General features: G+C 36.8%; 1 protein-coding gene across 3 annotated transcripts; it reads right to left on the bottom strand.

Moving 5' to 3' along the window:
- Window positions 1-17,263: 17,263 nt before the first annotated feature.
- Window positions 17,264-70,625, bottom strand: LOC132122464 (cadherin-10-like). Of its 3 annotated transcripts, none has more exons than XM_059532749.1 (12): window positions 70,410-70,625; window positions 63,576-63,914; window positions 40,947-41,241; window positions 35,066-35,185; window positions 34,334-34,501; window positions 32,320-32,507; window positions 31,364-31,617; window positions 25,757-25,893; window positions 25,195-25,313; window positions 24,888-24,996; window positions 23,693-23,944; window positions 17,264-17,994 (listed from the first exon to the last, which is right to left on the bottom strand). In XM_059532749.1, exons 2-12 carry the CDS (start codon window positions 63,771-63,773, stop codon window positions 17,504-17,506), a joined length of 2,331 nt encoding a protein of 776 aa, XP_059388732.1. In that variant the 5' UTR covers window positions 63,774-63,914; window positions 70,410-70,625; the 3' UTR covers window positions 17,264-17,503. The 3 variants fall into 3 exon arrangements, with proteins under 3 accessions (XP_059388732.1, XP_059388733.1, XP_059388734.1); XM_059532750.1 differs by having other exon boundaries at window positions 70,583-70,608; XM_059532751.1 differs by lacking the exon at window positions 70,410-70,625 and adding an exon at window positions 63,997-64,683.
- Between the last annotated feature and the right edge of the window lie 1,464 nt (window positions 70,626-72,089).

The raw sequence follows: 72,089 nt of genomic DNA, 5'->3' as shown, positions 1-72,089 counted from the left end.
ATGGAGATAAAAACCTTGGGAGAAACCAGGCTCAGCTGGGGGGCCAGTTCTCCTGAACACTAGTAGTAGTCCGGTTCACGAACAAGTTAATCTTAAGAGTCGGATCTCTTAGTGAGTTGTTTAAAAAGTCTCAGGATGTAAACACGGTTATTGAATCAACAGCTGATTCACTTTATGAACTGAATAAAAATCCCAGGGATGTCAAGATTATATGCGAATAAGCAATTAATTATACATTTGAAGCGAAACCTTTGAAATTAATTACAATTAAACCTTTTCTGACTAAAGGTTGTAGTCTCACGTGGACTATGTGACCCTGTGCAAGTTTCTCAGGTCACTTTTAGGACATTGGTGTGTTCAGGTGAAACGGTGTTATCCTAAAGCAAGTATGGAGGCATAAATATAGAATATAGATCCACTTGTGTTATTGTGACCCTGATGCCCCCCTAGAGATTTACTTCAAGCTAGGAAGCTTTGAGGCTCCTGGGAGAAGGTGCTCTCCTATTTCCTTTGAAATGACAGGGGGTTGAAACACACCCTGTATTTTCAACAGCCTTGCAGGGAATTTGGTGAAAGGGTTTTTTTCCAGCACAAGGATTAGTCTTTTGATGAGTGTTCTGTCGCAGCGTTCTGCTTGCCCTTCACATGCTGTTCCTGTCTAATCCCGGAGGACTCTACTTACTTACTTATCATTGCAAAGAAAATAGCTGTCTGATACTCAAAACTTTTTGCTGCATTTTTGTCATAAGATTGCTTTGGTTTTTACTGGAACTTATATGGAACAGAATGTGCACATTTGAAATATACAGTGCAAACTATTATCAATTATCATTTACTTCAAAGAGTTCACTAGAAAATTAAAGGGAAATATCCCTCTAAAGCAAATGCAACAAGTGCTCTTCATTAAGAGGACCGATTAAGAGGGGATACATGACCCTATCAGGGTTGATTTTATGTATGAAATCAGCCTCTTCAATTGACCTATCAGTAAGCCCCTCCCCTCGAATGCAGATGAGCCAATGGCAGTCGAGTGTCAGTTGCATGGGGAGTGGAACTCAAACATCTTTAGGTTCCCTTTCAAGGGAACTTCGAACTGCGTCCTCTAGGGGTTGCTATAGGAAACGTCTCATCGTGAGCCGTTTATGAAGCATACATTCAAAAAACACCAACAACTTGTTGCTGATTAGTTTAATAAGTACTGCGTTTTCTTTACTCGTCTTGTTTTTGTGTTTGCAATCAATACGGCCTGTGCGTAGTAACACTTTATTTCTTTGTTCAAATCTATTAACAGTTACAGCATTGAAACTGATCTTGAAAAACTGAGCAACCACATTGCTACATTAAACTCTGTAAAATGTTAAGCTGGTCGCAGTGCCATGGATTTAATGCCTCATCTGCGGACATTCTTCAATAAGGTTCATTAGTTAACATTAGTTAATTACATTAGTTAATATATATACATAACATAAATAATAATGAACAATATTTCCACATCGTTTATTAATCTTAGTTCATGTTTAATTTCAGCATTTACGTATTAATTATTAAAATCAAACGTTGTGTTTGTAAACATTAATGCACTGTGAACTAACATGAACAATGAATGAACTCGATTTTTATTAACATTAACAAAGATTAATAAATTGTGTAATAAATGTATTGTTTATTGGTTATTCATGTTAGTTAATATATAAATGTTAACAAATGACATCTTATTGTAAAGTGTTACCATTAATATTTATTTATCATTCTGTTGAACTTGACAGCATTTTGCTTCAAAGAAGACGAAGAAAGCCAGAGTCTTGTGCACTGAGTTACTTAAATCCATGCTATGGTTAGTGCACATGCTAAGCTTTGTGCACTTTCTGAAATCCACATGGTGGTAAATGTGCACACTGAGCACTTCACGCACTTTCTAAAATCCACATAGTGGTAAGTGAGCACGCGAAGACTCTGTGCACTTTCTGAAATACTGTACGGTAAAGGTTATGTGTTATTAGCCTTGTTGCCTGTCTCTGAGTTGGCTGAGACCCCAGTAAACCTTGTGCTCCACACAACCAGCGTGTTTCTGTAGACACACTTTGAAACAACGCTCTCCTTACCATTGAGGGTTAATGTGAGCATGGTGCTTCCTTTTTGAGCGCTCGAGTTCTCTCCCCTTCTGAGGAGTTGGATTCCTCGCCCATGGGCTGTACTGTGTATTTAGCAGTGCTCCCCTTTATCAAAGGGATGTCTATGAGTACACTACTCATTTCTAAATTCAGATGAGAGGAATCCAATTCCTCTCCTATCCTCTCACATAAGAGTTGAGTTCTCAGTTGTCTTCCCAGAGCACATTGGACCGGCAGCATCAGGTGAACTGGCCCTTCCTCTGCATCCCTAATGCACTGAGTTTTTGGCTAAGTTTGCAGTACACTTACCTTTCTGATTTCTAACGATCATGCTGTAGGTCGAGCCCCCTCTCCTTACTTAGAGCTGGGTGCGTGGCTCCCTCAGCTAGGTATTTACTGCTAGCCATTCCATCATTTACCATAGATTGAGTTGATCTCTTCTCAAATATATTGTTCTTGGGATGCACCATTTCCATTTATAGGCTGCTCTTTCAGGGTGTCAAGAGAGCCCCTTAGAACGGTATCTCTAAAATCCATAGTATGGTATGTGTGCACGTGTAGTCTTTGTACACTTTCTAAAATACACACTGTGGTAAGTTCGCACACTAGTACTTTACGTTCTTTCTAAAATCCTTTATGGTGATGGCTATGCGCGGTAGCTTCAATCCAACCAAATCAGAGCAAAATGTCCCTAAGCATTCAACCCCAAATCACAATGAAGATGAAAATCTTCATTTTCTGGTTGTCATGCTCTCATTAAGTTACACTTTTCTTATCTGCTCAAGCAGAATGTTAATGTTATCTTGTGCTTTAGCAAGGTATCTCTGGCTGAAACTAGCTAAGGTAACGTACAAACCTAAATAGTGAACTGTTGTCACGTCATATACCGTGCAGTAAAAGTCAAAAAGGCATAAACGAAGGTCTATATGAGAGTGCCTCTCCATATTAATCTGGTTAAATGTAAATTAATGTAATCTTACTCTGCAGTATATGAAAGGTGTTGATCTGGGATGTCTTCATTGCGATTGTGACGAACGTGACATAATTCTACCGTTTGCATATTTGTTTTAATATCTTTTATACATACCTCCATCTGTGTTCCCAATTTATCAGAAACACCTCAGAAGAAGGTTTTCACTGACAGATGTCATTGTAAGACAATGAGCAACTCCATTTCTGTGTCCGAGTGAGCAACAATAATTAAGGGGGCTTACAGATTGTAAATTCAATTTACATCATATCCGAGCATTATTTGAGCCATATCTGTTTGTCGTAGAATACTCTAGCCAATACTATAGCCACATTTTCTTTATTTCATAAAAAATACAGCAAAAGCTTTATTTATTATTGTGAAATGTTATTATAATTTAAAATAACTGTTTTCTATTTGAATATTTTATAATGCAATTCATTCCCAGGTTTATTAAAAAGCTGAATTTTCAGCAATCATTACTTCAGTCTTAAGTGTCAGATATTTCCTGATATTATTATCAGTTTTAAAAACAATTGTGCTGTTTCAAATTTTCTGGAAACTTGAAACATTTTTTTTATCAAGATTCTTTGTAAAGTGTACTTCTAGTATTCCTCTCATTCTAGTGTACTTAAAATACAGGTCATTCCCATTAAAACAGGGTGTCTTGTTTTTCCATATTGCAAATGTTACATTGGCAAAACACATTTTGCAATACAGCAAAGGGTGGGGTATCCTGAAGGTGTTGTAAATTCATGGTTGTAGGTTCAAACAGCAGAAGGCAATCCATTGTGTCCTTGCCCAAGACACTTAACCTCAGGATACTCCAGGGGGATTTGTCCCCGTAATAAGGCTACCAATGTGTCAGCTGAATGACAAATTACTAATTAAGAATAATCCATTTTAACCCTCCCAAAGAGAGGCATAAAGCAGAACAATTACAAATGTATTAATTTAAATTACAGAAATTAAAAATAATAATAAAAAAAAAAACCTTGGATAGTTATGGCAGAAGAACCAGCTGTTGGCAACCGTAATTTCTCCTCAACCTCGATCCGTCAAGATAAAAGACTGTCATAACCCATGGCCATGGCCCTCTGAACCTTTCAAGTTGAAAGATTGCAGAGCAATATTCATGAATGGTTGGGCACAAATCTATTGAGGCACTTCATGAAATGAGAGACTTGCTTTCTAGGTCAAGGAGAAACCCAAATTCATTCTCATCAAGGCTGCGCTACTAGAAAATCATCAGTAGGTCTAAATGGCTGCTTTATAAAAATTTAATTGATCTATTTTTTTTTTTTGCCATTACTCATTAACATTTCTAAATGTCTTTGTGCCACTTGCTTCATGACAAATGTTCATTTATCTATTGCGTCAAAACAATAATCTGTCAAAACTGAATAATGCATATAAATCGGTTTCTCTCTAATGAACTGCATTGCCAAATGATGTGATGATGTTAATTAATTGATCTGTAACCAAATAACACCCTCAAAGATTCAAATGAATGTCTCTGGCTTATCATTTCAACAGGATTTGAGCAACTAGACTTAACAAAACCTGCTGAAATGTTTTTTTTTTTATACAACCAACATCCCGGGCTGTGAAAGAGGTGAAGGACATGCATGTCAGTGACTCTAGTAAATCAAACTCAATTATTTAAGCCTATTAATTAAACTACATTATTTAAAAGCAGTAATTTATGCTTCAATGGGTTCTGCAAGGAAAGTTAATAGTTTTCATTTATTCATGTATTATTATTATTATTTTATAACGGCATTTTAAATGATATTTGAAATGTACGTGAAAGTGTTGAACATCTATTATTACAATCAGGGGATTTGACAGATTTATTTTGTTTAAATGTCACATTTTTAATCTGTTCTTTTTTAAATGTTATTATTTGTTTATTTGATAGTTTGTTGTCTTCTATGTTGTTCATCTTGATATGTATTCGCTATCATAGTAGTGTTATCACAGGATTCCATTCTTTACAAAAATGAGGAACACAAATCACGAAAGACCTCTCTTCTGTGACTTGAAGCCTTGTAAAAAAAAAAATAATAATTGATTCATTTGAGAACTTTAGTTTTCACCTAAACTTTAAGTCACATACTAGCAGTGTGTTTTAGATCACCTTCACGCATGTACAGTTTATAAAATATAGATTTAATTAACTGACTAAATCATCTATATTTAGACGATCGACTTAGCTGACCGTGAACAACATTGGAGTTGTACTACAGCCCAAGATGCAGTAACCATGTTTCAAAGATATTTCATCATGCTCGTGGCACTCTCAAGTGGCGGCAGATGTTCCTGTGACCTTGGTAAAGTGTGGCATTGTTTGCACCCCATACAGAATTTCACCTCAAGATGGCACCAAGTAACTGCTGAACTCAGCATAAGAAGTCAAGGACACCTGAATCTATTGTGTGTTAAAAAAACAGGTCTAGTATTTTAATGCAGTCCCCGAAAAAGATCCAACAAAAATGTATGCAGATGAGTATGGAGCTTGACAATAATGTAAACGTGATATGTTCAGCAAACACCGTATGTCTAGACTCGGTGTGTTTTCTGTCAATGTGCATTAAGGATCAAACTTCAACATTGGCATTATTGTTACATAGAAGTGGTTATGGCCTAGTATAGATTAATTTAATAAATAAATATTATTTTATATAATATCAATTAAGAATTTCTATTAAGAACAAAACAAAAAATGTCTTATTCATATGATATTTTAGCACTTTAACAATATTTTAACAATAAATGTTTCTACATTTGTAAATAAATTATATGAAATATTAAGAGTAACAGTAGTCTGAGCTATAAAATGAGCTGACATTTTGGTGGAATAATTGCTGTATTTCTCATTTAATTATTAGAAAATAAATATTACTATCTATTGATATTAATTACAAAGTACAAAATTATTTTACAATATAAATAAATTAGTATTAAGTGATATTAAAAGTTAATAATGAATATTATATATATATAATATATATATATATATATATATATATATATATATATATATATAAAAATATATTTTACTTTGTAATTAACTACAAGTCTAAAACAAAACAAAGAAAAGATCTAGATGAAGTACCGAACAAACAGAACATTTACCACTAGATGGAGCCATTGAACTTATTAGAAAAGGGGGACATATTGTGATGCATACCCAATTTACAATCTGGACTCTACAGTGGATTTTAGTACAGATGTTTTTTAATTGTTATGTTTGCACAATCTAAAAGTGATTTATTTAATCAGAAAGACATATTCCAGCACGTTCTCTGTCTGTTCACAAGGCATTACTCTAATTGTATCTGTAAAGCTTCTATAACATTCATAGGATCTTAAATACATGTTTTATTCACAAGACACCTCTTGAAGATTGTGTAAGCGATTTTACTTTGCTAAACTGTGTTGTGTAATTTATGAAGCTATTGCCTTAGAGTGCAATCTGTCATTCATTCAACCCCGTAGAGGTGTGTCAAAATAAAAACAGAAGGTTTTTTACCTTCTGCTGTTCGTACCCTTGCGTTTGGGTAAGACACTAATGCAAGCCTTCAGTTTGGCAACTGAAACTGCAATTATCTAAATCAGCCCTCACCGCTTCTCTCTTGCTCGCCTTCTCCTTCCTAAACCTCCCAAATTACACATCAACGGCACGGGAAGACCGTGCCATCAGCAATAAGCTGGAAATGACATGACTGGCATCTGCAGCTCCCATAATCATGGGAGATATGATGGATGCGTATTACTGCTGCTCAAAAGAGGCTGGCAACCCGCATTCAAGAATGGCAATTACAGTTTTCCCCCAAGAAAATCACCCAGATGGATCCAAAATATGCAACAATTTGTGCAACAATTTACATTTCTCAGTCAAATTTAGTCTGAAACGGTCATTACAATATAGTGGGTCGTGCACCTTCATTCTAAATGTTTCAGAGTCATTCTGCAGCGCTGAATGAGGTCACGGCTGTCGCTTAAAATGCTGCTTTGATGCTATGTGGATCATTCTTTCCCCATGTTTGTGTAATGAAGCATGCCTTGGTGTTATGTGGTGTGTGTGAGCAAAACTATAGCCATAACTGAGCGAGGCCGAGGTTTGTGTGGGGGGTTATGTTGTGCTCTTTTCAAGAGCTTGAAGAATGTGTTCTCATGTGTTATTTTAGATACGTGTAGTTTCCTTCCATACGGCAGGTCGGGAAGTCCTCGAGTCAAGGTCCACAAGCCCTCGCAAATCTGCCAAAGTGCCAAATATAAAATCTTTTTTATGTTCTCAGTCTGGTAAAGTATCAGGGCTTTTTCTGGTTGGCACGCGGTTTTATGGAGATGCTGAGTGCTTTATCAGAATGCATTTTCACCCGCTCTCTGTAAGTGCCTTCTTGTGCGGAGTAATTGGCAAGTTCTCTGTAAATTAGATTTATGGACTTTTGTGGAGTAAATTACATTTAAAGAGTGGCATTCAATAATGCCCATGATATGATACGGTTATATTGTGCGTCTCCCGTGACGATATGTCTTTAAGAAGATATATATCACGTTTACTTTTATTTTACAAGGCTTTGGAACGTATCATTTACAAGCCGACATTTCTTAGCAGTACCCACAACATATCCACTACTAAGTGCCTAGATGAAAAAAAAAATGTATTGTAGTTATATATAAATATATAACCATGAGACCTTTCTGAGTGTCTGCAAATCCATCAAGCTGTTATTCCAAATTGGTTCAGAATCCCATAACACCATGCCATCTCCACAACCTCCAGTGCACCTCGCTGCTTGTTAGGCTGCTATCGTCATAGCCAAACACCTCTAGAGCCCCTACCTGACGATTACCCTCCAAATCTCTAGAGAGCTGGGCTGCTTTTTAAGATGGATTTTAAAAAGCGATGAGTACATCCCGTGGGACATTTGGACTGCATGACTCAAATGATTAATCGCACATCTGGGCAGTGTTCCACTCATCGTGCCCCCTTGAGCTAATGCTGGAGTACCTGTTTACTGCCTGTGGCATGACCCTGTAAAACTCCTTTTCTTTAATTTCGTTTCGTGTCTTAACTTCATATCTTATGAAGATACCCTGTTTTAACCTTTTCTTGGCACTTCAAACAAAACTTGCATTGATCAATAATCTGCCCTTTGCCTCCCTAGTCATTGTGCATCTATGCATCTAATAAAAGTGTTAACATACTTTATTCCTATTTCTCCAAATACATTCGACAGTTGTATAAAGTTGTATGGCGCGTTTGACAAGTGTTGCATCCATCTAAGTAAAAAAAATAAAATACAAAAACAATGCATGTTAGATGACCATAAAATATACAAATATTTACTGATACATATATGTTAGACTTAAACTTTATTCCATTTTAAATGTAGTATCTTAAATCTAATATAATGTAATTTTTTTTACTGGTCATTTAGCCCAGTTATACCATACTTTAATGGTGCATTTATGTCCTTTTTTATTCTTCACAGCTCCAGTCCCTTTATAATCACATGTAATGGAGTGACCTTCGAAAAATAATTTGTAAAAGAGTACCTTCTTCAGAATGGAATTTATTGGCTTGTTTTCCATGGAGACTGGAAGGCATTCAGGTTAGGAACGTTATGAGGGTGAGTAACTAATTAAAATTAATAAGAAAAAGATTTTGAAGTGTGTGATTCATTTATGAAAGATATGAAAAGCTCTGAAATTGCTGTGAAAAGTTAGATCGTCAAATAGTCAAATCCATCTTCCATAACTGTACATTAAAATGTTGTGATGTCTAAATTCACTTGTAGGGTTTAAAACCTGTCTAAGCCTTTAATTAATGACATTTATGTGTTTAATTAATTTATATATATATATATATATATATATATTTTTTTTTTTTTTTTTTTTTTTTTTTTTCAAAAGTAGCTTTTGTTTCCAGTAGTAAGCCATACTTTATGCAAGAAAAGTGAATCAAACTTTTTTTCATATAATGCTTTATTTTTTTGTTCATTAGAGTGCTAATGTGAATTGGTTTTACTCAAAAATAGAAGTCATGTTGTTGCAAACCTTTATGATCAGCCAGATTTGTTTGAGAATCATTACATTTTACTGAACCAAATCAAATAATTCATATAAAAGATTTGACTCAGAAGACTGATTTGTTCACATATCAGACATTGCTGCTTCTATAATCAAATTGAGGCGAATAAAAGATTTCCAGTGAATATAACGCATTTTGGAATATGTTATGATATTTTTATGAAGTTGTTATGCCCTTTTGATTCTTGAAAGCTCCAGTCTCATTGTAATTGCGCGGCAAGAAGCAACCTTTCACAAAAAGATTCATAAAATATTATTGGTTTGTTTTCCACAGAGACAGGAGGTCCTATGGGATAGGAAACAATGCCAAAATTGTAATTTTAAATTGACTGAACCGTTATAAACAGCACAGAAAGTTCTTCGAGAAGTTAGGTCTCTCTAACTAAAGTGAAACAGTCACATTCAGCAGAATAATCACATTTAATGCCGCAAAGTCCAAAAAGAAAAGAACACGATAGCAGAGCTGAGTCTGAAAGCCTGAAGCTTCGAGAAGAAATACCAGCTGCGAATGTTAAACGCTGATGCAACTGTTTTAAAAATGCACGCAATATCAGAGAGATACATGACAATCAATCTCTTTTTAGCCTGGTGGGTCACCGTCACACACCTGCTGTTTCACACGCGTTCATTGTCGTGACTTTGATAAGAAGGCTGACGCTTTTGAATCGGGTAACAGCAGAGGGAAGGTGTTCACTTCACACATTTCTGTCCTTGCTGACTAAACAAGTTACAGTAGAACTCTAAAATGGCCTCCGGTAATAAGAAACCTCCATCAAATCTAATCCTCCCATCAGTTTACAGAGTTTGGGATCCGTGCTGTAATTGACAGCTTATTGAAGCCGATTGATGCTCCTCATGCAGCTAAAGGGATAGTTCACCTCCCAAACATGAAATCATTTACCCACCCTCAAGTTGGTCCAAACCTGTATGAATTTTTTTTATTCTTCTGCTGAACACAAAATAAAGAAGAAAAACAACAACTTATAAACATGCCAGTGTCAGCTTTCTGATCGCGTTCTATCATCGGAATGATTGATGTGTGTGAGCATCTTATGCCACGTTGCCGCAGTAAGCACGCTGTGTCCCTCCAGACTGGAGGCGTTTCCCACAGTTCATTGCAGTCCATGGGTCATTGGTCTCTCCAAATAGCTCTCCCGATGACGCCCGGTCCCCTACTCGGGCTAAATGCTGTGATTAAACTGTTTCCACCACAACAAGAAGTCAAGCCTCGCGTCAGGCTTCACTCTGTTGGTGGTGAATATGCAGAGAAATCAAGAAGTCGTGACTTTGACAGGCATTTTCATTCCGTAGCAACCTAATGGCAGAGTTGTGCCTAGCATTTTTCTCTTTTGATTGAAAAATTAATGACGGCTCCACATGTGTTTTAGAGGCTTTTAATGTGACACTGTCTGCTGCTCAATATCATTAAGGCTCATTTGAAACGTTATCGAAGACAAATGATCTCAATTAGATCGAAAATTTACTATGGCAGAACTTTCCCTGTTGTCATTATGTTAAAATGGTCTCCGGTCTTATTCAGGCAGTACACTGTTTGATGATTAGAGCTTCATGAGAAATAGACACGGTCTACGTGAGCGGAGAGTAACATTCTTACTTCCATTATAAGCACATTACCTCAAAGCGCTGCAGAAAATACCAGCACCTCTTTGAAAGATAAGGGCACGAGGAGGAGGAGAGGATCTCTCTTCTATGTGTCATTTTAACGACACATTCCTGGTGGCTAGCTGGCTGATAGCTCCGGACCCTCTTAGATCATCAGATGGGGGTAATATGCAGTGACAGCCCGTCTGGTCTCGCTTCACCCTTGACCTCGAATTTAATTTACAGACATAGTTGTATCAGGTCGCAGCATGCCATTTTACAGGCGCAAACTACAGTTCAACCGCTCAGCCGTTGTCATGCAACAACATGACTCCGGTCACACTAACAAACCCTCCAGGTGCGACAGTCCTTCTGTGACTCATTGGTCATATTCAAATGTCGTTCGAGGGTCACGCATGCTGTGTTTTTTAATCCGGATGAATGGCTGCTGCAGTATCCAATTACTTCCTCATTTAAAAGCTCTACGTTTCTCAGCATTGAAATGGCGAAATATTTTGCGGGCGAATTAAATCTGCATTGATATTTGAATTATTATATCACATTGTCAAATTACTAGGTATTAAAAAGGTATTTTGTAATATTTTAATTATTATTTAATGAAATAAGTATGCATTATTTTAAGTAACCATTGTTTTGGCCAATAGATGAATAGTGAATGAATAAAATGTATGAAATTTCAAATAAATAAATAAATAAACAAACCAACAAATCTATCTATCGGTTCCTAACCGTTTGTGACTTATTACCATTGAAATTCTTTGTTGTGAACATAGAAATAGTTTTAATGTATTTTATGCAAACAGCAAGAAGCATGATATTTGTATAAGTTAAGTGCATGTTTATTAATGAAACAAAAGAAAAACAACAAAGAATGATTTAAAGACCTTCCTGTTGGAACTTATCTGTCACAATTAGACAGTGTATTTCATTATGTTTATCCTTTAGGCGGTTTTCTGATTGATCTACATGCTCTATGTGGGAGACTATGTGGGAGAGAGATGATATTCTGTACAGTACAAAAGATAAGTGGCTCCTTCTGTAGAATGTCTATATTTTGAATTCGCCTGTAACTCTTATGTTCAGCTATGACTGCAGGGAGATTATGTTTTTTTTTAGATTGCAGAAACAAGAACCCTTCAGAGCTAAAATGGAAGAGCAGCACGGTAGCTTCACAGAGCAAATATCTTTACAAATGGCCGGCCAGGAGCTATTGATCAAATGAAAAGTGGATCTTGTTTAGTGATATCCACACTTTTGATCCATTACTGTAAGTAAAGTGAGGGTAGATTTACATTGTCGGCTCGGATTGAGTTGTGGAGGGAGTGTTTGAGGAAAATGATTATCTCCTCTTCTGCCTCACGATGAAATCTATATGTGTGAGATGGGCAATGTTTCGCTGTGGTAAAAATATACCTCTACACACCTGCACAATAGCAATCTCAGTGGAACCGTACCTCCGTCCATGGATATTTTAAAGGCCCCATCATTTAATCTAAGAATACAACAGTGACCAAATGAGCAAAATTATGGTTACTATATTAGCAGAACGTTCTGTATGTATGATATATTATTCACATAATGTATTATAGATGATGTATTATCATGATAAATAGATGGATGGATGGATGGATGGATGGATGGATGGATGGATGGATGGATGGATGGATGGATGGATGGATGGATAGATAGATAGATAGATAGATAGATAGATAGATTACGATGCTTACGATGCTTTCCTGTACATTGACAGTGTATTTTACTTGGCAGTCTATGGGACAGTCACAAGCCTCCTGGTTTTCATCCAAAATATCTAACATTGTTTCTGAAGACGAACAAAGCTTTTACATGCTTGGAATGAAGTGATTAATGTCAACATTTTCATTTTGTGGTGGAGTTGCAGGTTCGAACCATGACACATTACCATTATGCTTTGAGCGAGGCATCTATATGAGTTGCTCCAGGAGCCTGTCCCTGTAATTAGCCTACTGTAAATCACTTTGAACAAAAGCAACTGCTAACGGCATGCTGTTTATTCACCTAATTACTCTAAATCTGAACATGATACTCCATATTACCTGTTTTAATAATGAAATATCAGAAGAAAGTACTCCAAATTGACTGTGCATTTTGGGGATATGAAGATTGCTTGCTGCTTAGCAGACAAATTTCATCCATAGTGATTTAGAAAACAGTAATCTGAGGGCCTGTCTCTTTGGAGTGTTGTAGGGTTAAGTGACTTGCTCAAGGGCACAGTAGAATGGCACGGCTCTGATGTTTCTGGGTCTTTCCTCATTGAGGCTGAACACACAAAGCAACATTTGTTTGGCAGTATTAGTCCCAGCCAATACATCCTTGCATGTGCTAATCTAGATTAACCCTTTTAATTTGAATACCCCTTTTTGTAGCTGATGCGAGATTAACTGTACGCTACAGCACTTAAGCATTCTTTGATCCAACGCTGGCCTCCAGACATTGTTCTTAATTTAAATACTAGTGTTTTATAGAACATCCTTTTGTTTAAAGAGTTTCAAACGCATCGAAATGCATTTGCTAACAAACTTTTCTGCCTTTTAAGCAATTTCCCTTGTATTTGAAGTGAGGGTTGAAAGTCTAGTTCCACCAGTAGGGGATTGGGGGAGGCGAACACTCTGAACAATGTTTTAGCATGGAAAGATAAAAGGTTCCACCAAACATATGACTTGCTAACTTGTGCAAGCACAAGCAAAATGTCTTCATTCCTGCTTCTGCCTCTCTCAGCAGTTTAACATTCTCCTAGTCGTCGCAATTAGTTTAGCACGTGTGACTGTGGAATAGCATGTCTTTTGTCTTTTAATGAGTTTTTCTGTTATGTGTGAATGTATATATATAAAGTATCTGTGTATATATAACATACCTTTTTTCTTTTTTTTTTTTTTTTTTTTTTTTTAAATGCTTTATTTTGATGTTACTTATGGACCTGGGAGATGCATATAGAAAAATGCAAGTGCTTTGCATCTTCTTGCATCTCACTGTAAATTAAATATTTGCCTGGCAGTATGCAGATGGAGTATTTACATGTTTTGCTTTCCAGTTTCCAAAAAATATCAATTTCACTCTCCCAAAATGTCGGATCCGTGTGTACGAAACGTCTATACCATACAAAATGTATGCGTATACAGTGAATCGCGTCTCTGTGTGGACGGGGCCTTAGAAAGCTGAGTTAAATTTCACTAGCCACACCCAGGCCTGATTACTGCTAGACCTGTTAAATCAAGAAATCACTTAAATAGAACCTGTCTGACAAAGTGAAGAACACCACATCATACTGCAATCTAAAGAAATGATGAGAAACAAAATAGTTGACATGTATCAGTCTGGAAAGGGTTATAAAGCTATTCCTAAGGCTTTGGGACTCCAGTGAACCACGGTCAGAGCCATTATCCACAAATGCTCATCTCACATTTGGCAAAAAATATCTTGATTATCCCCGAAACTTTTGGGCAAATATTCTGTTGACTGATGTGACAAAAGTAACTTTTTGGAAGGTGTGTGTCCCGTTGCATGTGGCGTAAAACCAACATAGCATTTCGTAAAAAGCACATCATACCAGCAGTCAAACATGGTGGTGGTAGTGTGATGGTCTGGGGCTGCTTTGCAGTTTCAGGACCTGGATGACTTGCCATAACTGATCGAACCATGAATTCTGCACTCTATCAGAAAATCCTGAAGGAGAATGTTTGGCCATCAGTTTGTGACCTCAAGCTGAAGCGCACTTGGGTTATGCAGCAGGACAATGATCCCCAACACACCAGCAAGAATGGCTCAAGAAAAACAAAATTAAGGTTCTGGAGTGACCAAGACCAAGTGCCCAAGTGACCTGCCTTTTGTGTTTACTCGAGTTATCTTTGTGTATTATTATTATTATTATTATTATTATTATTATTATTATTATTATTATTATTATTATTATTATTATTATTATAATTATTATTATTATTTTATCTAAAATAGTTACAATTTTAAAATAACTATTTTTCTATGTGAATAGAATGTAAAATGTCATTTATGTGATGAAAAAGCTGATCTTTACACATGATCCTTCAGAAATCATTCTTGTATGCTTATTTGTTGCTCAATAAACTTTTCTTGATATTTTTGTGGAGAAAGTGATAAACTGCCATTCAAATGTTTGGGTCAAGTAAGAAAACAAATCGACTTTTATTTATCAAGGATGGTTTAAATTGATCTAAGGTGTCTAAATACATTCATAATGTTACAAAAGATTTATATTTGAAATACATTATGTTTATTTGAACTTTATATTCATCAAGGGAAAAAAAAGTACCTGCTACTTCATATTTTGCCCAAAAAATATAAAGCAGCTTTCATCATATATAAAATATACAAAATTTTTATTATTTTTATTGTAACAATTCAAATTCACAAATTGTATAAGATTTTATAAAAACTGTGTATGTACATTTTTACTGTATATATTGAAAACTTAAATAACACAATTCGTTTACTAACATTTGTTTACGTGCATTTATTTATGTGTATTTATTTATTTATTGACATTGCCTACACAAATACTATGGATCTGGAAGTTACATATAGAGAAAATAAGTGACATGCATCATCTTTCACTCTTATAGAAACATTTCCCTGACAGTGTGCAGATGGAGTGTTTTAATGTTTTGCCTTTTTTAGAACTGATTTCTTTGTTCACTGGGAGTGAAGGTCACAAATTTTACAGGTCCTCCGGGGGAAGGCGTAAAATTGGAAATTCTTTGGCATTAAGAGAATATTGTAATGGCTACATTGTCAAAAGAACGATTATTATTATTGAGCTATTCAAGGTCAGGATAGAAAAGAGGGCAGCGGCAGTCCTAATATATGCTTATTTCTCTGTTAACCTTACCCGTGTAATAGCGGTCTAGAGTTAATGAAATAAAATGCCAATTATACTCTACCTCAGCTTGGCCATGACCGCAACCAAAGGCCTCTACACTTGAATGAGAACAGACATGTCGCGGTTTTGCCTGTGGACAAACTAATATCAGAATAACAAAATCTGATTTATTTATTTTTAAATGATCGACGTTACATGTCCATGTACTGAATGGAAAAAGCCTTGGTTTGAAGAAACACTTCATTTAGAACACAAAGCCACAGACTGTAGCTACGTTTTTGATAATTAGTGCGTGTCATAATCCATCAAACCCTTAATTAAATGCAGCAGGCCGTATTGACAAGGCAGTATATTTAAATATGCCTTATAACTTTAAACTATCATTAGGTGGGTTGGAAAGACAGCCCATCTATCGGTTAATTGGTTAATGACTTCGGTTTTCATTTATTATGGAGGGCAGGGAAGACAAACTGTGTTTTTAGGATTAAACCCTGATGGGTTCAATTAAGGACAGAACTGATTCAAGAGAGGAAACTTTTCTGTGTGCAGCCAACATGATCGCATTAGTATTCATGGGTATTTGTTTATAAGTTGTATGCAAACTAGTCACCTGTGGCTGGGAATTGCTGTTCTTACTATTGAAATGTGAGGATTTATACAGAAGTGTATGTCTGTACATATGCAAACAGTGTATAAATTAGACATTTCAGTATGTTGACATTTCAATGTTTCAATTTATGCATCGTATATATAAATATATGTAATATATATATATATATATATATATATACGATGCATAAATTGAAACATTGAAATGTCAACATACTTAAATGTCTAATTTTGTGTGTGTGTGTGTGTGTGTGTGTGTGTTTACATTTTTTTTTTTTTTTTTTTTTACTAAATTATATACTGATTTGTTCATTTTTCATTTAATATTTTTTTTGGAAACCTGTATTTTTTTTTTTTTTTCACTACATTGTCCAGATAATATATATTGGTTTGAAAATGTATCTTTGAAAACTGTACAAAATGTTTAATCCGATGCAGCTTTAAATTGTGAACAAACCATAAAGAGAAAAGATTTTAAAAAGTTTATTATCAAAATAAGTATAAAAATATAAATACTGTATAAAACAATGCGACAGCATTCAAACGACATAAACAGAATGACAGATATTCTACAAGTACACTATTCATTGTACAGCTCTATCTCTATGTTCTGAAATGAATCCACAGTTTGACAGAACCCATATAAACCTTCCACAGGAAAACTGCCTCGTAAACAGAGATATCAAGTAGTTTACATAATGATCATACTTGAAAAACATATTATACACATACTGCACCTATTTTAGACTTGGTCTGCAATAAAAGCTAAGCTTGTTTTTTTTTTTTTCTTTTTTTGTTTTTTTTAGCCATAAACATCGATAGTGTAGAAAGCTACTATCACTCACCTTGGTTATAAAACACATTGTCCACACCATTGATTACAACAAATCCCTAATCTTAAAAGGCATCTGTACTGATTCTTTTGGGGGAAAGAAAGAAAGAAAGAAAGAAAGAAAGAAAGAAAGAAAGAGCAAAAGAGAGAGCGAGAGACCAGAAGAAGAAGAGGACAAAGTTAAAGTAGTCAAAGAGAAAAGAGAATGTCTACGTGAAGAGTTCCCAGGAGTTGAGCGCGATGCTCAAGTCTTCATAGATTCATCTATATGTGTTACACAGCAAAGAACAGCGGGAGATTTCAGTATGTATGTTTTAATTTAGTGCTCTGAGACATATTTAAGTGTGCTGTGTTGCATATCAGCTTTAAGACTCTCTCGGGGACTCCAGCCCTATATACATATCTGCCAGTTTTTTGAACTGTGGACCCCAGTGACTCAGATATTCAAACTCTTGGTCGCCCTCAGTGGCAGCCGATTCCAGAGAGCTGAGGGACTCCGCCAAAGAACCATTTCCTTCGTAGGCGTAGGTAGCCAAGGAGTCATAAGGGGGCGCTGTGGGATCCGAGTCGTTTTCATGCAGCCGTCCGTTGATAAAGTCCCTCACGTCTGTGTTGTCTTTGATGGGGGATGTGCGGCGGAAGGGGAACAGCATTTCGGGCATTATGTCCCGGCGGAGTTTGTTGGTGTCGATGACCTCGGGGTTCCGTAGGGTTCCGATGTCGAAGGCCTGCGTGTCCTCCTCTCCGCCGCCCTCGTCGTTGTAGCTCACCACGTTGTCCCTGACGTCTTCTTTTGAGATGATCAGGGGCTCCTTTTTCTTTTGACGCCGCAGGGCCGCGAACAATACCACAATCACTACAGAGACAGAGACAGACGAATGAAATGGTATCATCAGCATGGTGCAAATCAATATATATATTTTCTCACAGTGCAGTATACAGTCCTTCCCTTCAGGCTGTCTCTAGCTCCTCGCACTGTTACGAAGTGCATGAACGCGGAGCTTTCCCATCTAAGACAGATGGGAATCCGGGTTCTGAATTATCTCGACGACTGGCTCATTCTTGCCCAGTCGCGAACCGAGCTAGACCATCACAGATCTGTGCTCCTCAGCTACTTGGAGTGCCTAGGACTCAGGGTCAATTTTGCCAAGAGCTCACTGCTCCCCAGCCAACATACAGGTATCACATTCCAGGGTGCAGTCTTCGACTCCAAGTAAATAATGACAGATTTTTTTGGGTGAACTATCCCTTTAATTCGGTGTATTGCCTGGCATTTCACTGTAATCATTTTTAGAGTAGTGTAGCTTGTTGACCTTTGAGCTTAGCTAGCTACATTTTCAGAGTAGTTTTCCCATCATTCATTTGAGACCGCATGTTCACAACTCAAAACAAAACACGTCATTGCTTTTGCTGTTTCATTGTAAAAAGATACAGAATACAATTGCTCTGGCAACAAGCAAGATACACAAGAGTGAGACTTATGATTAGGTTAAGTTAATTCAATCAGAGACAGACCAGACAATCAATGGCTAGGACAATAAAATTGTCACAGTCGCCGAAAATAGAAGCACTGAGTCAGCTAAAAAAAAAGCAGTTTTGCGGCTACTCAGAGAAACAGATAGAGAAAGCATGCATAATCTCAATCACTGCGGCGAGAAGAAAGGACTGCCAGAGAATCACAGGCTGTTCTTGGATGGCTAAAGCAGAGCACTTGGATAAGAACCCAGTGAGCAGCACGCAGCACTACAGAGAGCTTAGCTGAGATACAGAGGAGTGTGTTTCAAAAGGTGTTGTGCGCTTAAGGTACTCATGAATACAGGAGAAAGACACACACTGTAATGCAGATAAAGACTTATATACTGCCTGGAGCAGTCCCCTTGCAGTTTTAAAATTGTGTAAGAAATAAAAAATGGTTCGCATTCTTCTCTTGTGAATTACCAGTTTGCAAGGTTCCAAAGGGCACAGATGTAAGGCACCGCAGTAAGGCTTTTTTTTTTTTTTTTTGGCATGTGTAAGAGCATAGAGATAATAATAATAATAATAATAATAATAATAATAATAATAATAATAATAATAATAATAATAATAATAATTATTATTATTATTATTATTATTATTATTATTATTATTATTATTATTATAAAGAAGAACCTTTAGCTTCTGAATAACCTTTCGGTTTCACAAATCTATTATTAATAATTGACTGAGTTATGATTTGGTTAATGGTAATGATTAAAAATTGTTATTATTGATTGATTGATTGATTAAATTTAGACCCCCTTGGATAAAATGCATGTTGTTTATAGTATGCCTTCCTTAAGAATTTTTATTATTAGGGCTTTAAAAAATAAAGGAAAATATTTTGAAGTATGTTGGTATCCAAACTGTTTTAGTTACCATTGACATCGATTGTATGAGCTAACTAACTAAATCAATACTGAGCCATTTGTCAGCTTAATTTTTTGTTGCACAGTTTATTTTGCCTAAATGTTTATTTGTAGTAAATTAAATATGACACTTTTCTCATCTAGCACAATAATGACTTTATTGATTTTATTTTTTTGAGGTGTGATTTCTTAGCCAAATTTGAGGTCTGATTAATTTGTGATTAAATTAATTTCGACATTGTCTAATTAATTAGATTAAAAAAAATGAATCTATTGACATCCCCTGTTATAATTCATGAAGTCATAAATTAATAATTATGAATTATGTTTTGCAAAATTAGTATAATCATTCGATCTGAATTTATAGTCTATTGCTATAATGACATCCCTAAAATTTTAATTATATGTATGTATATAATTTATAGAATGCAGTTTTCATAGGATTATAAATTGAAGAACAATGTTTTTTTTTTTTTTTTTTTTTTTTTGTCATCGACTAAACTGTCAACACTGATTGTGTGTGTGTGTGTGTGTGTGTGTGTGTGTGTGTTTTAATTGCTCCTATTTAAAAGAAGCAAAATATGATATTTTGTTAATTTTGTACAAATATCAGATGCCGCTGTTTAAGATGCATCATGTCAACTGCTGCCACTGTTTGGTGAATTCACCATGTTCATACAGTATGCCGAGCTAGAAGAGATGAGAAGAGGGAATTATGGTCCTAAAAAAAGGAACAGGTGCTGTAGTTTGCAGCTTGTTTTTCCTGTTCAGTGGCTGCTCTCTCCTCCCAGCAGGTAATCGGAGAGCTCGCCCCTGCCTCCCACTCAGGTGTTAATTATGAAGAAGGAACGGTGGGGGGCAACATGCTGTGTTCTGCCCAGCCTGGGGGCTTATGGTGTGTGCAGACCTCATTCTGTGATCTGGAAGGGAAATGGTGGTGAAAGAGTGTGGGCTGGGTGCGGATATTTCTCGCTCTGGCCACATAAAGCAGCTACTTTCTCTATTAGTGTATATTATGGGCTTTGCATTAGCCAGCTCATCAGAAAAGGGTGCAACAGAAAGGATGTAAAATGAGGGGCAAATGGAGAGCAGGAGCCTGAGAATTTTTTTTTTTTAAAAAAGCAGAAATATGCAATAGTTTGTTCTGGTAAGACTCTGCCCTCTGTAACCTGTCCACTCAGCACCAGTTGACGGGTTTAGGGGAAGATACTGAAAATGGAGAAGGATTAAGGGGAAAATATCCATATTAAATTCGCCCAGAGAGGATCAGTGGTGGACTAGATGGTGCCTGCACAGGGGAACAGCAGAATATGAGATGGCAGAAGTGGTTAAACACACGGCGCACAATTGTCTGTGTTGTGTAATGGGTAGAAATATATACATATGGACATAAAATTTCGGGGTGGAATCTAAAGGGGCCATGTAATTATAGAATTTAACTTTTTCTTATGGTTTGCTTATAATGTAAAGTGTGTGTGTGTGTGTGTGTGTGTGTATAGATCATATTCCTAAACTTTTGAATGGTAGCATATCACATTTTCTGAAAAATATCACTCATTTTAATATGTATTTACTGCACCTTTTTATCAAATAAATTCAGTCACTGTGAACCTTTCAATCTTTAAAAAATAAAATTCAAAAATGATCATTGTCCTAAATATGTAACCACACTAATTTGAGTGAGAACAGTGCTTTGTTTACTTTATGAACTTTATGTACTCATGAATAAAACATGATACAGTTTTAAATGATTCTTCTTTTTAGTACTGTAAGTTGTGTCTTGTAAAGGAAGCAGTAAAGTGAACTACTTTTTCAAAAGTTGAGCTACTTATGATTTTTGAGAAGCTTGACATTTTAAAACAGCTTCCCCAACACCAACTTTGATACAGTACATGGCAAAAAGAAAAACATGACTCGTGGGTCTCAGGATGCTGTTGGTGAATTTAAATGAGTTTAAGAACTGAGGCGCCATGACTTAAAAGTAATTTTAAGTCATTTTTGATGTCTTCATAAACTTTGACAGCTTTTAACATATCCTGCTGCTTTGCTTTGTACTTTAAGATATCATCAGTAAAGAAAATCACTAGGTGAAAAGTTAGGCTACACATTGAATATGTAATTAATTCGAGAGGACAGCTGCAAACAGGTTCTGTGTTGAATTTATTAAAACTTTGAGAATTTGTTTGAGAACTTGCTTGACTGGTGCACAACACAGCTGATGCACGAAGAAGCATTGATGCTGGAGTAAAAGTCTTTACTTGAAACAGCTATTTTATTTTAAAATAGATGGTACAGTATGTCTTTAATATGTATAAACAAATGGGAATGGAAACACTTTGGCCAGCATAAATAATAGACAGCAAAGTCACCCTGATGTTCCTGAAAATGTTTTGTTTTAACGATTCATACAGAAGCAGATAATAGTAAATGCAGAATGATGACGGATTGCCTGAGGTTAGATTGGAGATTGGAGAGATGCACTCACCAGCAGTTTGAACAATTACTTATTGATGGATTTTTTAACTTAAGCTGTTCAGAACCAGCTGTGCTTTCATACTGCAATTCCTTGCACAAGTGGCATTTTAGGACATCAAGGAGCATGCGACCTACTTAAGCCCCGGAAGAACACAAAGGCCTTTTTGTCAATTGCATACATTTAATAATGTTCTGGTTAATTTTTAACTGTGGCTGTTTTTCCACACCGCTAAACTTTCTGAGGAAAGCAAAAAACGAGAGAGAGAGAGAGAGAGAGAGAGAGCACCTACAGTAATGTTTTAATGGGGTGCCCTACTTTTTGATTGTCTGGAGGAAATATTTGGAGAAAATGCAAAGTAAAAATTAATAAATAACAAAATAAACATCACAAGAAGGATGCCGCACAGCCCACACTGTGCTGCATCATCAGAATAGCAAGACAAGAGGTCAGGATGCTCTGCTCGCTAGACACATCACTGAGATGTTAAAAGCGCTTATTTTTGGACCATGTCCTCAGGACAAATCTGATATTCTATTAAGTAGGCTGCATTAGTCCAGAAAAGATATTGTTATCAAATGTGCCACAAAAATGTATGGTCTCCAAATTTCCACAGAACTGGATGAAAGAAGCATTGTTGTATTGTAGTTAGAGTGATTCAGCACAAAACTAGGTTGAACAAAAAATATTTCTGTGTCATCTCTCTTTATATTTTGGCCTGTCTGTCTGTCTCTTGTCTGTTTGTTTTCTGTCTGTATTGTCTTGTCTTTCTGTCTGTCTCATTTCCTATCTGTTTGTTATCTGTCTGTCTCTTTATCTGTCTGTCTGTCTGTCTTTTTTTTCTTTTTGTTTATTTGTATTGTCTGTCTTTTTTCTATCTATCATCTATCTATCTATCTATCTATATCTATCTATCTATCTATCTATCTATCTATCTATCTATCTATCTATCTATCTATCTATCCATCCATCCATCCATCCATCCATCCATCCATCCATCCATCCATCCATCCATCCATCCATCCTGCAACAACTCAATCACAGAAGCATCCCACTTCTGACCTGAAGAGGTAAGACGCAACAAGAGAAACAGCTAGAAACCCAACAGCCTTTCTCCTGTCTCTGTTTGAGCCTTGTTGATTGCACTGCAGAGCAACAGTGTTTGTACTTTTTGGTGAGTTTACTGTGTAATGCACTTAAATCAGCGCATATAGATGATATATGAAATGCATCTAAGAAAGTGCACTGCATATGGATAAAGGATTCATATCACACGTTCAAGTAAACAAAAATAGAAGTGTAGGAGTGGTTTTGGTGCAGTGGATAAGACACATTCCTTTGGTGTGAGAGACCCGGGTTTGAATCCACTGTGAGACACCAATGTGTCCCTGAGCACTTAACCCCTAGTTGCTCCAGAGGTGTGTGACCTATGACATATATATAGCAATTGTAAGTGGCTTTGGATAAAAGCGTCAGCTAAATGAATAAATGTAAAATGTAAATGTTAATAATGCAAGTAAAGAGGGCTGCTATGTCCAGGGTGACCTAAATCAGATCCGGATTAACCATATGGACAATTGGGCATCTACCCAGGGGAATCATGTTCAGAGTGGCTCCATGCAGGGCTGTATAAATGTTTTTAAATAGCTAAACATGTCCCAAATGCTTCATATTTACAGGAGTTCAACACTTACTCAGTAATATTAAAATGCAGAGTAAGATGGCCACCAGGGCTCCAGTGCTGAGTCCAGCTGAGAGCAGAAGGGCTTCAGTACTGCATGTCTGCACATTCCCACGGCTATCGCAGGCGCAGACGCGGACCGTCAGCGTACTGGTGCTGCTCTGGATGGGGTAATCGTTGTCTGAGATGACGACAGGCAGCAGGTATGAGCTCATCTCTCTTCTGTTGAAGCGGCCCCGACGGGTCAGGATCCGCGCTGTGTTGTCTGCAAGATAAAAAGAGATACTGAGACTAGTGTGTAATAGACTGTGTTGTTTTCAAAGCTTAAGTATTGAGATGCATTTTAGCTAGCAATGTAATTGTTGCATCTTTGGCATTGTGAATAGATGTTTTGAATTAATTAAAACACCGTAACTGTTTGTAGTTTGCTTGCATGACAGATGTGTATCTGTAGTGTACTATGACTTATGCTGATACTGTTTTCAAGTGCAAACATACTAACAATGAAGATCAGTAGCCAACTGCAAGGTTAAGTGTTATGTGTGCCTCTAGTGGCACCAAATGGAATTGTAAAAAAAAAAAATATATATATATATATATATATATATATATATAAAAAATAAAGTGACTGTTTTCAAATAGTTTCCTCAAATAATTCAGTCTGCTTTGACATTGAGGAATTCTTATTTTATTTTATTTTTTTATAATTATTGTGACTTCTGTCTCACAAATGTGACTTTATTGATATTTTTATTTATTATTATTATTATTATTATTATTATTATTATTATTATTATTATTATTATATTAAATATTTTATATTTTATGAAATTATTATTTTTGTTACTCCAGTCTTCAGTCACATTATTCTTAGAAATATCATTATAATATGATAACTTTTTTTTTTTTGTTTTTTGTTTTTTTTTACATTTTAAATGTATTTGCTGTCATGTTTACATTCAAATTAATGTTTCCTTGCTGAATAAAAGTATTAATTTCTTTAAAAAAAAAAAAAAAAAAAAAAAACTTACTGATTGGTTAGGGTTAGGTTAGGGTTAGGGTGATTATTATACTGATTATTATAGAGTATTTTTGTTTAAACTTAAATTTATATTTGGAATTTCAACCTTTAGTCTCACCATTGTATTTCTTATTTTAAACTCTCACTATTTCCAGTCTGATGCAGAAATGGTTTCCCATTGAATTACCTTCATTGTCGAAGATGGTGAAGTTTGGATTGATGGTGCTTAGACTGAAAACAAACTTGTGCCCTACAAGAGGTTCATCAGTGTCCACAGCACTTATGGTCTGGATGAGCTGGGAACATAAGCAGCTAAGATTATTCACTGTTTTCATTTAATTCTAATTCACCATAGTATTGTGTAATATAACAAAACCATCCTAGTCATAAATGTAGCTCTAAAGCGCCACAGAACAGCAGAAAAACAAAGCAAGCAGAAGCGTTTAATAAAATATTTGTGTGAAACAATGAATAAACATGAAACTGCGGCATACCTGACCAGCTTTGACATTCTCACAGACAAAGGTCTCGTAGTACATGGCGAATTCAGGCGCATTGTCATTCACGTCGCGCACTTTGATAAACACCGGCACTCTGGTTTGCAGGGCAGTACCTAGATGCCAATGATGAATGCATTTCAGCAATTGTTGAAGATATTCAGTTTGCATTCAAGAGGTCTAATTTTGTTTCTCTCTATTTGTCTTTCAGCCTTTTACCCCAGGCATGTATTCTTCTACCGAGAATGCAGAAAGCATGAATTAAACCACAACTCAAGGTGACAGTTTGATTTTTGTCATCAGTCATTTATTGTTTTGCTGTGATTTAAGCCATTTCTGAAAATATCTTGAGGCTCTAGAAGTTTTAGTCCATTGTATAGCACATTATTTGAACAGGTTTGGACAAACAAAAAACTGAAAATGAATTTCCTACCATATCTAGTTCATGATTTGAATGTGAAATATTGAATTAAAAGGCAAGAGCTTTCCGGATTGTTATAAGTAAACCTTGCAGCATTACCCCATTTCATATCAGCAAAGGCTCAAAATGCAAACTTACTCAGTTCGGTTGCCAGAACAGAGATGTTGTGCCATTTGGAAGTTTCTCTGTCCAGACCCTGCAGTGTGCTGATGGTCCCATTGTTGGAATCGATGTTAAACAGTCTCTCCAGGTCTGTGTGGCGATCAATGGTGTATCTGAAACAAGAATGACAGTAATGAATGCAAGACAATGGAGCTCTGATTATGCTCAGGCACAGGGACCGAATGTTCTCAGTGTTTTAAAGTGTTGTAAACACGGCTCCACGAAGTGAAAAAGGGTACATCACACACCCATAATCAAGGGCTCAGAACATTGCCTATGTGGTCCACCAAATAAATCAGCCCAGACTGGTTTAATTTTCCTTCAAGCAGTAGGACATATTTGATTTGACATCTCTATTAGAGAACAAATTTGCCCTCGTCAAACGCATCGATGTTAGTTACAAGCCGAGGACAACAAACTATACATTGTACCTCTGCCTTTTAAGACCGCAGCTACAAACTACCCTGCTGAAAAGACCAGATATTGAACTCTCATGTCGGTCCGGACTGGTTAACAGCATCAATAATAATAAAAAAAGTATTCACCCTCTTGGAAGTTTTTATGTTCTGCTGTTTTACAGCATTGAGGATTTAATTTGCTATTTTGACATAGTTTACCTGAAAAATCTTGTTTTGTGCCATTGTGGAAATATTTCTACTTACTGATTAAAGTTATTTGATGCAGAACTTAGCAATACATAAATTTGAGTCAGTTGGCCACACCTTTGAACTGGAATTAGACTTGGAATTACAGGAAGTGAACTTTACAAAAATGCAATTAAAACAAATGGAATAATTACTTTCAAAAAAGTTAATTTTACAAGAAAATACTATTTTTACTATATGTCGTTTAATTCTTTGTGTTACTTGTGGTTTCTTTGTAATTATTTGTGAAACTGAACATTTCTGAGTGAAAATTGTTTCAAACTACACCAACACCATTTCCTTTTTCTGGATAAAAACAATATTTCTATGCCTGTTGTATTAAAATTCAAGAAAGGAATTGGAATTTAAAATGCTTTTTCAAGTCAAATCTGAATGACACACATTCCTGTAATTCAATGTTTTATTTTAGCAAACAACCTTCAGCTTTGCACACGATTCTAATGTTTCCCCATTTTTCTTTTCAATACTGCTTCACCTTCAACAGGTTATAAGGACATTATGATTCCACCCATAAATACTAGTTTGGAGATCTGGACTCGGGCCACTCCAGGACACTAGTTTTTTTTTTTTTTTTTTAGCCGTATTTGACTTCATGCTTCTGGTCATTGTCTTGCTGGAAAACAGATCTCTTCCTGCAGGTGTCTTGCAGACCCCATCAGATTTTCCTCCAGGGTTTCTATGTATTTTACCCTCAAAAGCTTTCCAGAGCCTTCTGCAGAGAAGCATTTATGCCCCTCAGCGTGATGCTGCCACCACCATGATTCACAGTGGGGACGATCTGTTTTTGCTGATGCTCTGTTTAGTTTATGCCAGACGTGGCATTTATTTTAATGGCCAGAAAGCTCAATTTTAGACACATCAGATCATAGAACCATCTTCCAGCTGGCTTCAAAGTCTCCCACATGCCTTCTGTAGCCGAGATGTCATATGACAGTTTTTTAGCAGTTGCTTTCTCTTTTCCGCTCTGACTGGTGAAGGACACGGGGTAACAGATGTCGAATGTCTTTCCAATCTCAGGTACCGATGCTTGTAACCTTTTTTGAGTTTCCTTCTTGCACAGTGTCGCATAGTTTAAGGACTTCTTCCTCTAGGTAGATTGCCAGGCTCTTTCCGTTTCTTAATTATTGATTTTAACAGTACTCTAGGGGGCATTTAATGACTTAAAAATTGTCTTGTACTCATCCCCTGCCTTCTGCATTTCAATTACTTTCTGCTGGAAGTGTTTTTATGGTGTACGTTCTGCCACAATGACTCACCAGAAGTTGGACCTTCCAGATAGAAGTGTATTCAGACCACAATCAATTCAAAACCCTTGACTACACACAAGTGATTTTTATTGAACTATTTATGTAATAAAAACAAAGTTAGATACGTGCATAAATATCATATTTCAAACTTATGAAACTAGTAATGTTGGTTTTTATATTTTATATTCTGAACTATTTTTAGATCACTTTATTTAATTAATTTATTTACTATTAATTCCCCTATGATTGCACTGTTACTCCAAACACCATTAATTATGTCAGTTAGTATTTGTTTCATTGGTACATCTGTAAATTTATATCACTTGCACTCCCTATTCTATTTCTATTCTCAATACTTGTTAGAAAGTATTATTAATGCTTTCATTGTTATCATTCTAAAGCATCTGCTAAATGACTAAATGTAAATGAAAAAACCTTATTGGTTGATTGATTGTATGCTGTCTGATCTTAGTTTATGATGGTTGTTGACCTAGGAAATCTTGCACATAACACACTAATATGCTTCGAATATCCAAATCCATTAAAGGATTTTTAGGCTGCATTAATTAGGTAAACCGGGACTGGAAACACTTCCCATAACACCTGATGTACTTGCTACATCATTAGAAGAATGGCATCTAGACTAATATTAGTCTGTTTCTCTCTTATTCCGAGGTCACCGTAGCCACCAGATCCAGTCTGTATCCAGATCAGAGGGTCACTGCAGTCTCCCGAATCCAGTATGTATACAGACCAGATGGTGGATCAGCACCTAGAATGGACCTCTACAGCCTTGAAAGACAGCGGAGACCAGGACAACTAGAGCCCCAGATACAGATCTCCTGTAAAGACCTTGTCTCAGATGACCACCAGGACAAGACCACAGAAAACAGATGATTATTCTGCCAATCTGACTTTGCTGCAACCTGGAATTGAACTGCTGGTTTCGTCTGGTCAGAGGAGAACTGGCCCACCAACTGAGCCTGGTTTCTTCCAAGGTTTTTTCTCCATTCTGTCACCAATGGAGTTTTGGTTCCTTGCCACCATCGCCTCTGGCTTGCATAGTTGGGGTCACTTCATTTACAGTGATATCGTTGACTTGATTGCAAATGATTGCACAGATACTATTTAAACTGAACTGAGATTATGACATCACTGCATTCAATGATGAACTGCCTTTAACTGTCATTTTGCATTAGTGACTATGCATTGCATTGTTTTCCTAATTATTGTTGTTCAGTTGCTTTGAAGCAATCCTTTTTGTTTAAAGCGCTATATAAATAAAGGTGACTTGACTTGACTCCAGCATTCAGAACTATTTTTCTTAAAAAATTTCAGCAGAATACTGGTACCTTAGTGCCAGCAAGTGCAATTTTTAAGTAACCAATTATGCATTATGCATCGAATAGCCAGCTGTGACGAACACCTTCCTAGCTGAAGCAACTAGAAACTATCAATTATCCTTAACCGCATATTGCGTGTTGTGAATTGTGAAGTGGCTCGTTTGAAAGAGCCTGAATGCTAATCACTCTGTTGATCTCCTGCCTTTTGTTTTCATGCAATAAGAAAAGGAAATATTTCCTATTAAACCCATTTATCAATGTCAGCTTACATATTCTGCTGACATTTAAATATGCAACTGAGCGTGACGTGCATGAGTAAGCCAGAAGGACAAGCTTTTCAGACAATCGCTCACAAGTGCGCATGCGGACAGGAGACGAGAGACAAGACACACTCTTTCACACCAACTTTGTGACTTATAAAAGTCTGAATTCAGAAAGGAAAGGAGGGGGGAGATAAAACAGCGCCTGTATTCATCTCGCCAAACTTCCGGAGGGAAATCACCAACTGAGGCCCCATGAATAATTTTCTTTTCCCCCCAACTTCACACACATACACACGCACACGCTTGGGAACATGTTGATGGATTGGATTTAACCGAGCACAAAACATCTGATCAACATCCAAAATGTGGAAGGCAAAGAGGTGTTCTGCTTGATTTAAAATACACTGCAATGAACTTTATGTTCTGATGCTCTGGGAGACACTTTTCAAGGTGTCATTTTGCTGTTTCCCCCCGCTGTACTTTTTATTTGTGTTTAAAGTGAAAGCAACCACTTGTTTGTTCGCTGCATATTCAAAAGCATTTAATTACTGAGTCACTTTGTTCAAATCTCTACTGGACCGTTAAATTACCTGTTACAATGGCTAAGATTATATGTTGACAGAAGCCTCCTTATTAGCTAAATAAGCCTTTGGATGGTAATGAAACTAATATAATGAGTACAACAGAAAGCATCACAAAGCTAGTATGAGCATCAAATCATTAAAGCAGAATCAAGATTCTTCATTATGTTAAAAAAGCAACTTTCAGACACTCAAAACATCCTTGCTAATTATTGAAACTGTTTTTTATTTTGAGTTTAATATTTAAAATTGTGTAATTATTTTAAACGAGTCTAATTAATATTCTTACTCAAATATTCTCACTCACACTCACTCACTTCTAAAATAGATTTTATAAATGTTTATTTCTTTAATATGTATATTATATGAAATACTGTTCTTATACGTTTATTAATACTACTTTAATACGTATTTAAAATAGTCTTTTAAAATAAACAATAATTCAATGTAAAATAATATATTATAAATATATTATATAAGGTAGTGTAATTGGTCTAATTCATATTTTATACCACACACGCATAATGACCATGTGTATAATCACTACACATCACATAAAATGAAGCAGCACGATCATCATATCTTCCTTGTTCTAATGCGAATAGGCCTTATTCACGTTAGATGTCAAGTCACCTTCATTTATATAGTGCTTTAAAAGGTTTTCACAACACACATTGGCAATTCGTCAGCTGAACAGCGGGTATATACAACAGTACAATCCATTGAATGCACTGCACGTCTATCCTTCACAGCCTCATTTTCATTCCTGTCAAAAATTTAATATTGTGATACACTGACTAAGGTCAATTATATGCCTATTAGACAAAGTCCCTTTCAAGAAAAGTATGTTTACTCAGTGGCCAAGTGGAAGTTATTTCTGGGATGCAAGAACAAGTCATATCTATTTGAATAGGGAAATCTTGAAATCTCTTAACTCATAAAAAAAAAAAGAATAATAAAAAAATAATTACAATCTGATCTCAAAATTTTGTTCGATATACTCAATTAGCATTAAACAAGTTTATATTTTCAGCCAGACCAGCCATTGTACATGTGCATTCCTGAGCATGCATCCAAATTGTGTATTAAGTATTACATTTGAAATTGAATTTACTACATGACTGTTAAAAAGTACATTCTATATAGTATGATTATGGGTAGTATGAATGAAATTCGAATGCACTACATCCACAATGTTGTTACTATCACATGACCAACCAGAGTCAGTTGCGTTGCTTCACTTTCATTAATAAATCCTCTCCCATGGGATAGTAAAGTGTCCATCGAATGCACACTTGAGAATCTTGGCGGAACTAGCAGGTTATCCATTTTCACCAACCGTTTTGCAAATACTATGAATTTGGATATACTATTCTTTTGGCGTACTGTTTTTTGCATACAATAAAGTAGGAAATTATTCGATTTCAGATGCAGCATTTTTCTATTTATGCTTGTGAAGTTCAGTATGTTTAAAAGGTACTCACTTTACCAGGTGGTTGATTATATCAGGGTCTCGAGCGAACACCGTACCAACTGAGCTGCCGGCGGGGGTGTCTTCGTCCACCTCAAAAATGTACATGGCCCGACTGAAGACCGGAGGCTCGTCCACATCCGTGACCGTGATCCTGACAATCGCCGTGTCGCTGAAAGGCCCCAGTTGTTCAAAGCGTCGATCTATATGTGTATTGGTCACCTGCACCCGTAGTGAGTACAACCTCTTACTCTCGTAATCTAGTTGCTGAACAGGAGAAAGGTTACAAGATCAAAGATAAGATGGTTAGTCCGGTCTTCATAACCTCTCTGAATAAAGAAAGGCTTACTTTTCTAAAATGCTTCTTCTCGGGTCTATTCGGTCACAGATTAATGACATGCTCTAGCAATGTCGCCATAAACTTTTCTAAATCGAAAGCTCGTTTTTGCATATGAATGCTTATCGCTCTCCCTTTTCTTCCGAGTTGAATGTCTTTTTCATAAAGGCAGGGCATGGTGCTTTAATGCAGACTTTTAATTATGAAACGATTAAAGACTCAAGGTACGATCTTTTACCTTTCGCCCATTCAGGCCTTCTTCCGTAGCTATCTTTCATTCTAGTTTAAGCAATAAGATTTGCATAATTGTCTGACTCTCGTCAAAGCCTGACCTGACAGAGAGAGGAAATAAGCTATAGGCAGATTTCAGCAGGCGAATAGATCCCTGTGCCACACAAAAGGGAAAAAGGCACTTTTTGGGCTGTGAATAGAATTAAGTACCTTTGTAAAGTTGATAGGACACGAAGGCTTCGATTTAGGGGATTACTTTCTAAGCACTTCGCTTCGTATGGGTGCGTGCATGCGTACGAAAGAATGAGAATGAGGGAAAGACCGGCGGATGGTGCGGATTTTATTTCCAACCTCCGATTTACAGTGTGAGGTTTTAAAGTTTTGATATAGGGCCTGTTTACCTTCTTCACCATTATCACCCCTTCCTGGCTGGTGCTGTCCGTGATGATATTGAACACATCTTGCCCATCACCATCCAGGATGGAGTACCACATCTCGGCGTTCTCTCCCACATCCGCGTCATACGCTTTGATCCGGCCCACTGGTGATCCGATTCCGGCTGACTCTGGTGTGGAGAGATGGTAGGTACCTGGAGAAGGAGAGCAAAATAAATCAATTGAGTAAACAGGCAGGTGTTTGTACGAACTCTTTGTTCTCGAGCGAGCCACTTCGGCGTGCATTTGTCTATTTGTTTATCCTTCTCTTGGGGAAAAGCAGAGCAGCCTCTCAGTGGTTATTCTTTAATAGAATTTCAGCTCCGATGAGCCATTGGAGAAGGTTCTTTTTAAACCCGGTTTGTGATGTGGCTCTTGTATTGGATTTGAGACTGTGGCAAAGAGAGAAGGATTATCACCCCAAATGAAGCTCCCGCTGTGCTCTCTTTCTCTCGCTCCATCTCTCTGTCTTCTAGTTTGTATCCTTCTTTCTCTATCCACCCTTCTCTCTCACTCTATAAAAGCCTCTTTCTGTGGAGATTTTGTTCTGGGTTCACATTGTGACTCATCTTGGTCAGTAGGAGAAATGGGCCCCGAGCATTTCCATGATAATTCAGCTGAACTGTGACGTACTGTACGTGTATTGCAGTTCTTATGAAATATCACTTGCAAAACTTCCCATCCGAACAGTTGATTTCATATGCTCATTATCTGCAAATCCAAGCACAATTCTGCTCATAATTACTTTGATAATATAGCCTGCATCAATTTTTAATAGTTGACTGGCAGTCAAACTCTTGTTCAGTTGATATGCTCTTTATGGCTTTTTTTAGGTCTTTTGTTCTACACATTTCAATAGCATTTTTTTTTTTTTTTTTTTTTTTTTTAGTTGCCAGCAACCGCCATCGTTTTTAAAGATTTTCACTAAACTTTAATGGAATATTTTGTTGTATGAATATCTGAACATGCAATATATCAGAATGAAGAAGAGACATTCTACTTAAAAAAAATAAATAAATAAATACATAAAAAAACTGTTTTATTCCAGCTTCAAGCTTGCTTTTTTTTATCTACACTTGAATGTAGGTAGGTTTCATAAAAGAAGGTAACATTTTGAGCAAAAAGCTGAGAAAATCGCATTTTATCAAATACAATATCTGGATAGTATTTAGTACAAGAACAAAGCAAAATGTAGTAGATTGCTTCCATCAGCACCCCTAAGGCTCACACAGTCCTTTACCACTTCCTGGACTGACATTTCACTCTGTAACATTAGGGAGTTTTCATTATGCGATAAGTGTTGATGATCGCACTATTTTTCATATCCATATGCTTACACAAGATCACTCGTTTCTGCAGCTTCCTCATCTGTGCTTTTGATCGAATGATTCTAGACTCCTTCAGGAGATGCGTAATAGTGCCCGCTAGTGTATAACAACGAAAATGCAGAAACTCAGAAAATTCTGTGTTTGGCGGGAAAAAGTTAATAAAGTTCCATAGAAATTTGTCATAATTTAGTTTTACTTTATCTAAAATTGGCTGTTTTTGTTAACATACCTTTTAAGGCCTCCATTTGTAAACTATCTCTTGTGGATTGGGAAGAAAGCTTTGCATTTTGTGTGGTAGATAATGGCTGCTTTGTACATCAAACCCTTTGAACTAAAGATTTAAAGCAAGGAATACTATTCCTGTAGCTCAAATGGAAGATCATGCTGTTAACGATGCCAACATCAAGGTTTTGATTCCCTGAGAACACACACATTCATTTAATATAGCTTGAATGCTTTACCAGTTGCTTGGGGAAAAGGTTTCTGTCAAATTTGATTTGATTTTATTTGAATTTGAAGTTCAGTTAATTAATTTGAAAACAATTTATTTCGCAGAATGCATCACCTGTGTTGAATCTGTGTTCCTTTCTGATTTCAAGATGTCTCCTTCAGATTAACACATGTATGTCAGAGGAGTGTGTGTGCTGTCTTACTGTGCGGGAATCGAGGAGGACTGTTGTTGACATCCAAGAGAGTGATGTTGACTGTAGTGGTCCCGGAGAGACCACCCATCTGTCCAGCCATGTCCTTAGCCTGAATCACCACCTGATAGTGCTCCCGGTTCTCTCGAATCATGTTCGGAAGGGCTGTCCTTATGACGCCTGACAGGATGGACAGACACAGGTTTTTTAGGTGCTATCTAATGAGCTTATCTGACTTCATTATTTATATCTTAATGTCATGCTAAAAAAGAAGGTTGACGAGAACAAAAAAAAAAAATAAAAAACACAACCAAGGAAATGAATTCCCTGCCTTGGGGTATTTAAAGAGTGAGTTTTAATTGAGTAGGATGTCAGTCTTCAAATGATGTTGTGATAAGGTTATTAGTCGAGAGAGCAATATTATAATATTTTTTTAAGCACCACACACTTAAATCATACTAAACTCATTAAAATAAATAAATTGTTATATTAGAATAGATATGAATGATAACAAAAAAAAAAACGTGTCTATGTGTGTGTCTTCGTTTTCTTTATGCAAAATATAATTTCTTATCCTCTAGATTTAGGGTGAAATATGATCAAGACATCTTTTCTCGACAGGCTTTATGCGATTCACCCACACATGTATGAAAGCATGTTAGCCAATTCTGTATCACCTTACTATTGTATCCCATCTTTTAATCATTTCAGTCATGCCTGTTCTCTCATCTTTTCCCAGCTTACCCGTTTCAGGTTCGACTGAGAAATATGGCTGGCCCTGCAGTATGCTGTAAACCAGCTTGGCGCTGTTTCCATATGCTTCATCATCTGCATCAGTGGCTGTAACTCTTATTACGAATGCACCTTGAGAGAGAGAAAGCAAAAGAGAATTATAGAGAGAGGTATTTCAGACCTAACATGACTGTAAAACATGATTCCCACATCCAGTATTAAAACCTCAACCATGATCAAAGCAGCGCATCCTAAAGGTGCACCATGAACGACAAATTCCTAGTTGTAAAAGTGGCTATTAGACTATAAGATGAGACCCCCTCCCTCCCAGCATGAGCAGTGATCAAGGCGAATGCATGATCACTCGTGCTTTCATCCTCTCTATCTCTGTGTGTTTCTTATCTAAATCCTAGTCTCATAATTACTCCAGCTGCACGGTGAGATGGACATATCTGTAATTGTAGTTTTTCTTTTGCCCACTCTCTCTGGGTCATCCCATTCATTTTCCGCTCTGATGGAATCTGCTGTATGTTGCTGGGAAACGTCAGACTAATAATCTGCTCAAAGAAACATTATAATTAGACCAATTAATCTAGAACTAACATGATTATGGGGGGTTCTTTTCAGCCTGACACAGCTCTGGGCATACGTAGGAGGGGAAAAAAATGGTCTCTGATATGTAAAGCTCTTTGAAATTTGGCTATGGAGTAAAGTAAACCAACTCATTTGGCTGCTTATATTTGGCTCTACATTAATGTTTTACTATAGGCTAAGCAGTATATAATAAATATTCACATTTTAAATATTTTCTGCTGGTGATTCACAAGATGTCATAAGTAATTTTGCAATCCTTCCTCAACCCACTACTCGCCAGTATGTAAGTGTCATTAAAGATGTTAAAATAGCTTCTCTAATTTTAACTTCAGTAGCAAAAAAGTTGGTCGGTGTTGGTAAGGTTGATTCATTTCTGTGAATCGGTTTAAACTAGCATTTTCCATCTAAAGTATGTACATGGGGATCAAAAATATTAAATATTTGTAAGAATCAATGTACACTCCATACACTGTAATGGTAAAGCAAAGGACAATTTTTTGTTACATCTTTGCAAATTTATACATATATATATATATATATATATATATATATATATATATATATATATAAATTGATTCCATTGCATAAGTATTCATACCCTTATCTGGGACAGTTGAAAACTAGCTCAAGGCATATCGATTGTGGATGTTACTACACTTTAAGTTAATCTGTGGCAAATTCAATTGAATGGGTAGGATTTGGAAAGCCACACACATCTTAATAAAAGGTACAAAAGCTGAAAATGCATATCAGAGCAAAAAACAAGCCCTGAGGTCCAAAGAACTGCCTGTAGAGTAGAGCAGGAAAAAAAAAGTAAATGTACCAAAATAGAATGAAAACCCAGTCCAGAGCATTCAGAACCTCAGACTGGATAGAAGGTTCATCTTCCAACAGGACCCTAACCACAGAACAAGGGTGGCTTAAAGATAACTCTGTGAATGGTTTTCACTTGCTCCAAGAGCACTCCACTGCTGCTCCATCAATAGTACAATTCATGCCAACGGCCCAAAATATAAATGTATAATTTAGTCATGAAACTGTAGATGGCACAGACTGACAGTTATTAACGTAACTGATGATATTCACAGCGTTAAATGACTTGGCACAAGCTGATTGTTTCATGTTGCATACGCAGCCAATGAGCCTGCCGCTTTACATTTAAATGGCTGGTTAGCATTCACTTGAGCCTTTAAGGGGCGCTTTCAGAGTTCCTCTGAAACCTACCACCTTCCCCAGCTCCACAGATCTGCTACGGGTTCTTTTATGTGCTATTTGTTCTCCAGCAGTATGTCTTAAATACTCATGGCACCGTATCGGCGTATGCATTGGCAGTGGCAAGTTCCTGTACTTGCTTGCAGCAGCAGCAATAATCTACAACTACAGCAATAGAACAAATCCATTAACATTGTCATAACCATTACCACGCTAAAATCTTGAGAGTTGTCATGACTGAACTGCATATTTAGCAAGAACTCACATATTAAACATATTTATCTAGCTTGATACAGATGTATCACTCACATGAGAAGGAAAGTGAAAGCTATGATGATTATAGTTACGGAATTTGTAGTATTAAATATGCTATACTATTGTAGTATACTATTTTTTTTTTTAAATTATGTAATGTTTTATTGTTACATATTTTTTTTATATGAGTTTGATTGTTCTACATGAAAGTATTGTTGTGTTTTCAAGTGTGTAGTACACCATTGCCCACAACAAAAGTCTGATCTTGGCCTGGTGTCAGATAATAACTAGACAACTTTTCTCCTGCCACAGTAAGGGCAAAATCACTCCTCATGCGTAGTTGCAAACAACCGTGCTTTCCATTACACTCACGGCTTCCTGTGAGTAGTTTCCTCAGAGGTTTCTCCGTTCTCATTTGTGTACTACTGACATCTTACTGTTTGTTCTTCTCGATAGACTTTAGAGGTGACTTCGCGGCTTCTCAGTCTCACCTCTGAAGGTGGACCGAATGCACATGTTGTTTCTGCCATGGATCAGCGGCGTCCTTGGCATCAACAAGACCTCCGCTGAGGTCTCCGAACGGCTCGAAGAATACTAATGAATGCGGAAACATCTGTCGGCCTCCGGTTCCATTCCGATAACATGGAGTGAAACAGTGTCAGTCTTCATGGATGGCCAGATCTGATTAACGGCAGGCACGTTCGCAACACATGGCCAGTTTGTTCGGCTTAAACGCGAGTGCCACCGTGACCTCACGGTTGGCAAGAAGAGCCGTTCCTGAATTCGTACATGGTCGGGAGAAAGCAAGAGCTCAAGTGAAGTGTCAAATGAGCACGGTGTCCCATTTATATTACGGAGTACCGGGGATGATGTAACTTTGAATCCCATGGAGTAATACGGATATGAAACAAAGAACGAGTCTGACGGAAAGAGAAACGGAAAAGAAAGGCTGAGCTTGGGTTTCAAGTGCAAAAGCCTGAGGGAAAAAGACTGTGGTCCATTTACAAGGCTGCTTTAACCAGATTGTGTTGAGTAAATAACACTGGCCACAGTTGAACTGTTGGAACGTGATGTGCTTTTACATCTGTGAGGGAAATAAATATCGGTAGTGACAGCAAATATGCAATGCATCATGTTAAGAATCTGAATTAAACAACATTGCTTGTAAAACACAGGTGCTTTGAGACTCTCAACAGCGGAGGCATAAAGGAGATCAGGCGCTGGAATGTAAGAATCCAACTGAGAGTCCCTGAAGCTTTAGTGGAGTGGTCTTGCATTCGTCAGAAAGGATGACTGGTAGTGTTTCACGCCTCAGGGATCCATCTTTTTAACAAACACGGTTGCATTAAGATCTATTCTCCAATGAGACATCCAGAACTTTAAATACCTTTAGGCTTTAATAACACATTTCTTTTTGATGTCGCATTGAAAATGTCATGACAAGGACGTGACGATAGTTCTGATTGGCCGATGACACCTCAAGAATGAAAACAGTCCCAAACCCTTCACTAGTGACTGAGCTGTGACTTGAAAGGCAGCAGACAGGGAAAAATATTAGTCAATTTCATGCTTCAAAACTAGTGACTAGTGAAGCATCTGCTATAATATAATGAAATTTTTGTGATTTTTGACAGCATGTTGCTTGCTAACTTTATTCATTTTTATTTTTTTGCATTGCATCAGACAACACAGCTACTTTTGAATAGTCACTGAAATAGAAATGCTGTTTTGGTGTAGTTATGGCATCTATCAGCAGGAGTTAACTAACCTGTCCTAACAGATCATTTTCTAGTCCTGTTTCTTCTTCTTTTTCTACTTTAATGCGAGACTGAGATAAGCAGTGAATCCTTGTTTTCTAGACAACGATAAATGTGATAACTAACATGATAATTAATGTCTAATTACATTTCTCCTTTCAACAGAAATTATGGGAAAAGCATCTAAAACATAAGGCCACAGAAATATGACCTCTCCAAGTAAGACTAATGCCAAGTTATAAGCTGAAGCACTGGTTGGTTATTAATAATAGTGGTTATTATTATTCTTATCACTGGCAGGTTGATGTGATGGGCCATTTCTATGATGAAGATTGTGCTCTACATCAATGGCAATACATCTCATCCTCTAATTATTATTAAGGTGTCAATATGGCAAAAGTAAAAATGTGAAAATATTTAATTTCTGTTTGGTAACCTCTGACACATTGTCAAGCGTTCTCAAACAGTGCTTTATGAATTGACAAACACAAATAGGTACACCAGGACCACTTCAAGCATAACTTCCTCATTTCCTAGTGATTAATCTTTGATTCATTTGCCAGGTCACAATGATTAAGATCCACAATGATTATCTTATCATAGCACAAAATCTTTAATCAAAACCGGCTGCCTTGTTTTTGTCGGAACTGCAAATGAGTTTTGATTCATTTGAGATAAACCTGCGGGTTAATTTGTTGCTTCTTGAAGAGTAATTGATTTCAGCTTGCTGCATCCCGCTCATTTACTTTGATTCTCTCTGCCGCTCTTAATGGGTTTAAAATCACTGATAATTGAATGAATTCAGATGGGATATTGTAAGATCTTTATCCTCCCTGAAAATCACGTGAAGTTGAATGTTTGTCATAGTTTTAATCAGCGTTGATCAAGTGGCTGTAAGAAAGTGTTTTCCATTTAGCAAAAAATAAATAAAAATAAAATGTCTTTATTGGACAATGTCACTTTGCTCATCATAGTGGAGAGGGTAGTGACTACTTGGTAAACATGCATACGCTTTTTCCACTCAATATGTAATCATTTTGAATTATCCTCCTGAAATCTTTTGTTTTTAAGTATGTTTATATATATATATATATATATATATATATATATATATATATATATGTGTATGTAAAATGTAGAGAACTGAAGCAAATAATCAAATAATCACATTTTAGATACTGTCAAAATGTTGATATAGTACATTTCAGCTTCCTAAAAAAAAAAAAAAAAAAAAAAAATATATATATATATATATATATATATATATATATATATATATAAAATAACATAATAATAATTATATTAAAATAATAGTTAAACCCAAAAAATTTGAATATGCTAAAAATTTATTTATCTTCAGGCTTTTCTCTCCTTAATCAGAACAGATTTGGACAAATTTAGAATTCAATCACAATGGATCCTCTGCAGTGAATAGGTGCCGTCAGAATGAGAGTCCAAACAGCAAAACCGTCAAAAATAATCCACATGACTCTAGTGCATCAATTAACGTATGTGAAAAGCTGCTTCTTTGTAATAAATCCATCAAGGTGTTCAGGCTAAAATACAAGTACATACCTAAATACATATGTTGTGGATTTTGATTTGAGAAACAACAGGAGATGGACTTTTTCAATGGAGGAAGCGTTATTATAGATTATGGATCTATATTTTGGCTAGAAGGAAATGTTTGAAGTTGAGGGATTTGTTTCTAATAAACATGCAGCTTTTCATTACAAAAAAACCCATTAATGATTAACAATGCTTGTCAATTGTAGTGATGTTTTTTTGTGGTCAGCTGTTTGGACTCTTATTCTGATGGTACCCATACACTGGTCAGCTGTTTGGACTCTTATTCTGATGGTACCCATACACTGCAGAGGATCCATTGGTGAGCAAGTGATGTAATGCTAAATTTCTATAGCTCTGTTCAAATGTAGAAAAACTCATCTACATCTTGGTGAGTACATTTTCAGAAAGTTTTCATTTCCTTCCACCCCATATAAGCAGAAAAGTATTATATAACCCATAACAATAAATTTCCTTCTTTTGTGGATTTGCCAGAAACTCATACTCACCAACATTCGACATCTCTGATACACCGGCCATGTAGGTGTCCTTGGCAAACTTTGGCTCGTTGTCATTGATGTCATGGATTTTGATGATGAATTCTGAGGCCTTCTCTAGATCCTGTCCGGAGGTTTTGTTGACAGCTTTGGCACTCAGTGTGTACAATGCTTTCTCTTCCCTGTCAAGCCTCCTGGTGGCGTGGATATCACCCGAGTTCTCATCAATCTCGAAAACAGTTCCGGCCCCATCTCCAGTGAGGACGTACTTCACAGATCCATCTTCCTTGTCCATGTCTGAGTGAAGCTGAAAAGAGCAAAGAGAGTTTTGTTGGAATTAACAGTTCCCGAATTAACTGTTTTCTTAGCGTGTGACTGGCAAATTGTTCGCAAATATGCTCAGTCTGTCCAGGCAAAACGTTCAAGGGGGTGGACCTAAACCTTGTGCAAATGGAAACAGAAATTAAACCATTCCCTAAACACAGTTTAAGCCTTTGCTGGCAGAAGTCAGAATGTCTTTCTTGAGCAATGCTTTTAAATGATTCGTGAATATGAATGTGAATTTGCTCAAAGGCTCCGGCGCTCTGTTTAATTTTCTTTGTGGGTGCAGCTTGAAATTTCAACTTAAGTATTTCATTCACATCAGTATCAGTAATAGTTTCACAATTTTCTTTTTCCTTTTTAACAGCAAACACAGAGTGCCGAATGGCGATCTCGCCATTATCTGCAGGAGCGCAGAACTTACTATGTAGAAAGCTCTGTGTTTGCCTTGGTTGACGGCATATGGCAGATATCTCAGAAACCTGTCAATAGACTCCTGTACCTTCAAACTGTGGAGGAAAGATACGACCGGTTTTGTGCCGAACAGTCACAATTACACAAAACGCTCCTTCAGAGCAGAACTTTCATTTTACACCAGTCTCTTAGCAACAAGAAGAAGCCCGACAGCCCTCTACATTTGATTGCAGTTCCTTTTTTCCTGATTAGGATTTTACCAGAAGAGGCCAGCCATGCAGCCCTGGACAAAATATCAAATCAGCATAGGTGCCATAAAATGTTTCATATTTAATAAATGAACAATCAATGCCCGAACCAAGCTGCAAAAACAGCACTTGATTTCCTAAGCAGCAAATAGAAGAACCAAAAAACATCTTCCCCTCTAAGAATGACATCCTAAGCAGTGCACCCTCCAATTTCATAATCTGTCCACTTAAGACTAAATGTACACTATAATTGGAAATTATTTTAGAGGCTTTTGTAACCACTGTTATCAGGATGTGGATAATTTGACACGTAACAATTAAAACCTCAATTTGGAGGTTGCGTCATTGTAAAGCACCGTTCCTCTCTGTCCTGGAACTGAATTAGGTATCTATTACACACACAATTGCATTAACAGCACACTAGCTTGCTGCTCTGACAAATGGCTATCTTTACTTTTGTAGGTTTATGTCCTGGCATAGGCAACTGTAGGAGGCAAACCTGAGTGAATGCAATTTCGTTTTATATTTACTGCAAAGCAGAGTTAATATTTTGTTGGGATGTCGTGACGTAGTGGTTAGAGAGTTTGACTCCTAACCCTAAGGTTGTGGGTTCGAGTCTTGGGCTGGCAATACCATGACTGAGGTGCCCTTGAGCAAGGCACCGAACTGAACCCCCAACTGCTCCCCGGGCGCCGCAGCATAAATGGCTGCCCACTGCTCCGGGTGTGTGTGTGTGTGTGTGTTCACTGCTGTGTGTGTGCACTTTGGATGGGTGAAATGCAGAGCACGAATTCTGAGAATGGGTCACCATACTTGGCTGTATGTCATGTCATGTCACTCACTCACGTTATTGTAGTTGAGAAAAAAATGAAACCATACATTTTATTACTTTATTAAAATTATATACATTTTAAACGTTACCTCACAATTTCTCAGAATTGTAATATATAAACTCTTTTTTTTATTGTGTCATATAAACTCACAATTGCTAGTTTTCATTTAGTTTAACCTATAACGTTATACTAAAGTAACTGAAACTGAGAGTAAAAACAATAACTATTTAAACTGATGTAAATACACAGCAAAAATACTGAAACTTTAATAAAAAAGTTGTAGGGAAGGCATATATTAGTTATGTCATGCTTAATTTAATCCCATCAGTCACAATAGTGAACGTCAAAAAGGTTTTCATTTATAAAGCTCTAAAAACTTTACAGACTGATGTTTTAGTGCACATCCTGCAAATATGGAAAAAATAAAGGGTCTCAATTAAATGATGTGCAGTTTCATATGATTAGTGCAAATTGTCACATGACCAGAGCAGTTTACTTCCTGTTTGCACCTTGAGAAGATGATGGCTGCATCAAAGCTCCAAAACTAAGTGGTGTTTTATTAACAAATTTCGGGAGGAGCACACGCAGATAATTAACACAGCCGATTCATCATCAGTAATCACATACATCTATCCAATCAGCGCAAGAGAACCCCTATAAATAATCAAAGCAGTCCTACCTTCATTATTTCTAGTCTTTCAGTATCCCCGTTCCTAACCAAGCACGGGGAGGAACACTCGGTGGTGAGTGCTTGGGTCCAGGCTAAATGCCGAGCTCGGACCCTTCTCTCTGGACAGGGGGAGTACCCCGGGCTCAGGAGTAAGTACCATACCCACTGCTCTCTCCCTGGACAGCACACCAAATATACATAACCCTTTACCCTGTTTATTATATTTAAGTGTAAACATGTGAAAGGCAATTAAAGTTTCGAGATTTTGGTAAACATGATATTTAGGGTGCATTCACATTTAGTTTTGTTGAGTGTGGTCATAGAATGAGTAAACATGTTGATGGTCACAATAGTGACCGGTGGGATAACAGTAAACGTAGGTATATAATATAAATCTAATTGCAGTTGCTAGTGAAAAAGACAATAAAATGTTTCGCTGACAAAATATTGCACTAAATTTAAAATGTAAATGTTACAAAAAAAATTAAATAATGATGTTGTACTGTAATACTCAAAGCATTGATATAAAATTTTTATCTTATATTTGACAAAAAATAAAAATAAAATAAATGTTGAAATGTGGTGATGGTGTTTTTATTATTATTATTATTATTATTATTATCTCAGTTTTTCTATCCATGTTGCATAAGTTTTTTTTTAATGCAAAATAGTAACCCTAGGAGGTGATCAAACAGTTAGCTGGGCTAAGATATCTAACCATTTTTATGACTGCAGAAATATGTTATTTCAACATAATATATATATACAATTGTGACCGAACGTAAAACACAATTTTTCACACACACAGACTATTCTAAGCCTTCTGAAGTCATACATACACTTTGTTTGAAGAACAAATTGCATTTTGTTGAATTTCATTTATATTTTTCTCTTTCAGTGAGCTTTGTGTACTGGATGAACTGATTTATCAAAGAAGTCTGACACAATAGGATTCATTCATGAATCTAACATCTGTTCTTCTCTCATGAGCACACCAAGGAGAAAAACGATGCATGCCAAGATTTTCAGTGAGTAAATATCTCAATTTTATTCTGTTCCTCGTACAAATGAATGTGGGAACCAAATGGACTACTTTACCATAGAAAGAATGTCATACAGGTGTGAAATTACATAAAGGTGAGTAAATAATGACCTCTTCAACTTTTTATGGGTTGAGATCCCCTCGTATTAAAATACAGGAATCGCATTTGTGTTTTGCATGAAAAAAAAAAAAAAAAAACTCTGATTTTTCTGATTGGTTCTCATTTCCCATCAGCAAGCTGATGAGTCTATTATAAAGGTTTTTTGTTTATACCTTATTTTATGTTTGATCATAACACAAACTTGAAACAGAGTGGGTATGTCATCATTCTTTGGTCCTCATATCTCCTTAGTGTTTTGAAAGCGTAGAGTGTGAAATCATCTTTTTTTTTTTTTTTGATGAATTATTTGTTCACCAAGACTGCATTAAATATAAATAAATAAATAAATACATAAATAAATAAATAAATAAATAAATAGACAGTAATGTTGTGAAATATTATTGCAGTTTAAAAAAAATCTGTTTTCCATTTGAAAATATTTTAAAATGTAATTTATCGTTACTTCATTCTACAGTGTCAAATGATTCTAATATGATGATTTGGTAGTAAAATTGGTTGTGCTGTTTAATGTAGTATGTCAGGTTTTCTTTTTTTTTTCTTTTTTAGAACTCTTTGATGAACAGAGAGTTCACATGAAAAGCATTTATTCGAAATAGGAATCTTTTCAAAAGCTTATAAAGGTCTGTACTGTAATTTTTTATCAATGTATTGCTTCCTTGCTGAAAAGAAGTAACCATTTCTTTAAAAAAGAGAAATAAATATTATTGAATTTTCAATGGCAGTGTAATTTATAGCGGTATGATAGCGTATGATATATCATAGTTCATTACAGTAACATTTTCAATTATCAAAACACACAAAAGCAAAATATTCCACCTTTTTAACACATGGAGAAAAGTGTAATTTCAGATGATTTATTGATTTACTAGACTAGAAATGTCCCTGTTTTTCTTTCTTTCTTTTTTTCAGACATCTTGTGCAAGTGTATCAGCACTGTTTACAGAGAGATTTCTCTTACAGTGTGTCAGAACTGGCTGTGTAGAGGTGACATACGTAACACAAGTTTGATTAGTTTTGTGAACCCCTGTCTCAGAGTTGGTTCACACTCTATTGATCGTTCAGGTCTCCTGGGATTGTGCTGTAACTGCTGTCACAGAGAGAGAAGAGAAACATACACCGCTCGCTCACAAAAAAAGCCATTCGATACTAGATTGACGTCAGCCATTATGGACCGTATCAGTTATCCATATTTACAGCATAACCGCACAGTTTAAATTACAATAATTGTTGATGACACTTCAAATCTCACTGCGTTAAAAAGAAAAACTAAATATATTGCAGATGCAGCTTTGAAATATGTATAAAACAAATGTTTTGGCAACATGTGACAGCATCAGTGTGTAGATCCAGATGGTAGAGACTGTACAACACATTTTCACACTCTGTTCTTGTGCTATTAAAAGCTGGTTTGTGGGGTTTTTTATGGCATTTTTCAGAAATCGAATACATCTTGAAGAGCCTATACTTGACATCTGACAAATGTACTGTATTAGCAGATGCACAATGTATATAATTGGATTACATCTCAGGGGGTTTTATTTTCCAGTAGTTAGAAGTGACATATCGCTCCAGCATTAGAAAGTTGAGAGAAAGTTATGTCAATGTTGTTCAATCATAGTCAAACAGTGTGGCAAATTGAATACAAATTCCCATTTTACTCATGCAGAAAAAATATGCAGCTGAGGGTTTGTGTGGAAAACTAGAAAAAAAATCAAATATGAAGTACCCATATATATATATATATATATATATATATATATATATATATATATATAATAGCCAAAAATACATTGTATGGGTCAAAATTCTTGATTCTTGATTATTTTATGCCAAAACGATTAGGATATTAAGTAAAGATAATGTTCCATTAAGAAAATTTGTACATTTCCTACTTTACATATATTAAAACTTAATGTTTGATTAGTAATATGCATTGCTAAGAACTTCATCTGAACAATTTTAAAGGCGATTTTCTCAATATTTTTATTTTCTGCACCCTCAGATTCCAGATGTTCAAATAGTTGTATCTTCTCCAAATATTGTCCTATCATAACTAACCATAAATAAAAGAAAAGCTTATTTATTCAGCTCTCAGATGATGTATATATATATATCTCAATTTTGAAAAATTGACACTTAAGACTGGTTTTGTGGTCCAGGGTCACATATAAAGAACAAACTGAAATGCTGCAATGGACGTTAATTTTGCAGTCCAGTCAGCGGTTGTTATTACATGGTGATGGCTAATCTCATGAATATTAATTATGCCATGCTGACGTTGCTTGGTAACCTTTCTAGACTACCGAGTCATGCAAGTAATTAATATTCATGAGGCAAACCTTCACCATAGTATGTCTCAAAAGTCATATTCTGTGCTTGAGTTCTGGCATTTGAGATTCAATCTCAGACCATAACTAAAAAAAAAAAAATATTTCAAATTGATGTGATTCTTTTGAACTTTCTATTCATTAGTCCAATATGGTTTCCACAAAATTACGAACCGTAACAACTGGTTTCAACACTGGTGCTAAATGTTTCTTGAGCAGCAAATCAGCATATTAGAATGATTTCTTAAGGGTCATGTGACACTAAAGACTGGAGTTAAGATGATGAAAATTCAGCTTTTATCATATGAATAAATTACATTTAAAAAGTCTCCAAACTACTGAATGGTAATGTAAGTTCACATATAGTAATACAATGCATTTTTCAATATGTATTGATTTAGAAACCGCATATAAAGCAGAGTATTTTATCTTCTCAAAAAGTTATCAAAACAATAATATTGATCATTTAACATGTAGTTATTAGCAATAAGACTGACAATGGTTCAATTCAAGATCCCAGTTGAACCCAATTTGACATTTTTGTTCATAAACTTTCATTAGCCTGCAATCTTAAGAGAAGACATGGGTTTTCACTGCAATGCCAAAGAAGCACATTTTTTGGCTCCCCTAGAACCTTACTGTGGTGCTGTCATATGAATAACCTTTATCCACTACAACCTTTAGTGCAATGGGAAGGTTTAATGTATGAAGCTTCATTTTTTAAGAAAGAATTCAAAAGAAAATGTTTCTGTGTTATGTTAGATGAGTGCAGCTGTAGTACTGTATGTTTTGTAATTTCCCCATCTTGTAAGACTGTGTGCAGTGTGCGCTGTCATTCATTTGTGATGAGCAGACATTGCTGACTCTGTCGCTGCAGGGGGTTTGTGGGTCAGTGGATATATGCACACATCAGACGTCTCTAGTTCTTTTCTATTTTTTTCTTTCTTAGTGCAGGGGCATAAAAAGCACCTTTACTTGTTTGAAAAATTAGGTGTGAAAACTATAGAGAATTATAGTAGACAGCAGGAGTGCACTTTGGTTGAGTCGGCTGTAAGTCCAGCATTTTGTAAGACATCAGTTAGTAAATACAGTTGCAGGATGGATGGATGGATGGATTTAATGGGTTTGAAACTGCTTATATATATATATATACAGTACCACTCAAAAGCTTGTCAATAACATTTAAAACATTTTTTAAATGAGAAAATCTTGTATGCTCACCAAGGGTGCATTTACAGTAGTTGATTAAAAATGCTGTAAAATAGTAATATTGTGAAATTTAAATAACTATTTTCTATATTACAATGTAATTTATTCCTGTGATGCAAAGCTGATTTTTTAGCATAATTGCTTCAATGTCAAGTGTCACATGATCCTTTAGAAATATTTCATATGATGATTTGAAACATTTCTTACCAACTTTATTATTATTATTATTATTATTAATAATAGAAAGTTTAAAAGAACAACATTAAGTATGGGATATAAGTGTTTAAGTATGAGTTATTCAAGCATAGTGTGGTCTGTGATGTGGCTCCTTAGGATATTTCCCAGTTTCTGCCTATATTCAGCTCATTAACCAAATCAGTGATTAGGCAGATTTCATATCACCTCATGAATCAGTCTTCAGTCACACACACACACACACACACACCATTTTTACCATATCCATATGTACATAGCTATTGGAATATTCCTGCATGATCATGTTTGCTGTTTATTACGCACAATTTTCAGCATTTTAGCCAACTAATTCATTCTCATTCATGTTTTTACAATAGCAGACAAGACAGCGAAGGATGAAATTGTAGGCCAGTATCCTTTTTTAATATATGACTGTTGTGATGTTTTATTTGTATATTGATTTATGATAATTTCTTGAACTGTTCATATCTGTCTCCCCTCACTCCAAATTTGAGTGCTTGACTTCTTGTTTCGGAGGACTTAGAATTACTGTATTATGGACATGCACAGGAATAAATCAATATTACAGATAATGTTCATAATTTAGTAATAAAAACGTTGGTACAGTGAGACATATATGACCAAGTTTGGAATATTATTGTAAATTATTGTGCATGTAAAGTGGTCAATTTGTATTCCACTGGGGTTTTGTAAACACGATGCATGTGTATATAGTTGTAGATTGTATTATTAATTTGCATACCAGAGGCCACAATGGAATAATAAAGGTTTAAGAATATAACATTGCATGCTTTATGAAACTGCCTTAGTCTCTCAAGTGACCTGAACTTGATCTGGGAAACATCTATGAAGCCTGTGTTTTTAATCAACCTCCTGCGACATGATGTTTACAGTCACCGACAAGAATGGCAGAAAAGTCCAAATAAATAAATCCAGAGTTTGTCAGCCGCAGCGAGCAAAAAAGGGGGAACGTCTCTGCTTTCAGCTCCAAGCCAGTAATCTATGCAAACATTAGCATGCGAGTCATTAGCATGTGGTTAATGAAATGTTTGTGCGCTCTATCTCACGGGTCCACATTCTCCTGAGTGACAGAGCGAGTGAGGGACACAGCATGCAGGAAAGCCAAGCAGATATAAATAACTTGAGATAAGATCTAATTATTTTCAACATATTTACAGCCAGCGACTCTAGACCCAAGATGATGGGGGTTGAACCATTTTTTTTTAGGAAGAAATTACATCTAAGATGCATTTATTTATTTTTTCTGATGGAAATGTCAAATATAAAAATGTAGAAACTAATATATATATTATTTTTTTCAATGGGTATTTCTGGTTTTTACTTTAACATTCATGGATCCTTCCCAAAGCACAAACAATTATTTGCACTCTTAGAAATAAATCTTCCAAAAGGAGGTTTTTGCAGTGATGCCATAGAATAACTTTTTTTTTTGTGTGTGTGTGTGTGTGTGTGGTTCATCAAAGAACCTTTCAGTGATCCCTTCTTTAGGGTTTTTTTTATTATTTTTTTTTATAATCCAATAATCTAAAACATTTTTCCACTAAAAAGAACCTTTTGGGCAATGGAAATGTTCCATTGATGTTAAAGTTTCTTCAAAATACCATAGATGGCAATAAATAATTTTCATTTTTAATTAAAAAAAGAAATTATTCTTTAAAGAATAACCCAAAATGGTAATTCTATGGTATTGCTGTGAGACTCCCCTTTTGGAAAATGTGTGTATATATATATATATATATATATATATATATATATATATATATATATATATATATATATAAAAGAACGCATTCTCTTAATGCTCTAATATTTGCCACGGTTTAGGGAAGAGTTAACATTTAATCCAGACAGAAAAGCATGACAGATGACATCAGCCACAGTCTGAAATCTACCCTTGTTGAACCTTGATGTTTTTACATCTGAAAGCCTTTAAGTCCTATATCAATGTATGATATACCACAGACACTTATCATGAATTATATCGGTGAAGCACTGTATAATTCTCATTCTTTCATTGCAGACCAAAGCTACGGCGTACCTCCAAAGAGTATTTTCTGAAAAACAGAGGACTTTCATGGTAGTTATAACTAGAGGAAGCTGATATGAAGATGCAAATTCCATTTTCATCTCCACTATGTATAAAATCCCTTGACAGCACCATAATTAGTCTCTCTATGTCCTTTATTGTGAAGAAATCCTTCAGCGCTGGCATGGCCCACACAGACGTGAGTTTGAAATCCATAAAAAGACATCTGAGACAAAGACATGCAATGAAAGCAGACAACCACAAAAAGCCAATACAAACCCCAGCTTCTCTGGGCTAATTGGTATTTGTCAGACGAGCGTCTTCTCGTGCTTAAAGGGTATAAATAAAACATTTCATTAATCTCTGAGGTAAACACACGTTAAAACGACAACAATGGGTTTCGTTAGGTCATTAATTTGAGGTGGACTGAGGTCGAGCCTGAAATTCCCTGCAGGAATGAAGGCGATGTGTGAAAGATGTTTTTGGCCCTGCTTTAGTGAAGGCGTAATGCGTCTCATAACAACCTGTCTTGTTCTATAAAGCGCTGCGGGTGAGTCTTTAGCCGTTGCATATTATTTCAGCAGTCAGAGACCAGGAACTGTTCGCTAGAAATACTGCACAGAGAATGGAGAGCCGGAATAAACATTGACATGATTAGAAGCAGTAATTTAGTTTCAGTGTTTTTTAAACAAAATGCTAAAGGTGCCACTAGGGCTGTGTGCATTTCTTCTTGTGCTACCTGTGAGGGCTGGGGGTTTAGATCAGCAAGCCCTTTTACATGGCAAAACAAAAAAACTTTTTTTTTTCTTAGTTTACAATATAAATGTCAAAACTTTTCTTTATTTCCTTTTTTTTTTTTTTGAATCAAGATACACTTACTTGAGAAGCAAAATTACTTAAGTTGTAAAATTTGTCAAAAATAAGTGTTTATTATGGAAGCCTGTTTCCACTATGGGAAGAAAAATATAATTGATTAATTGTTCTTTTTTTATGTAACAAATCAGGTAATTTTTGTTCTTGTAATTCTGACTTTCTTGTTATTAATATCGCAAGATAATGTTTCAGAATTACAAGACATCTACTTAAGTTTCTGAGGAAATAGGCAGATTTGTAAATTTATAACTTATAATTGTGAGATTGTTCATTGTAATTATGTGTTATAAACAGGTTTTCATAGTTTATGCACACAACAAGAGAAGAAGGGGAAATAAATCTTAATTCATAAAGAAAATAATATTATTTTTCTTACCCTAATGGCAGATATTTGGCATTTTTTAAGAAAAACCTATTTGACCTATAGGCTATAGGCCTATTTGAGTTATTTTCTGAAAATAAAAATAAAATAAATAATAATAATAATAATAACAATAGTTTTCAAAAAACAACTCAAATAGGCCTATATTATTGTATCTTGATTTAGGTATATTTAGATATTTGTACTGGAAAACAATGGAGTGCAGAGTTCAATTAACATTCACCAAACATTTAGTTTCTCATAAAAGTACAAGTTTGCATTTGCTCCATTGGTTGTTTACACCATTTCAGACAAAAATCATTGTATATCGCAAGCACATGGCACATGTACGACTGCTATAGCTACAGGCACCTTAGTAACTTGCCTAATTGATTGTAAACCCCATTTATTTATTTATTTTCCAAACAGGTCTATATCACAATACACCAGATGTTTTGTTTCCACAGTGTAGCCAATGTTTTCCACTTGGCTGATCACGGGAAGACACGGGGTGTCCTAATTACTGCCAGCTCCAAAAAAAAACCAAAAAAAAAAACAACTAAACAAAAAGAGAAAGCCAAAGCACCTCTGGGCCTCTGGGGATAAATTAAAAGACATTTCAAATTAAGGCGTCCGTCGGCCATGTGGTGGCCTTTCGCTGTGACTCATGAAAAGTATAAGCGATTTGATTCGGCCCTCATAGATCCTGATTCAACACTAACCACAATCCCTCTGTTCATTTCAAATGCACTACAGAGAGAGTGCCGCATGGCAGTGAATACTGATCACTTGCTCATTTGCTCTGGGAGCACTTTTTGGCACAACACCGCGCTCTCTGTGGCACCGGCAATCCTGAACAGATACCCTTTGTTTATTGGCAGGAATATGTCTCTGGTGTGAGGTTGCCTAAATAATCTCTGCCAGTCAAAAATCCAAGCTTGTCCCCAAAGAGGCAACGTGGAGAAATACACAAATATTGCCAGTATTCCATGCAAAAGTGTCCCTTTTCCATTATTTTTGAAGGGTGTTCTTGATTATAATGAGCTGACAGTTGAATATGAAGTAAAGGCAATGCAGATTTATCCCGGCCTTGCTTTCATTTGCCTTTGCTAATTCGCGTAGTACAAAATTAGCCTTTGACTCGGAGCAGCTTTAGGAATTAAATCCCTTGCACACACACAGAGGGATTGTCAGCCGAGCACGGGAGAAATCATTGACAATTCTTGTCAGGTCGGCGGTGAACACTTGCTTAGTACTGCAGAGAGGAGATTGTGAAAATGAGAGCCCGGGCCCAGAACGGATACAGAATTATTATGTATTTTCCCCCCACCCTTTCTTTCTTTGTGTGTATCTTGAGCTTGCTCAGACTAGGACAGAGTCGCATTGGAGTTGACTAACTTGACACAAACGCTGTGGCGCAATCATCCTCTCGCTGGCTCGCCTCACCTCTGTCGCCCCTTTTGTGGTTCGGCTGTTCGATGTTAATCATAAGGCCACGCAGTTCGCGCTGTAGTTTTTAAAATTTTTTTTTCTTTCACTTGCGAAGGTTTACCACAGATTTCATCGCATTCAGACTCTCTGGGGAGTTGAAAAGCACATGAACCCAAACTCAGTAAAGCTCTCTCTCTCTTCTAATCTCCTCTGCTGGCTCTGGACTCCGCTGGTTCATTTGAGTGGATAAGGACACGCGCTGCAACTACTTAGATAGCTGGAGGTTCCTGTGAGGCTTGACTTTGCTGTGACAGACAGTGAAAGAAGAAGAAAACAAAACATCTGCAATATCTTTATCAGGTTTTATCCAATTCGTTCAGCGTGTATCTTTGCAGTTTTTTGTATGCTGTGTTTGGGTGTTATTAGATGGCCATGTGGTTTGGGTTTTTATTTTCTTCCTCATTTTGTGGTTAATAAGTATTCAAAGTATTTGAGGTAAAACATACATCAGTATCATTGTCTGATATATAATGAGAACAAGTTTACCTGTTTCTGCATCATAATGCATTGCCATTTATGCATAAATAAATGAAAACAGTTTCCATTTTCCATTGTTTAATTTGACTATTAATAAATTGAGGTTTTAATACTTTTAATGCATTATATACTGTATGTATATATATATATATATACGTATATGTATGTGTGTGTGGGGGGGGGGGGCAGCGGGCAAAAATAGTGGTTAATATGATTCATCAACTTCATAAAAAGTTTTCATAAAACAGAAATCAAACAGTTTCCCAGTGGACTATTCCATAAGGCCAAGGGATAAGATTGGTAAATGGCAGTGTAGTACATTCATATAACATTACTACTACACACATTCAAACAATATAAAAACAATATAAAACATAATATGTATTGTTGCAAAGTATGTACTTATGTATGTACTTGGGTATCTAGTTGTTTGGGAAACAACCTCAGTGATTAGCTTTTCTGTTAGTGGCCACTACATAGCTTATTAAAAAGTTACCTTTTTAATTTACAAATCATTCTATGGAGAAAAGACCTTCAGATTAAATGTAGTGATGCCCCTGATATACATATGTTAGCTCAGTTAACATTTAATAATAGAAAATTGCTGTTCTACATGGCGTAATTAGTTGACAGTTGCAGTAGTGCTACTACTGTCAGATTAGTTAGAGTTTCCCCTCTAGCTCCATGATGTGGTTTTCCACACAGTTGAGTTTAAAAGTCCTAATGAACCGATGGGATTTTTTAACATCCATCAACCCCTTAACTGTCACCCCTTCCCAAATACAGGACGCCTTCGTTTACTTCACTATATTACAATCAAATCTAATCTAATCTTGACAAACTACAGTATATATCGTTGGAAAGGTCTAAGACTCCCAAATATATATTTTACCAATGTTTTTTTTTTTTTAATTATGTAGGAAAAGTAATAGATTAATTTATTACTAGAGTGCACCCTCAAAAATCTACATTATAACAGTAGTTTTGACTTTTGTTAAAAAAAAAGACTTATTTGTTCATTTTAGAAATCATCAGAAATTATATATCAACTGAAAACTTAAAATCTCAAAATTCATCCTTTAAAACCCATTTTAAAATCAGACATTGCATTACCATGTAAATGGTACATCAATATCATGTTACAAAATGTTTTCAGTCATGAATTATAAAAATGTAGGTTTGTATCATGCAAATTCAAGTCTATCTTCAAAAACGTAAGTGAGTTTTATTTTTATACTTTTAACATTTTAACATATTTAAACATTCAAATGTGAGCCATCACTCTATGTCTTTTCATTATCAATACTTGCAAAAATCAAGATCAAGACCTTTTTGTATTTACTTTTTTATTAAAGTGCAGTATTTACTTGAAGAGGATCAAGAGGGTTAGGTAGACACAAGAAGAGAGCTCACCGGGAAAATGGGACAGTATGAACGGGTTTATTTGCACAGTGCATTATGGGGCTTGGAGAAGGTTAATAGGATTTTGTTCACATCAATAGCGCTGATGGCATGCCATGTGAGCCACTGCCCCTACATCAAACTCACAACACAAAGGCAGCAAAATGCATGGCGGGCTTCAGCACTTTTGAGTGCATTGCTGTTCAACAGGGCTGCGGCGCCTGAACTGTCATAATGACCAGTGGATGACCAGTATGATGTTTCTGGATTGGGAGTATTCTCCATTATAAATATAATGGTGTGTGCTGTTAAAATAATTGTGAAATAATTCACAGAAGTTTCAAGTTTGAGTCATCACAAAATTAAATTTGGAAAATTGCCTTTTTAATCCTGTTTGTTTTGCATTTCTGCCTGATGCGGCTTCAAATTAATTCAAAGCAGAAGCTGTTTTCACATACACTAACTGAATTATAAATTATAGTGTATTTGCTCTGTAGAACATGAGGGCTTATATTGAATTTCTCACTTTCATATTCATCCCAGTTGCAGTGATGATGATGTGACTGTGAATTATTCATATAATGTGTTTGTGTGTGTATACATGGGTGTATGTACAGTGGGGAAAATATTTATTTGATCCCCTGCTGATTTTGTAAGTTTGCCCACTTATAAATAAATTAAGGTTCTGTGATTTGTATGGTAGGTTTATTTTAACGTACATAGTATAAAAACCAAAAAAAAAAAAAAAACTGACCTAGTCCATTGTGATTGGCCAAACACTGCAAGCACTCGTCTGAAATGTAACGCCCATTTCCATAATCGCGAGCTTCATCTTTCAAAATAAGACAGTTAATAATGTCCTTACTTTTACCATCAGTTCAAGCCAAAAGGGGAAAAAGTCGCGTGACAGATAGTGATGAAGCTTGTATGTGTTTGCAGTACACAAGCCATGGACGGTTGAGACAGCTGACTCCACTGTGTGACCCTCTCTCTCTCTCTATCACACACACACACGTGTGCACACACGCACACACACGATGCACAAAACTTCACATTTGAACATTCAATAGTAAATACTTAAACTAATAACAAAACATAACCTACTTACAGTAGCTGATTCAGAAGTGCCAGATTGTCACGAAATGGTTGTCCATAAAATGAATTTCTGTTCTGTTGTAAGTAATCTTAAAGATTCCTAAATGCATCTACTTTTGGAAGGCCAAATAAAGGGCTTTTGCTTTTGACTAGATATACACAGTGTCTCCATGACATGGCTGCTTCAACACGTATTGCTGTTCTTCTTTCTTTGCATTAACATTTGGGCTGCATTACGCAAATATTTTCACATAGTGAAGTAGATATGTGGGGGCGTGTTTGAATGAGCCGTTTTAGGGGGGCGTGGCAGAGTCTTAATTTGAGTTTTCAATCTTTGTAATTTTAGAGATCTTCTTTATGAACCAAGAGCTTGTAACACTCCAAAGAAAAAGGACAAATTTAAATCACTTCATATGACCCCTTTATGGTTTCTTGGCTGTCATTTGGCAACTTGAAGTTTCAGCTCCCTGCTCAGATTTTCTATAGGATTGAGGTCTGGAGCCTGGCGAGGCCACACCATTACCTTAATGTGCTTCTTCTTGAGCCACTCCATTGTTGTCTTGGCGTTATATTTCGGGTCATTGTCATGCTGGAAGACCCATCCATGACCCATCTTCAGTGTTCTGGCTGAGGGAAGGAGGTTCTCGTCCAAGATTTTACAACACATGGCCCTGGCCATTTGCTCCTCAATGCAGTGAAGTTTTCCATGAAATGTTTCCACCTCCATGCTTGACTGTAGGGATGGTGTTCTTGGAGTCGTAGTCAGCAGTTCTCTCCCTCCAAACACGGCAAGTTAAGTTAATGCCAAAGAGCTCAATTTTGGTCTCATCTGACCACAGCACTTTCTTCCAAGCCTTCTCTGAATCATTTAGATGTTCTTTGGCAAATTTTAGACGACCTGTACATGTTCCTTCTTGAGCAGGGGGATTTCAGGATTGCTGCAGGATTTCAGTCATTGTGGCATAGGGTGTTACCACCATATTAGAATGATGTCTGAACGATCATGTGATCCTTTAGATTGGAGAAATGGCTGATGGAAATTCAGCTTTGCATCAAATAAAAAAATAGATTTCAATGTAGAGTCTTGGCCAAAAGTTTTGAGATCTATACAATTTTAGTTTTCAAAAAGTTTGCTGCTAAACTGCTTTTAGATCTTTGTTTCAGTTGTTTCTGTGATGTACTGAAATATAATTACAAGCACTTCATACGTTTCAAAGGCTTTTATCGACAATTACATGACATTTATGCAAAGAGTCAGTATTTGCAGTGTTGGCCCTTCTTTTTCAGGACCTCTGCAATTCGACTGGGCATGCTCTCAATCAACTTCTGGGCCAAATCCTGATTGATAGCAACCCATTCTTTCATAATAACTTCTTGGAGTTTGTCAGAATTAATGGGTTTTTGTTTGTCCACCTGCCTCTTGAGGATTGACCACAAGTTTTCAATGGGATTAAAATCTGGGGAGTTTCCAGGCCATGGACCCAAAATTTTAACATTCTGGTCCCCGAGCCACTTAGTTATCACGTTTGCCTTATGATGGTGCTCCATCGTGCTGGAAAATGCATTGTTCTTCACCAAACTGTTGTTGGATTGTTGGAAGAAGTTGCTGTTGGAGGGTGTTTTGGTACCATTCTTTATTCATGGCTGTGTTTTTGGGCAGAATTGTGAGTGAGCCCACTCCCTTGGATGAGAAGCAACCCCACACATGAATGGTGTCAGGATGCTTTACTGTTGGCATGACACAGGACTGATGGTAGCCCTCACCTTTTTTTCTCCTGACAAGCTTTTTTCCAGATGCCCCAAACAATCGGAAAGGGGCTTCATCGGAGAATATGACTTTGCCCCAGTCCTCAGCAGTCCATTCACTATACTTTCTGCAGAAGATCAATCTGTCCCTGATGTTTTTTTTGAGAGAAGTGGCTTCTTTGCTGCCCTTCTTGACACCAGGCCATCTTCCAAAAGTCTTCTCCTCACTGTGCGTGCAGATGCGCTCACACCTGCCTGCTGCCATTCCTGAGCAAGCTCTGCACTGGTGGCACTCCGATCCCGCAGCTGAATCATCTGAATCCTCACATGGCTGCACGCGTTTCTTTGCAGGTCACCATGGTTAACAATGGAAGAACAATGATTTCAAGCATCACCCTCCTTTTAACATGTCAAGTCTGCCATTCTAACCCAATCAGCCTGACATAATGATCTCCAGCCTTGTGCTCGTCAACATTCTCAGCTGAGTTAACAAGACGATTACTGAAATGATCTCAGCAGGTCCTTTAAAGGTCCCATGACATGGATTATTTCCTTTTCTTTAAATGTTTTTTAATGTTTCCTTAGGTGTACTTATATTGTTAGTATGATTTTTACATTTAAAATTTAGAAATAAAAAGCATTTTTATATCCTGATAATAGCCCTCTGGCTTGAATGCTCTGTTTGAAGGGGCGTGTCTGCAGTGAGACTCCGAGTAAACGACAACTGTTGTGATTGGCTGACATCTTTGCATTTGAAATGTGTATTACATGTGGAACCCTCTCAAATACTACAGCTGTCGAGATTAACGAATCGTGGATTTGTTGATTATATAATTATTTTTTCGATCTTTTCCCATCACATGAAAGGCTGCAGTGATGAGCTGAGTAGACAGAGTCTGTTTATCGCGTGAATGCAGTGATCTCGTCATTATTGCAACCCGTTTTCTCTCACAAAATGCTTTCACCACAACTAACAGCAAACAAATGAATACACCACATGAATACAGTAAGAGCTCCGTTGTGCAGCATAACAGCTTCATTCATTGTAACGGCAGTTTAGGCAAGTGTGCAGATATACTCGCGATGTGTGACAGCTCCGGAAAAAAGGGAGCGTTCTTTGATCGCTCTCTGTAGTTAAATCACAATTTAAATAACAGATTTGTTTCATGCTACTAAGAGAAACAACGTGAAGTTGATCGTTTAGTCACTGGCTTGATTCAATGATGCATAAACAGTATTAAACGATTTAGAAAGAAAGTCTGTGCAGTCTATGGTGTGAACTTGAATAATTAGCTGCTCATCAGAAATCACTGATCACAGATCAGGCATTAATGAACACTGTTACTCACTGTTTGTGCCGGTGCTGTCGGATCCATATCATAAAAGTCTGTTTGTAACGCCTGTCCTGACATTACGACTGAATTATATGTAAATATTTGGGTGGGCAAAGCAGAGAAAGGGGAGGTAACATTTCTCTTTACAACGTCACAAAGAGGAGATTCCAGATCAGACCGTTTGAGCTTCCATTTTCTCAAAGGCAGAGAAAGATAGCAAAATCTCGATTTGCACCGATTAAAATTTTTAGAAACTTGGGGACCACATACATGCTAGGGGAACTCATATTAATGTTAAAAAACCTCAGAAAGTGAAATTTTCATGTCATAGGACCTTTAATGACAGCAATGAAATGCAGTGGAAAGTTTTTTTGGGGGGGATTAAGTTAATTTTCATGGCAAAGAAGGACTAAGCAATTCATCTGATCACTCTTCATAAGATTATATGCAATTTGCTATTATAAAAACTTAAGCAGCAACTTTTCCAATTTCCAATATTTATGTAATTCTCAAAACTTTTGGCCACGACTGTATATTAAAATAGAAAAACTTTATTTTACATTGTAATAATATTTTCCTGTATTTTTAACAAATGAATGAAGCTTTGAGCATAAAAAAACCTTTCTCATCCCAAACTTTTCAGTTGTAGTGTATATTTTACTCATTGCAAGATATTACTATATACTGCATAACTAGAACTAGATTAAAAAAAAACCCTTCCTTTTTATTTGTATCTTGTGTTGCTACTTTAAAAAAAGTGGCTTGACTGTTGAACTACTTGAAACTGTGTGGCTATGGACTACACAATAGAAAAAGATCCATGAAGAAAGTGACGAGAGTGCTATTGTTTTATTGGAAATATTCTTCCCATTTTATGGATTGTTTCTGGCTCTACAGTGGAAAATAAATCCTCTTGTAAGGCTTGTCTTTGTCAGGGGCCAGTGGAGGCCTTGCTCAGATAGACATAAATATGGTATCCCACAAGGCTCCGTAAAGGTTGCTAAATTATCTTTATGAGGAGAACCATCAATGGCTTTCATGGCTTCTTGCTGGGGCTCTAAGTACCCGTCTATTGGGCTACACAAGTTCTCATGCGTCACCCACACACACACTAGTAAGAAATGTGGGGGAAATGGATGGAATGGATGATCAAGTCACTCCACAGTGGTCTCCCTGAAACAGCATGTGGGTGTTTCATTCTCTCGCGCCCTCCTACAGTATTTATGGGAGCCCTGTGTCTTTCTGGCACTTTAATTGGGAATGAGAGTGGACAGTAGATGCGAGGCGGGCCAAAAGCATGTGATTCCTGTCATGCCAGAAAAATGCAGCAGCCAGAAAAAGAGGGAGAAATAGAAGGAGAGAGAGCTAGAGAAAAGAGAGAAGCATCAAAGCTCTGGGAAGGAGGCCAGGACACTGCTGAGACTGACACTTCCTCAACCGACGGACTCTTCACAGTCAGCGCTGTTTTGTTGCCTTGTCACGTAAAATGCAATGCTATGAGGGCGGAATCTCATTCTCATTTTGATTGATTTATTGTTTTCTCTTCACCCACTCTTGCTTGCTCGCCTTTCTGTTGCACATGTTTCTTTTCTTGAATTATTCCCCACAAAACAACCCTGCACCATAAGAGGAAGACATGTTGATCTGTCTGTGCTACCACTCCTCTCTCTACCCTGAACCTATCACATGTTTACTTGTAGAAGATGAATGCGGTGAAGAAAGCAGACATCTTTGGCATAAAAATTGGCCGACCCTCTCCTCCCATGCACTGGGGATGTAACTGCTGCCATCTCTGTTGTCTGACACCGGTGGCTAGACAAGCGCTCTGTTCTGATCTGATGCAACAAGAGTTGCACTTTCGGCTTTTTTTATCGTGTTGCACTGGTAGGCCCTCCTTTCAAAAAAATGGCATGGAGAGGTTTGATTCTGACAGATATATATTCTGACTTGATCTAAGATATAAAAAATTAAAACATGAATCAGTCGTGTATGTTGAAAGCCGGGACATCAGTTGTTATTATCGAGTCACGGTTATAATGTAAGCCTTTCAATTAAACCCAAACAAGCATATCGTTTTTGGAACGTCAGGATGTGGTCATTAATATAAAGAGGGTTATTATGGCACTTTGTATCCCACACATCGATTCATTCTAATAGCCTACATTCACACTGATTTTGTTCTAATACATCATTAGCTATCATGCTGAAAGCATTATCCGTTAGGTATGAGTTCATTTGATGTTCATGATTCATGTTCGCAACTGACCCTTATGCTTGTTTGTGTTGTGTGTTAATGGTCATATTGACTGAAATAGCTCAAATTATACTGCACAGTAGCTCACTGGTAGAGCGTGATGCTAGCCAATGCATGGTTTTGGGTTCGATTCCCATTTATGCACCTGGCAAATGCTCAAATCTATTGCATTAAATGTGTAGAATTTATCAGCTCATGCATTCCCTGGGAATCAAACCCAGGACCAGAGGTGGGTAGTAACGAGTTACATTTACTTCGTTACATTTACATGAGTAATTTTTTGGGGTAACTAATACTTTTCGGAGTACATTTAAAGATGGGTACTTTATATTCTTACTTGAGTAAATATTGGGGGAAATATCTGTACTTTTACTTCGTTACTGTGGGCGAGGCTCCTCTCGTTACCTTATCTTAATGCAATAAATGTTATAAATGCTTCAGTTTATTCCAAACGCGCCGTCTACTTTTCTCTGGGAAATGAGCGATGCCCATTCGCGAATGATTCATTCTTTTGAGTCAATTATGTTCAAAGGCTTGATCAAATCAATTGGCAAACGAGTGAATTGGTTCATGAATCAGTTTGAATGAGTCGTTCAGTTCCCTGCCGCGCGCGCTGAGTGTCTGAAGTGGTTCACTCGGAGTTGTAACGTTTAAGAACATCAGCAGCGTTGAAAACGTGGCTGGAACTGCACTGAATTGAAAGCAAATCTGCAAAGGCTATTATTTGCTAGCGATGGAGATCCTTATTAGATGAACACCGCGTGTGCTGTCTACTGTTCAACAGGTAATAACTTGGGCTACATTCGATTACATTACACGATACCTCTGTGACATTAGTTTGTTGTATGTGTGTGGCTTATAACAGAGGGGAGTCAAGTTGAATGCAGCTTCCAAAAGACAAAAAATAGCCGATTAAGATTTTATTAATTTTAATACAGTGACACCGCAGCGAGTACGATCAGCAAGTCCAGCTGCTAAATTCAGATCTGTGATTGCTTGCTGGCGCTGAGCCAGAGACACAGACGCGTTTTTACAGCACTGCGCATTATAACCAATCACACATGATTCTTTTGAGCTTATTAAAGCATTGGCCAATCAGAGGTGTTCCGATGAGTCATCGCTAAAATGCCGGTGCTTCCTTCACTCGCTCACTGACTGAATACCTCTTTCTGGCGAATTCTCTCGTCAGAAACAACAAAGTGCAGATGTGTGTACGAATCTTTAATTAAGATATTGATTTTACAGTGTTAACAGTTTCAGTGATTTTAATGGGAGTTTCTGAGAGTGATTGAAATCTAGACTGTCAGTGAAAATGATCTTTAATAATGTAAATGTTATTTGCTCTCTTTCTGAACAATGAAAGATTAGTAGCAATATTTATATCATATTAACTTTCAATGTTAAATTCACATTTAATATAAAGTCAGTCGTATTAAAAATATGTTATGGCATGACACCTAAATCTGTTACTTAAGTAAACAGACAGGGTTTTATAATAAATTACATAAATTGGAGTAAAGGCTGATTAAATATATACATTTATACACGCACACATACATTACATACATTTTATCTATATATCTAAATAAAAATAGGCTCAGTATATATGACCCAAAGTAACTAGTAACTAACTACTTGAGTAGATTTTTTATCCGATACTCTTTTACTCTTACTCAAGTAACTATTAAAGACTAGTACTTTTACTTTTACTTGAGTAAATATTTCTAGAAGTACTTTTACTTTTACTTGAGTACAGTTTTTGGGTACTCTGCCCACCTCTGCCCAGGACCCACTAGAAGGAACATACACAAATCTTGAAATGCACTCTTTATATGCACACACACATATATATATATATGATGGAAAAGCATGCTATTTTGATATGGTATCATTTGTTTACCATATCTATATGCATACCATTTTACCATAACTGTACAGTGTTTGAAATTATACCATGTTGTTATCATCATGCACATCCGAACCTCAATTGAAATGCCATGGCTTTTTTCATAAGTGGTATAAAAAAAAAGAAATCATCTCCACTTACACATGATTCACTCTGAAAATATGTCCACTTCCTCGCAGTTATTCTGAAACACACACACACACACACACACACACACACACACACACACACACACACTCACAGTAACGCCCTTACCTTTCCAACATACTGCTTTCCAGTCCCTGTCCACTCCTCTAAGAGAAAGAAACTATTCCACATCCATCCTCGTTTAATGCGTTGTAGAGTCCGTCCATCCCGATCCGACGTGCTAATTCCAGGCACCGGCCGGATCAGTGCATCACTCCAGCCCAGCAAGCAGAACAACAGGAGGAAAGTAAGTTGATTGATTATCATTGTATCCGATCACTCCTGGAGAGTCCTTGATAAGGAATCAATTAAGAAAGAGAGCTCTGTGTTGAAGATACTGCTGAATGGTGGGAGCGACGAAATGGGGCATCTTATCCTTAATTCTCCTAAATTCTGTCTTCTTGAGGCCTGTGATGGATAGAAAAAAAAAGATAATTAAGAAACCATTTCAACACAATATTAGCATGAAGCTAAGTGTTTGCTAAATTACCTCTGGGTCAAGTTCCACAGTCTACAAAGGCACTCTGTAAAATTTATGTTAGCTGACTAAAATCGTGTTGGCTAACTAGAAAACGAATCGTTAATATTGATTAATAAAGGATTAAGGGACTAAAATTTTAGCACACAACAGTCTCTCGGTGGTCTCTAATTGATGAACTTCATGAGCCCGAACATTTACTTTCCTCAATCTGCATAGATTTGCGGTTACCCCCAAAATGCGGCAATAGCCAAAAAATCGATAGCAAACGCGAAACGCCGAGGACTTCCACTTCTATAACACAAACTAGTGTAAAAGAAGCAAAGGCAGCGGACTCTCCTCCAGGACTAGTTCTGATAGGTAATTTGGAGGATGTATGCATAATTTATTGGCTTTTGGAAGTTAATCCTAATAAATCGTTCTTCCCTCATTTGATGAAAGCCCATTTTCCAAGACTCTGCAGGAAAAGGCCAGGGAGCCAGGTTAGCCTGACAGGCATTCATTACGGCAAACGTTTCCAGGGGTCTCGTGAGCAAATGAGGAGCAGATTCATAATGTTGTGGCATTTTTGTTTAACGATCTGAATCAAAGAAAAGAAAAGAAAGAGAGGCTTGGGAAAGGGGGGTAAAGAAAGAAATATAACACACACGGTGTCAGCAAGGCCATCTCGGCGAACAAAGTGAATCCTTTCTTTGTCTAAGAGCAAATTAGGGCTCTGGTTCTATTTGATGTGACTGAAGTTATGCATGTAAATGAACACTGTCTTGTGAATACGAATCAAATAATTTACTTAATGAGATATGGATGACGTTAGGAATTATTCACTAGGCAGTAATTTGTGGAATCACTGGCTTTGCTAATGTGAGTAATAATTTTTGTCAGCCCCAGCAGAGGAGGCCTTTTGTGGACCAATCTTCCATTCAGACATATGTTTCAGTGCAGCCCAGGGTTAGCTGGTAGGGCACAACTTTGACATTCAGAAGTGTCCTCATGACTTAATCATGATTTTTATTTTCACGAGACCAAGCTGAGTCTTTCACATCCAGTATGAATCACTCATTCGCATGAACTGTGAGACGGTATGTGTCTTTGTGTGGAAAGTGCCGCCCACATTTGATTTCAGAGTGAGGGTCCGACTGATCGGGGGCAAGAAATCAGCAGCTGGCTTTGAAAAAACTGCTCAAGTCCCTGGCGTGACCTTGACATTCAGATCCAGATAAACCTCCATCTGTCAGTGTCATGGTCCATGATCGACTTGATTTAACGGTTTTTATGACACGTTTTCCATCCGTGGTCTTAGCTCAAGGGCGAGCCTGGATGAAAGAGTAATACAAATGAGTTCTGATTCATGCATGTTTATTGCACACTCTTTCAAAGCCTGATGAAGCTGGTGCTACCCTCTCTGAGTTTGCTTTTTCATAGCACTGATGGATTTAATGGAGTTCTCAGTGATGTGTCAATTTACAGATTATTATCGGTTTTATCTTAGATGTTTCTCAGAAAATTGCTTAGGTGAAACAAAAATAGCCACAAATTGCTCACACTGATTAAGTGTATAGTGCTATAACATCATTGTGGATAGCAGCACAGATAATGTAGCCTATTGCAGACTTAACCTTTTTCAAAGAAGAAAATAAAATCTGAGGAGAATACGGCACGGTTATCATTTATATGTTTATTATTTATATATTTTATGTATTGCATGTATTTTGAAATGAATCAGTCAATCAATGTTGGAGATTTGATGGAATTCTTAGTTTCATTCAAGTTTCATTTATTTGTCTTGTATGGTACTCGTAGGATCCTGCAGAAGAAATGAGTATCCACAACTGTTCAAATACAGTACAATATAAGAGTACAGGGAAAAAAAAAACTATATTGAATGCAGTAAAGACAATTTTGACTATATTGTGGAATTTTCTAATTCAGAGAAGAGACATATGTATGTATGTATGTTTGTATTCCCAAAGTCTGCTAAAATCAATTGTGGCTCAAATCCACAATCCAGTTTCTCAGTTATGTTTGAGATGATTCTCCTTCAATCCCTTAGAAGAAATTAATAGCCACTAAATAGAAAATCATTGAATTCACAAGGTTAGCTATACAATAAAATGTCGATAGCATAGCTATCATAGCTTTTTAAAAGCATAACTTTTGGAAGAATGTGATGTGATTATGTTTTTATTTATTTAGCAAACTTTTGTATACTGGCAAATCTAAACACAGTTTAAGATCTCTTTTTAAACATTTGTTGTTGAAAATGTTTATGTAAGCTGTCTACGAATTGATGTTCCGCTGATGTTCAAATTTAGCTGTTTTAATGCAATTCTCAAGAGAGTTATGTCTCAGTCAGTAAACATTTTTTTTCTTTTTTTTTTTTTTAAATAACTGTTTACATGAAGTAAGGGAATAAAGCTTCAAGTGTGGACAGCATAGCTCAGATAATTTGGTTTTGGAAGAATTTGATAAATCTTTTTTTTATTATTGCAGAATTTGGTATGCTGACAAATATAAGCACAGTTTAAAATGTTGTTGAGATTACAACATGAGATTACCCCCCCCCCCCCCCCCCCAAAAAAAAAAAAAACAACAACAAAAAAAACTTATCCATGCATACTGGACATTTATTGCATATGCTGAAGTCACAAACAATTTGTGGTTCCTTTTGTTCAGTAAGTGTTTAAGAATTGGCGTTCTCCTCTTCATGGTGCTTTTGTTTTTGTTAGGCATGGCAAGTTGAGTTACCAAATCACACGCTGTACAAGATTTTTGCACGTTTACACACCATGGGAAGTCGTGGCCTAATGGTTAGTGAGTCGGACTTGTAATCGAAGGGTCAATACCATGACTTAGGTGCCCTTGAGCAAGGCACCGAACCCCCAACTGCTCCCCGGGCGCCGCAGCATAAATGGCTGCCCACTGCTCTGGGTGTGTTCACTGCTCTGTGTGTGTGCACTTCGGATGGGTTAAATGCAGAGCACAAATTCTGAGTATGGGTCACCATACTTGGCTGAATGTCATGTCACTTTCATAATGAAGGAGAGAGAGGCACTGCATATATCCAGCTCATTCGGAAAGATGTTAACACTACAGTGGTAAGAGGATGTTGCTTGTGAAAAGACCCAGACAGGAGATTGTGTTTTTATGATGACTCACCCACGGGGTGCCAGAAACCCCGATTTTTTTTTTTTTTTTTAAATCCTGTTATCGTGCACTCTTAGCCTTCCTTTCCTCTGCAATGTCAAGAACGTTCAGGCAAGAAAAAAGTGAAATTGTGTGCACCAATTTATGCGTGGCGATCCTCATGATTGCATTTTCTAATTATCATTCAAGGCTGTCCTTGAGTTTTAATAGCATTCTGGATATTAATCTTTGCTACAGAATGCCTATTAAGCATTAGGCCAGCAAATCTTTTTTATTATTATTTTGCCTGTTACCATACAACAAAGACAAGCTATCTTGCCAGATGTTTAAGACTGTCCCTTAATTATCTCACTTTGATTAGTGCATTAAAAACGTGTTTATGTGCGGTATAGGGAGGTTCTGTGATACTATAGGGGAAGGCATGGAGGAAGTACGAGGGAGTGGAGCGAGGAAGAATCTTCTCACTTGTCCTATTAAGAGTGTCTAATTAGTGTGTATATGTGAATTTGGGCATGTAGACATGCTAGTCGAGGCATAATGAGGTAATGCTATATAATTATGAATTAATTGGCGGAGAGGACGGCGAGTTGTCCTTCCGGAAAACTCCACACAGCTGACCCCCGTTGATCGGTGTGAGACACTGAAAGCATTTTGTGAGCGATATTTTGCAAACGGGTGACAAAGTTCAAGTTTTGTAATTTGCAGACTTGATTGACAGTGATATACAGCCCAAGTCTGCAGGATTAGACCACTAGCGCAAGCACAGACCCGCCGAAGTCTTTCTATATAATTGCCGTAGTCCTGTCTGCAAGGTAGTGCTATATTTCTCCCGAGGTTCATAAAAGCAGTCTGGGGCAGCGCTGTCTTTAGGGAATACATCTGCCAGAGTTCAACACAGCTTCGTTCACTCATGCTATCTGCCTCCAAACACCCCCCTCTTTCTCTCCTCAGTATATTCCCCCTTAGACCATATCAGACACGGATCATTTAGGGAAACTGGGTTATTTCTGTCCACACCTGACTGTGTTCTGATGGATGTCTGGAGCCATATGTGGGATACGGAGGCTTGTGTCTGTGCATTTGTCGTGCTTATTATTGCCAGGGGAAGTTTTTCGGCGCTTCTCGTTTTAGTGACCTTGACATCTCAAGCGTTAAAGGATGGAGACTTCATTCGGGTTATGAGTTTGAAGGGAGAACTTCACTTCTAGAAACAGGATGGACAAATCGCTTAATAATATATATATAGACTGCATACGCTCTGAAAGATTGAAATATTGCCCTTGGCCTGTTCGATTTTTTGACAATCGAAGCAGCATCGTGGTCTTTCCAGATTACTTGCAGGGCAACAAACTCTCTGCCACAGTCGTTTTTTTGTAACATTTACTATAGCAGAGCCCTTCCTTCACTTTAAATGTAAGGCTGGGGCTTGTGTGGTTTTAAATGTTTGTTTGTGAAAGTAAAGTCATGAGGGTTTAAAAAGATTGAAGATCAACCATGGTTGCTTCTTAGCACTGAATTTTGAGCCACTTGGTGGAGCTAACTCTCTCTCTCAGATAACTCTGAAGTTCTCTGTCTGTGTCTCGCTCTGTTTCCCTGTGTATATAATGTGCCTTCAGCCTAAAATGCAGGGAAATAAATGCAGATTTGCAAATTATCTAGGAATTGGAGTCTGATTGGCTATTTATCTTTATTTTCAGGCTAATGTAAATTTCATGTTCATTGCAGGACAAATATATATATATATATATATATATATATATATATATATATACATACATACACACTTAAAAATATCATAGTCAGAATTAAAGCTTGATTAATTCCCAAATGATTGACTGTTATTCTGTTTTATGGATAAATTTTGACATCCAGGTAAAGTATAGAGCTATACAATTTCCATTAATATAACAGCTCAGAATTTCATATAAATATCGAAATTTGACCTTGGAATCCTGCAAATTCCGAGCAAAGTTTGAGACATCTGTTGAGATATCTTTCAAAGGAGACCATTACAGTGTTTTTCTCAAATGGGGAAAAAATCTGAAAAGCAGGAGACTTTAGGAAAGGTCTCCTATTGTATTCAGTTTAAGAAAATATTGAGATTTCACATGATTGATTATTTCATATAGATTGTTTCCAGAAGAATAATCTGTATTAAACAGATACAAAGAGTTACACAAGCCTGTAAATGTCTCTCTAGACATGCTGTGTGCCGTCAGTGATAGATCTTCTATTCACAGGCTTTTGTGTGTGTTTGCAAGTGAATCGTTTTGCATCGAAAGAGATGCTGTTAATGTGGCTAATTTAGAAAGCAGAAATGCAACGGGCACTTTAGAGGTTAATTTGTGTTGGACAATAATAACCACTCACTAATGACTTCCAATACAGAGATCTAGTTGATCGGCTGTATTTAGAAGCAGCATAATCCTAGTGTGTGCATGCATGTGTATGTGCGTGTGTGTGTGTGTGTGCGTGTGTGTGTGTGTGTGTGTGAAAGAAACAGTGAGACTGAGTGAGTGATTAGGCTTGAGCAGCGGGGTAGACTCTTGCTGTGTCCAAAGCAATACATATTTATGAAATATTCCTGCATGTCTCTCTCCTGCACACACACACACACACACACACACACATACACATACATCATTCAAACTAAGGCAGCCAGTAAAATAGCTGCAAAATGACACACAGGTCAAGGCAATAATCTGCTTATCAGAATCAAGCAAAAGCATTTGTATAATTGCGGGATTCATTGTCAAATAAAATTACCGCAGAGCAGCTCTGCCAGCCCGTGTGAAGTTTTTAGATGCATCGTTTAATGTCTAATTGTTTATCGTATATGCAAATAGAACAATCTTATATAGTTTACTTATATAGTAAAAAAGATTTCCTAATTACTAACAATAATTCTCCATTTGATCTTAAACCACAAACCTTACATCCATATTGGCAATATATATATATATATATATATATATATATATAGATAGATAGATAGATAGATAGATAGATATATAGAGATATATATATATATATATATATATATATATATATATATATATAGACCTCTAAATATGACTTCTCAAGACTTCAAACAGTTTCTATCCAGGAATTCCCCACAATATAAACTTTCTTTACCGAAACCTCAATAAATCCCGTACAGCAGGTCCTTGAGCATTAATTTGCTGGTGAAACATTCACAAAAGCATCCAAACCCTCTCTTTATGTCCTAGGCGCATTTTCTGAAACCACCTGCAAAAGAAACTAATCAGCCGTCTACTCACACTCTCTTTTTGCTTTTGCCACGTCTTTCTCAGTTGCTTTAAATCCGTCTTAGCCACTCCTTAATCAAATAGTTCCTCCAGTGTAAAATGATCTCAACAGCAACCACTCTGCAGGGCACATCTGTCTTAATGATAAGCTTTAGATTCAGCGAGCGAGAGAGAAAATTATGTACATGACTGCTCTCTTTCCGGACTCTCCTCATCCGTCTGAGCAAGAGTGGGGGACCGAGAGAGCACAAGAGCAACAGAGCTGAAGAGGGAGGGAGGGACGGACGAGAGAGACACACACACAGAGAGAGAGAGTTTTACCTTCGTTGTCTATACTCCATTGTTTTCTGCTGTGTTTTCGGCACACTTCTATATCTTCTTAACATAAGCTCCATGCTTGTCACCTTCCCTCTCAGTTTTCTCTGTAAGACTGAACATTGTTCTGAAGCTTACTGAGCGAGAGAGAGAAAGAAAGAGATGTCTAACTTCTTTCTCTCTTTTATTCTAGTCCCTTTGTCTTACATGCTTTTTGATTTCTACTTGTCTTTTTACCTGCATTACGTCTCCTTTTTTTTGGTCTGTCTGAGTATTATTTTCCTTTCACATGCATTTCTCCCTCTCTTTCTCTTTTTGAGTGTCAGGGAGATTGTGGCAGTGGGATTGAGCCCATGATTGGCTGCCACTCAGTCGTCGCCGATGAAAGACAGCGGGAAAAAAAGAAGAGTAGAGAGAGACGGAGAGGCTTTACTCCCCTGGAGCTGCGGTTTTGACTTGGCTTGCCACAGATTGTAGGGGGTAGGGGGGTTAGAGAGATAAACTGCCAATGTCTGAGAGAGGTGGAAAGTGAGAAAGCGAGAGGGAAGAGGTCAAGGAGATGAGGGCCACGGGCGTTAGAACCGCAGGCAATAGATGGCGGTAGCGATCCACAGCTAATGGACGTCGCGTGATAGATGGACTCATCGATGCTAGCTGTCCAAAGCGATCCGAGCTTGATCTAATCAGGGTTCAATGACAGTGGAATGAAGGAGAAAGAGCCCATAATAGGTAAATCAACACCAGGAGAGAGGCAAAAGTGAGGTAGGAGTTGGGGGCGGGGTAGACCATGTCCAGGCACTCAGCAGAACGTCATTACCAGCTCTCTCCTCCGATTCATATCAGTCCATCTCCTCACATAAACTGAACCCATGGAGAAAAGCTGGATTTTTTAATGCTGCAAAGAGATCATATATATTACCAGAGCATCAGACAGCTAAAAAAAGAGTTAACATCGATGCAGCTCAACATATCGACCTGGAACAAAGTTTTAGAACGTCCTTGTGTTAATATGAACAGCTCTATCATTAGATAGTACACTTTTAAACATTTTATTTTTTTATTCCTGATCGTAAGAGACTTCTTTCAAAAGCATTAATTGATTTGACCAAACCCAATCTTTTTGGTAGTCTATATTATATTATATGCTAGCATCTTGACTGAGTTATACATAAACCTGAAATATTTAAAATAAAATATAAATGATACATAAAACATTAAAACATGATTGGCTGGGGTTGACGTGTTGTGCAGCAATGTCACACGCAGTAGGACTGACAAGTGACTCATTGCACAGTGATAATACAGGTCTTTTACAAAAGGCACAAAAGTAGGTTTTAAAATTAACTTTAAAAAGAAAGAAAGAAAGAAAGATAGAAA

This window comes from Carassius carassius, chromosome 40 (genome assembly GCF_963082965.1).
Source record: "Carassius carassius chromosome 40, fCarCar2.1, whole genome shotgun sequence".
Lineage (NCBI taxonomy): Eukaryota > Metazoa > Chordata > Actinopteri > Cypriniformes > Cyprinidae > Carassius > Carassius carassius.
This window is presented reverse-complemented; position numbering and strand designations above follow the sequence as displayed.

Excerpts from the sequence above, each read along its gene's own strand:
- LOC132122464 (XM_059532749.1), bottom strand. The coding sequence starts at position 63,773 with ATGATAATCAATCAACTTACTTTCCTCCTGTTGTTCTGCTTGCTGGGC. Across the intron at positions 34,502-35,065 it reads CTCAGTCGAACCTGAAACGG|GCGTCATAAGGACAGCCCTT; the intron begins GTAAGCTGGGAA and ends CCATCCTGTCAG. Across the intron at positions 32,508-34,333 it reads TCCTCCTCGATTCCCGCACA|GTACCTACCATCTCTCCACA; the intron begins GTAAGACAGCAC and ends CTCCTTCTCCAG.